The sequence below is a fragment of the Peromyscus maniculatus genome, chromosome 4, assembly GCF_049852395.1.
Source record: "Peromyscus maniculatus bairdii isolate BWxNUB_F1_BW_parent chromosome 4, HU_Pman_BW_mat_3.1, whole genome shotgun sequence".
Lineage (NCBI taxonomy): Eukaryota > Metazoa > Chordata > Mammalia > Rodentia > Cricetidae > Peromyscus > Peromyscus maniculatus.
The window spans coordinates 10048058-10110128 of NC_134855.1; the positions used below are offsets into that span (position 1 = coordinate 10048058).

General features: G+C 51.9%; 4 protein-coding genes and 1 long non-coding RNA gene across 19 annotated transcripts in view; 2 read left to right on the forward strand and 3 right to left on the reverse strand.

Moving 5' to 3' along the window:
* Nup188 (nucleoporin 188) overlaps positions 1-4505 on the reverse strand; it is a 59244-nt gene extending 54739 nt beyond the window's left edge. The window contains exon 1 of one of the 4 annotated variants that reach the window (XM_076568998.1): positions 4384-4505. In XM_076568998.1, coding sequence (XP_076425113.1) covers positions 4384-4415 — 32 coding nt within the window. In that variant the 5' untranslated portion in view covers positions 4416-4505. The remainder of the gene's footprint in view (positions 1-4383) is intronic. The other 3 variants (XM_076568999.1, XM_006983416.4, XM_042274961.2) reach the window with 3 other exon arrangements.
* A 293-nt stretch (positions 4506-4798) lies between these two features.
* On the forward strand, positions 4799-6582 carry Dolk (dolichol kinase). Its single transcript, XM_006983415.4, has one exon. It carries the CDS (start codon positions 4820-4822, stop codon positions 6428-6430), a length of 1611 nt encoding a protein of 536 aa, XP_006983477.1. The 5' UTR covers positions 4799-4819; the 3' UTR covers positions 6431-6582.
* Positions 6583-9587: 3005 nt separating this feature from the next.
* Positions 9588-24665, reverse strand: Phyhd1 (phytanoyl-CoA dioxygenase domain containing 1). 7 transcript variants are annotated; one of them, XM_006983413.4, is made up of 11 exons: positions 24507-24665; positions 21471-21629; positions 17651-17726; positions 17452-17499; positions 15592-15647; positions 15212-15274; positions 14599-14620; positions 11268-11396; positions 11066-11176; positions 10066-10195; positions 9588-9967 (listed from the first exon to the last, which is right to left on the reverse strand). In XM_006983413.4, exons 1-11 carry the CDS (start codon positions 24537-24539, stop codon positions 9922-9924), a joined length of 873 nt encoding a protein of 290 aa, XP_006983475.2. In that variant the 5' UTR covers positions 24540-24665; the 3' UTR covers positions 9588-9921. The 7 variants fall into 7 exon arrangements, with proteins under 7 accessions (XP_006983475.2, XP_042130912.2, XP_015857442.2 ...); XM_042274978.2 differs by having other exon boundaries at positions 9588-9988; XM_016001956.3 differs by having other exon boundaries at positions 11268-11411.
* A 3177-nt stretch (positions 24666-27842) lies between these two features.
* On the reverse strand, positions 27843-59213 carry Lrrc8a (leucine rich repeat containing 8 VRAC subunit A). Of its 6 annotated transcripts, XM_076569003.1 has the most exons (5): positions 59082-59207; positions 56755-56853; positions 56119-56227; positions 34420-36584; positions 27843-29769 (listed from the first exon to the last, which is right to left on the reverse strand). In XM_076569003.1, exons 4-5 carry the CDS (start codon positions 36574-36576, stop codon positions 29494-29496), a joined length of 2433 nt encoding a protein of 810 aa, XP_076425118.1. In that variant the 5' UTR covers positions 36577-36584; positions 56119-56227; positions 56755-56853; positions 59082-59207; the 3' UTR covers positions 27843-29493. The 6 variants fall into 6 exon arrangements, with proteins under 6 accessions (XP_076425118.1, XP_076425117.1, XP_076425119.1 ...); XM_076569002.1 differs by lacking the exon at positions 56755-56853 and having other exon boundaries at positions 59082-59213; XM_076569004.1 differs by lacking the exon at positions 56755-56853 and having other exon boundaries at positions 56119-56222; positions 59082-59209.
* A 91-nt stretch (positions 59214-59304) lies between these two features.
* On the forward strand, positions 59305-59786 carry LOC121828601 (uncharacterized). The gene is made up of 2 exons (XR_006071021.2): positions 59305-59443; positions 59591-59786. It is a non-coding gene; the product is annotated as an uncharacterized LOC121828601 (long non-coding RNA).
* Positions 59787-62071: the final 2285 nt, after the last annotated feature.

A 62071-nucleotide genomic window follows, 5' to 3' on the forward strand; every position in this document is an offset into this window, starting at 1 on the left:
CAGGAACTAAGTGTACAGGGGAGAAACTAAGTCACTGAAAGCAAGTATCTAGCTTCACAGATAAGATTTAAAAAATGTACTGACTGGACTGGCAAGGTGGTACAGCTCTTGCTGCGAAAGCGTTATGACCTGTGCTCACCCCTAGACCCTACAGTAGAAGAGGACTGACTAGCAAGTGTCCTCTGACTACCTGCCATGGTACCATATTCATGCTCCCTCCTGTGAGCGCACGCACACAGTGAGTTTGTTTTGTTTTGAATACATTGATGGGCCAACAAGACGGCTCAGTGGGTAAAGGTGCCTATCACTAAGCCTCATGAATTGAATCCCCAAGACCCTTCCACGTGGTAGAAGGAGGAAACAGATTTCAACAAGTTGTCCCCTGTCCTCCACATGCACTCCTAAGCAGACACCCACATGTACACAGTAAATAAGTGAATGTAAAAATAAATAAACATATAGCCCATTAATCTAAAGCTCTAGGAGACAACATAGAATCTTATTTCTAAGAGTCAGAGGACCAGCCAGGAGAGATGGCTCAGTGGGCACAAATACTTGCCACACAAGCCTGGAGACCTGAATTCCAGAGCTGTCCTCTGACCTGCACTCACACACCATGGTGTGCACACACTATAATAAAAAAGTAAATAAATGAGAGCGGGAGAGATGGCTTAGTTAAGAACAATCACTGCTCTTGCAGAGGACCTGGCTTTAGTTCCCAGCACCCACATCAAGCAGCCCATGACCTGGTGGGATGATCTTTTTGTACACTGGAAAGATGTGTCTCTGTCCTTCCTCACCTGCCTAAGGCACCTTCTGGTTGGTTTAATAAAATGCTAGATGGCCAACAGCTAGACAGGAGAAGATAGGCAGGACTTCAGGAGAGAGATAGGAACTCTGGAGAAGAATTGGTGGTACGGGAGATTGGCCAGCCAGATAAGAGAGGAAGTCAGACATCTGGTACTGAGGAGAGGTAATGAGCCACATGACAGAATGTAGATTAATATAAACGGGTTATGGGCTGGAGAGATGGCTCAGAGGTTAAGAGCACTGGCTGCTCTTCCAGAAATCCTGAGTTCAATTCCCAGCAACCACATGGTGGCTCACAACCATCTATAATGAGATCTGGTGCCCTCTCCTGACACACAGGCAACTGTATACATAATAATAAAATGCATAGATAAATAAATAAATAAATTAGAATGCAGGGACACTCAGATAAGGTCATCTGAAGTCAGAAGCAGAGATCAACGTTTAAGAAGCCAAGAGAAATGTGCTGAATAAAGATAAATCCTTTATTTTTTCTTTTTTAAAAAAGGGGGGGTTAATTTAAGTTTTAAGAGCTAGTTGGGAAGAAACCTAAACTAAGACCAAGCTTTCATAACTAATAAAAAGTGTCATGTCACTATTCAGGAGCTGGCAGTCCAAAGAAAGTCCAGTTATATTTGGCTCAGCAACAACTGGCCGTAATTCCAGTTCTAGATGAATCAATGTCTGCCTCTGTGGGCATTAACACACCTGGTGCACATAAACTTAGGCTGCACTTGGTTGCTCTTAGAACCCAGGTTCAATTCCCAGTACCACAAGGTGACTCACAATCCTCTGTAATTCCAGTTCCAGGGCACTACACAAAAGTGATGCACAGACAGACATACGCAGGCAAAACACTCATAGACCTAAGAAACAATAATAAAATGTTCAAGAAAAAAAGTTTTCAAAGAAAACTTTTGGATAGAAAAGAATAATCAGAGTGTATCTGGAGAATGGTGAGCTAGCCAAATTACTCTAATGAAACAGTCCTTTTGAGAAAGTTACATTCTACATAGAAATCAATGCAGTTACTGTCTACCCGACTCCATAGAGCTTCACAGTTCTCTTGTAAATGAAGACTTTTTTTTTTTAAGTTAAAAGCTTAGGAGCAATAGCTTTTAACTTAAAAAAAAAAAAAAAAAAAAAAGATTTTTTTTCTTAAAATTATGTATAATGTTTTGCCTGCAGGCCAGAAGAGGGCACCAGAGCTCATCATTATAGATGGTTGCTGGGAATTGAACTCAGGTCCTCTGGAAGAGAAGCCAGTGCTCTTAACCTCTTAGCCATCTCTCTAGCCCCAGCCTTTAACATGTTTGAGACAGGCTTTTTACTGCATAGCTCTGTCGGCTCTGGAACTCAGAGACCAGCCTGCCTCTGCTGGGATTAAATGTGTGTATCAGCACACTGGGCCCAGCAACAGCAGCAGCCTTTCAGAGTGGCTGCCCTTTGTTCACACACCCGCACCACTCAGACGTCCACAAACACCGAGACCTCAAAGTGCCAATATTCAAACCAACTTCCTGACAACGCTGAGTGACTTTCACAAGATTCTGAGTGTGAAAAGAGCATCATTCTAGTGTCACTCACCAGTGCTGACTCCTATGCACACACCTGCGACACACAGCAGAAAGGCTCAGGCAGGAGGGCTGCAGTGCCAGACCAGCCTAGGCCACACATACAACACTAGGCTTCACAGTTACTTCAATAAGCCTCCAGAAAACAACACAGGACTGAGATGGCTCAAATAAAGCACCTGACGTGAAGACCGGATTCAGATCCACAGCACTTACAAAAAAACTAGGCAGGTGTGACAGCCCACCAGTAATCCCAATGCTTGGGAGAAGGGAGACCAGGAAAGCTGACTCTAAGATGGCTTGCCAGACTGAATCAGCAAGCTCCAGAAATGGAGATCTAAGAAAGACACCCAGCAGCCTCCACATACACACACCTGCACACACAAAGATTAAAGATTCCATTTGGAAAAGCAGGAGCTTGAAACGCAGAGGTGTCTAAGGTCAACAAAGCAATAGACAAAAGGAACAGGATGGACTTTTCTTGGTCCAGATCTCAGGTCTTCAAAGAGACCACTATTCCCAACTACTAGGGAGCACGCTTTCCAGTGCTAAATATCACTCTCCTAACAGACCAAGGCAGTGCCTAGAATCCTCTGCTGGGCATCCCCAGGTTGCAGCTCAATAGCAGAGTGCTTGCCTAGCATTCCTGAGGCCCTGGGTTTGACCCATTAGACCTCAAAATAAAAATAAGATAAAAACCCTAGGATCAGTCAAAGTCCAGCCTCGAGGATGGGTTTGGTAAGCTCCTCAACATGATGAAAGCCTGCTGGCAAGCCAAAATTTTCCTTCCCTTTTGAAAAATTCATTTTTTAAAGTTTCACACAAGTATGTATCCGTATCTGTGGATACAAGGTCTAGCATGAAACAGCAGAGGGAAGGAAACCAAGCAGGCCCTCACCAGGATCACAAGAAACTCCAAAGGAAATTTTACTACTGGAAGGTGAAGCGGCTGACCTAGAGAAGGACAGGCAATGTGTGAGACACTGACATGTCTGTCTGCCTGTTTAAGGGTCCAGCAGGAAACAAAGCCAAATAAAGTTAGCAGAATCAATTCCAGGTGGCAGGTATGTTAAGGTTTAGGAGTGGGGAGTATTGTATATAATATGGAAGATGTAATGAGCACAGAGGTTTGGTTATGGTTTTTGTCTGACGCCTTCATGGGGATCATCAAGAAAGGCAGAGGAGGGGGCTATCTATGTATGAATTGGACTTCTGAGTCATGTGTAACAGGAGGCGCCTCGCTCCTAGTTGTGAGAAATGAATGAGATAACGCCTTGCAAGGCACTTTCCCAGGGTCTGGCGCTAGTAAGCGCTCTTTAAAGACAAGCAAGTCTTGTCATTCATGTCCGTAATTTCCGCACTAAGGCAAAGCCAAGACGATAGGCGTTCAAGGCCAGCCGGGGTACAAGAGACCTTGCCTAAAAAAAAAAAAAAAAAAAAAAAAGCACTCCTTAAGTGAGAATCGTGTGTTTGTTTTGTAATAATTCATCTTGTGTCCGAAGTCTGCAACAACACCCGGAATGGCCTGGAGGATGATGAAGGCATGTCTGATGTCTGCTGCTTGAATCAATACCGGCATCAGCCAAAAATAAAAGAAGGCGGGAACTAAGGACGCCCGCGGGGCGCGACTCCGCGGTGTGGGCAGTGCACACCCGAGGCGGGGCAGCGCACGGGGACGCTCCGGCGGGGCCCGGTAGGGGGTGTCTTCCAGGCGACCCCGAAACGTCGCGCAGTGCCTCCAAGGAGCACGGTGGCGGAAGCGTGGGGAGACGGGAGGCACAGGGACCGCGGAAAGGGAAGGGAGAGTGGCCGGCCCGCTCCAGAAGTGTCCTCAGCCCCGCGAGCGGGGACGGTTTGGGCTTAACCGCCTCCCCGGCGGGTGTCCGTCCACCCAGCCTGGGCTCGCTTCCGCCACTGCCGCTGAATCCCGCTTCCGACTCCCGCCCTGCTCCCACCCGGCGCCTCACGGCCACCCCCGCCGCCGCGCCCCGCTCCGCACCTCACACACGGCCCACCGGCGGCAGCCGCCATCTTCGCGCGCGCGCCCCAGCCCCGCCCCCGTACGCCGGGCCCACGTGACCCCGCACCGTCCGGGAAGGGGCGGGGCCGCCCGTCACGTGACGGCGGGGGCGGGCCCAGGATGGGACGGTCAAGATGGCGCTGCCCAGGGCTGAGAGGCGTCCGCGGTGGAGGCGGTGGAGCCTGTGAGAGGTGAAGCGTGCAGACGTCTGCTACACCGTAGGTTGGAAGCGGTGGAGGGTGACTGGGCGCCGGCTGGCAGGCCTCAGAGTGGCCCGTGGCGGAGCACCCTTTTGGAAGCTGGAGAAGGTTGCTGGCTGGGTCAAGGGGCTGCACTCTGCTTGGCTGGTTGAGGGCCCCAGAGGCCAAGGCGTCCCTTGTCACCCAGCTGCCCCTAGAGCCCCAGGCCTAGAGACATGACCCGACAGTGCCCTCCCTCAGCCCCGGAGTCTGGGTTTCCGCTGAGCGGGTCGGTGCTGGCGGAGGCGGCCGTGGTCTTCGCGGTGGTGCTGAGCATCCACGCTGTGGTGTGGGACCGATACTCCTGGTGCGCCGTGGCCCTCGCAGTGCAGGCCTTCTACGTCCAGTACAAGTGGGACCGGCTGCTCCAGCAGGGGAATGCCGTTTTCCAGTTCCGAATGTCCGCGAACAGTGGCCTCCTGCCGGCTTCCATGGTCATGCCTTTGCTCGGGTTAGTCATGAAGGAGCGCTGCCAGACTGCGGGGAACCCCTACTTCGAGCGCTTCGGCGTTGTGGTGGCAGCCACTGGCATGGCCGTGGCCCTCTTCTCCTCGGTGTTGGCACTGGGCATCACTCGCCCGGTGCCCACCAATACTTGTGCCATCTCGGGTTTGGCCGGAGGCATTATCATTTATATTATGAAGCACTCCCTCAGTGTGGGCGAGGTGATCGAGGTCCTGGAAGTCCTGCTGATATTCGTTTATCTCAACATGATCCTGCTGTACCTGCTGCCCCGATGCTTCACTCCTGGGGAAGCACTGCTGGTATTGGGTGGCATTAGCTTCGTCCTCAACCAACTCATCAAGCGCTCTCTGACTGAGAGCCAAGGGGACCCAGTGGACTTCTTCCTGTTGGTGGTGGTGGTTGGGATGGTGCTCATGGGTGTCTTCTTCAGCACCCTCTTTGTCTTCATGGACTCAGGCACGTGGGCTTCTTCCATCTTCTTCCACCTCATGACCTGTGTGCTAGGCCTCGGTGTGGTTCTGCCCTGGCTGCACTGGCTCATTCGTAGGAACCCCCTGCTCTGGCTTCTTCAGTTCCTCTTCTACACAGAAACTCGAATCTACCTCCTAGCCTATTGGTCTTTGCTGGCCACCGTGGCCTGCATGGTGGTGCTGTACCAGAATGCCAAGCGGTCATCTTCTGAGTCCAAGAAGCACAAGGCTCCTACCATTACAAGAAAATACTTCCACTTCATTGTGGTAGCCACTTACATCCCAGGTATCATCTTTGACCGGCCACTGCTATATGTGGCTGCCACTGTATGTCTGGCAGTCTTCATCTTCCTGGAGTATGTGCGCTATTTCCGAATCAAGCCCTTGGGTCACACTCTGAGGAGCCTTCTGTCCCTCTTCCTGGATGAACGAGACAGTGGACCCCTTATCCTAACACACATCTACCTGCTTCTGGGCATGTCTCTTCCCATTTGGCTGATTCCCAGACCCTGTATACAGAAGGACAACCTGGGAGGAGCGAGAGCCCTGGTCCCCTATGCTGGGGTCCTGGCTGTGGGTGTGGGTGATACTGTGGCCTCCATATTTGGCAGCACCATGGGAGAGATCCGCTGGCCAGGAACTAAGAAAACATTTGAGGGGACTATGACATCTATATTTGCACAAATCATCTCTGTAGCTCTGATCTTAATCTTTGACAGTGGAGTAGACCTGAACTACAGTTATGCTTGGATTTTGGGATCCATCAGCACTGTGTCCCTCCTGGAAGCATACACTACTCAGATAGACAATCTCCTTTTGCCTCTTTACCTACTGATATTGCTGATGGCCTAGTAGTAGCAGCTGTGATGATGAAAGCAGGGAAATAGGGAGAAAGAATGAACGGTCCCCACAGCAGCTAGCAACTTGGACACCAAGAACCCAGGGGTGAAAAGCAGATTTGGTTTTTTCAATTGATTCAGACTTAAAATAAACAAGCAAAGCTCTCTTGGTTTTATTTTTGCTGATAATTAGAAAACAAAAATACTTAAGGGCATACACCAATTCAGGGAAATTGAATATGCTGCAGAACCCCCATCTTGTAGTCTGGGTAGGGCATGGTTGGAGTGGACCTTGGGGGCAGCAGAACAGAAAGCCTAATGCTTAGGTGTCTGGTGTCAAATAAATCTGATCAGAATCCTTGGCTATACAGTTTAACTGTATGGCCTTAGGTGAGTCAGAGCCTCAATTCTTCTATCTGTAAGATGGGAATAATGACAGCCTGACCCTCACTGGATACTAGAAGGCTTTATTGAGAGGTGTGAGGGATCCAGAGTATTTGGCCTGGGGGCCAGCGAGATGGCTCAGTGGGTAAAAGTGCTTGCCACACAAGGCTGAGGACCTGAGATCAGTCCCCAGAACCCACATAAAGGTGGAAGGGGGGAAATGACTTCCAGGATTGTCCTCTGACCTCCGCAGGTGTGTGCTAGCTCATGTATGCCTCACAGATGTCACATACACAGACACTACTACTAATTTTCTTTTAAGTATTCAGCCTGTGGACCACCTATGACCAGAAATCAGTACAGGAAAGTGTCACTATTACCCAAGAGTAAACTTGTCTTAGAAAAAAAGCCAGGCAAAATAGGAGGAAGATAGGTCATACATGGAAGCAGGAGTGACCTTTCATCTCCTGGCTTCATTCAGGAAAACCCAAGAGGCAAAGAGCTGAATGCATGCAATGTCTCCTACTTGGACTAGGAAAAACCTGTATTCTGGTGCAGAGTCCAGATCCATAGAGGCTGGCAAGTTCCTGGAGAATTCACACAGGCTGTCTAGTTCCACGCCTGAGTCTCCATGTTTCCCAGAGTGTGCACAGAGCCTGACCCTGTGGCAAGAACTTGGTAGCTATTGCCTAAACAAATGAACAGTTGCCATCAGTGAGAGGATAATGGAGGATTCCCAAGGCCAGAAGCTGGGACTGGAGCTCTAGAGAGCTGAAGTCTCTTCCTGGCAGTCACTGCCAAGCCCTTTCCCTCAGAGCACTGGGCTGTTCCTCCAGGGCCAACCACCCCTTCTTCACTCTCTCCCCTCTCTGTGTCAAAGGAGGTGGCCCCATGTTGGAGAAAGGGCGCCAGCTTGCTCACCAACTTCCTGGCTGGCTGGTCTTTCTTCTGGGCTCTCCAGTAGGTAGAGGGCTAGACCTGGCTACAGTGTGGCTGCCAAGGCCAGGCAGGTGACTCAGTGAATGAGGACGTAGAACTGTGCTGGGCCTCTCTTAAACAGGGAGGGAGGCAAGCTTATAACCCTGTCGTTCAGGGGCAGAAGCTGGAGGATCACAAGTTTAAGGTTATCTTGAGCTACAAAATAAGTTCAGGGTCATCTTGGGCTACATGAAATTCTATCTCAAATATATATATATATAATTCTATCTCAAATATATATATATATAAGTCTATCTCAAATATATATATATATAAGTCTATCTCAAATATATATATATATATATATATATATATATATATATATATATCTCAAATATATATATATTTGAGATAGAGTCTCACATAGCTTTTGCTGGCCTGAATTTTGCTAATAGGCTAGAGTTGGAGTCTGTCTCTCCTCTAGGATCAAAGGCCTGCACTATGACACCCTGCTCAAACTACTTCTTTTAAAAGGTCGCCAAGATAGCTCACTGGATAAAAGCACTGGTCCCATGTTCAGATGGAGAGATGGCCAGCTGCTAAGACACAGTTCCCAAAACCCAGATGGCAGCTAACAACCTCCTGGCCCTCCAGGGGCATGGACACCCTCTTCTAGACACCATGCACACATGTGATGCACAGGCATACATGCAGGCAAAACACTTATACACATAAAAAGCAAGTTAGTCTTTAAGCTGGGCATGGCGGTGCACACCTTTAATCCCAGCACTCAGGAGGCAGAGGCAGGCAGATCTCTGTGAGTTCGAGGCCAGCCTGGGCTATAGAGATCCAGGACAACCAAGGGCACACAAAGAAACAGTCTCAAAAAAAAAAAAAAAAAATCTGTGTGTGTGCCATGGGACGGAGCCCAGGGCCTTGTGCAAATATACTATAGCTGAAATCAAAAGGAAGTTTTTTGCTTTTAAAAAAGGAAAAAAGGGGTTGGGGATTTAGCTCAGTGGTAGAGCGCTTGCCTAGCAAGTGCAAGGCCCTGGGTGCGGTCCTCAGCTCTGAAAAAAAAAAGGAAAAAAAAATCTGTGGTTGCAATAGCTAACTCCTTTCTGTTTGCGGTATCTGGCCAGTCTCCAGCTAAGCAGGGTTGGGGTCTAGTAGTTGTTCTAGAAGGTGCTGCTGAGCATACCCACAGGAGTGGCCCTGCAGGCCCTGCAGACCCGTTACACAGGAAGGAATGAAGAGGCCCTGAGAGAGGAAGGACCTGGCCTGGGACCCTAGAGCAAACTGGCCCCAGGCACAGAGCTATCAAGATCTGAGACTGGGTTCCTAGCCCCAGGAGTCTCTACTTTCCAGGTTAGACACTCAGGCCTGGAGGGAACAAGATAGCTAAGCATTTGTGTAACTTGGGCAGGTCACTTGCCCTTTCCTGGTCAAGTCCTGGGTCCATAACACAGATAAGAACCCCCCCCCCCACCTCCCCTGCCTCCTTGTAAGGACTTGAGATAAAGCCCGTGCACAGTGAGTGCCCGCTAAATATTGCTCAGTATTATTGCGTGTAACCACACCAGGCAGGGTGGGGTGCCCTTGATGGCTTTCTGCAGGGCTGCTAGTGAAAGAAGAATGGATGGAGAAGCTATGTTCAAAAGTCATTTTGTGAGGACTGGAGAGATGGCTCAGCAGCTAAGAACATTGGCTGCTCTTGCAAACAGGGGTTCAATTCCCAGCAGACACATGACATCACACAACCATCTGCATCTCCAGTTCTAGGGGATCCAACGCCTCTGGCCTTCCCAGGCACTGTACTCAAATGCTGTACAGACAGACATACACACAAAACGCCCATACACATAAAATGTATTTCAAATCATTTTTATTCAGTGCTTTACACAGTAATTTCCACTCGAGAGAAAACTGAAATTCAACCAGAATCATTTCACTGCTGAGAGGCCACTTCAGAGGCTGGTTTAGGACAGAAAGGTGGCAGTGAGACAACATTTTGGAAGAAGCCCTTTACTCAGCCTGGGCTGCTGCCCTGTCACTTCGCTTCTTGGCTCCCTGTCTGCTGGACCAAGGGTCATAGACACCATCAGAAAGCCAAACAGGAAGATGTGCCCTTGGGTTGCAGCCAGAGGCCCTGGTGTTGACAGTTTCTCCCTGTAGGGGACCAGCCCAGTCCTGCCAGGGCCTTTATATGTAGAGTGGTGGAAAGGGCAGCTCAGTTGTGGGCTGGAGCCTGCAGAGAGCAAGAGGTGGCCTTAAGGGATCACTGTGTCTAGTGTGGAGGGTCTTCTCAGGAGGTTCTCTGAGGCACGCACCAACCCTGCTACCTACCAATTCTCTGGGCTCCAGACAGTGCCAGCAGCGGCCTCCATGAGGTGGAAAGTATAGGCCTGGCGCGAGCGGTCGGAGAGGTTCTGTTCACTCTTATGTACCACTTCTCCGTGGATCAGGACCAGACCCCCTTGAAGGATACCACCCCGTCACCAGCAAGTCACCACCAGCCCCACAGCACAGCCTTCCTCTTCCCGAGGCAGTGGGAGAACACAGCCCTCCTCCATCAAAGGGTGAAGTCTCCACCACCCTCTCTGTTCCTATCTTTAGAAGCTCAGGCTTTCATGCCTGCTCCAGGATGAGGCCACACCATTAGACAGAGGTTCGCCTGGGATCAAATCTCCACTTTGACCTGCCTCGGGAAGCCTTAAGAAGGGCCTCCCCGAAGCCAGGCATGGTGATACACACCTTTAATCCAGTATTTGGGAGGCAAAGGCAGGTGGATCTCAGTGAGTTTGAGGCCAGCCTGGTCTACAAAGCAAGTTTCAGGACAGCCAGAGCTAGACAGAGAAACCCTGTCTCGGAAAAAAAAATAATAATAATAATAATAATAATAATAATAATAAGGACATCCCTTCCCTGGGTGAGGGAATCAGTCAGCTGGGACCTGGTGACACTGACTTGGAACCCAGTATTCCCTTTCCATGGGAAAAGCAGGGGGCTCCTGCGACATCCACTGAGCACCTGTGCACCTCACAGACTCCCTGTAAACATCCTGCAGTCATTGCTGGCCACTTGGGAAAATGGAGGCTGAGATTCAATCATCCACTCCAAGAAATAGCCCCTAAGCAGGGTCTGGGTTGCAGCCTGACCTCCAAAGCCTGATGGGAGCAGACCCCTTGCTCACATCCACACCCAGGACCAGGACTCCACCTCCCATTCTGCAATTCCATGGCCCTCAGGGGGCAGGCACCACGGAGCCTTTTGGATGCCAGGCGTGGGGCAAACACAGACCTCTAGGCATGGCCACCTGCCTCGCTGTGCTCTGCATCCCACCTACCTCTCCGCACTGGCAGAGGCACAAAGAGCTTGTTATCCCAGGCTGGCTCTGACCCAAGGAAGCTAGTGGCAGAGCCCTCGGGGGCTCTGATCATTCTTCTCGACACTCCACCTGTGGGCCAACATGGAGCCAGCCGTTAGCCTCTCCTCTCCCGTGTCCCTCTCCGTGGGGTAGGCTGGGCAGGGACAGACAGGGTCCTCACTGGTATGGGAGCCAGGGATGAACCAGAGGCAACCGTTCTCCAGCAAGGCATCTTCAATCGCAATCCACACGCCCAGCACGCGGCCCAAGGGCTCCGTGTACAGAAAGGTAGCATCTTGGTGAGGGGACACTGTAATAGACCCACCTGGGGGTGAGGTACAAAGACCTTGGCCAGGCCTCGCCTCACCTGGCCAGGTTCTCATTCCATAATCTTCCCAGGGCCAACCTGTCACCAGTGAAGAGACTCACCACTGCCTGACCTACAAGCTCGGGCCAGAGAGTGCATCCCCAAACGTTTCCATCTCTAAAGTGGTTCCAACTACAACCACCTCAAAGGCCTGCTAGAGGTGTCTCTAAAATGACTTATTAAAAGTGCCTAGTACAGGAGAGATGGCTGGAGAGATGGCTCAGAGGTTAAGAGCACTGGCTGTTCTTCTAGAGGACCTGAGTTCAATTCTCAGCACTTACATAGTAGCTCACAACCATCTAAAATGGGATCCAATACCCTCTTCGAGTATGCAGACAGAGCACTCATATATAGAAAATATATAAATATATAAATCTTTTAAGAAATTGCTTAGCACAAGGCCCAACCTTGTAATGCTAAAAAGTACCTGCTGTTTAATCCCAGCCACATCCCTGAAGCCATCATTTTAACCAGGGGCAAGCAGATTCGAACTACCAAATGGCCCACCAGCAGCATAAGCTAGAGGTATGAGCAGAGCAGGACACTAACTGAATGGCCAAGCCACTGCACTTCTTTGTTGTGTTCCGTGACAGGGCCCAGCTGTGCAGCCTGGAACTCATAATCCTGTCTCCAGAGTACGGGGACTACAGGCTTGTGCCACCAGACCCAGGTCGCACCCACATTTGCATACTAGGCCAGTGTTCCCCCACTGACTTATCGCCCTGGCCCTCTTTTCGCTTTGGTTTTGAGACAGGATCTCAGGAAGTTGCTGAGGCTAGCAACTCAGTTCTCCCGAGTAGCTGGAATTCCAGGATTGTGTCTCAGCACTAGTTTCCTGTGTTACTAGTGGGGAGACACAACCCCAGCCCATTTGCACCCACTTTTTAAAGCCTCCCTGTGTTGATGGCAGCCAGGCACACCCAGGGTGGAGATGCCAGTGGGCAGAGGAGCTTAGTATACAGTAACAAGTTACGGGTGCCAATCTCAACTTCATTCTTCCTAGGCAACTGCCTTCTAAGCACCCCACTTTGAGAGGGGCTTTGAAATCCCCAATGTTATCCAGGAGTGTGTCCAGTCAGGGGGGCTTCAGGGTCTTTGAGGGGAAAAAAATGGCCAAGGTAGCTGGATGTGCTGGCCTTGGGCAGAGCAGGGACAGGGAGGTGGGAGGAGTGATGCGGGAGGAGGGGGCTGGTCACCAGGAGTCGGACGGGCTCATGGCTCATGCGAGGAGAGCGCTGCAGGGGAACGGGGCAGTCTCCCTTGGTAGCAGAGGTGAACAGAAGGCCACCACCCACCATGGAGTCCCCAAACTGAACGAGTCAGGGGAGCAGGGTTATCAAAAAATACAGATTTGTAGGTTGAGAGCACTGGCAGTCTTCCAGAGGTCCCCGGTTCAATTCCCAGCACCCACATGCCATTTCATAACTGTCTGTAACTCCAGTTTCAGGGGATCTGACACCTCCTCACAGACATACATACAGGCAACACATGAGTACACATGAAATAAAAAAAAATACAGATTTGTGAGCTAGAGAGACAGCTCTGTGACTCCAATTTCAGAAGATGCAACACCCTATTCTGGCCTTCACAGGCACCACACACATGTGGTTCACAGACAAAACGCCCATATATATAAATTTAAAAAAAGGAACTTTTTTTCTTTGTTTGTTTTTGTTTTTGTTTTTCGAGACAGGGTTTTCTCTGTGTAGCTTTGCACCTTTTCCTGGAACTCACTTGGTAGCCCAGGCTGGCCTCGAACTCACAGAGATCCGCCTGTCTCTGCCTCCCGAGCGCTGGGATTAAAGGCGTACGCCACCACCGCCTGGCTCTCCAGCACCTTTTAATTTTCATTTTTAATGATTCTATTAATGGCTTTCCCTTTGGGAAATTTTGTGCAGGCTTTGGTAAAGGATGAAAATGTATAAAATAGCAGCCTCTTTAAATAAAATAATTCTTTGGAAAAAAAATCCCTGCTACCGGGGATCCCATTGTGCCCTCCTAACTACACCAAGATGGAGAAACTTAGAGGTTTTCTAGGCACACCTGATCCCAAGGAGGAAATGCCTGCAATCCAGATCCAGAGCCTGAGGCCAGTAAAGACAAGCGTTCAGTTAATAAACGTAGAGAAATCAGAATGGTAAGGTTAATGGGAAGAGTAAGACATCAGGACCTTCCCTTTTGGGAGTGTATGAGGGGAACAGGCCCATAGAGTAAGACTAAGACACAAAGCGGCACAATTAGGGAATAGCTCAGTGATTCTCCCCTTAAGGAATGAAAATTGGTCTTAAGTATAGTGTCTGGTCCCCAGAAGTCCTTTTCCCAAGATCAGGCGTTTGGATAAGGGCCTCCATTCCCTCTGGGCCTTGAGGAAAGTTCCTGCTTGCTAAAGCAGTCCTTCTCCTTATCTCTGGCTAGAGGAACTTGTGGCCCTTCCATTATGAACTTGTGATGCCTACTGTCAAGGTCAATGCCAGATTCCTCAACACCCCCCCATCTCAAGCCACACCCCAGCTCACACGCCCCCTTTCTTCCATTCAATCCTATGTGCAACTCCAGAGTATAAAAGGTGTATTCCTTTTTCAATAAACACTGCTGGCAGCTATCCCAATTCACCCTCAAATCATATCTGTCTCCTTCTCTCTCTCCTGCCATCTACTCCATGCCTCTTCTTTGGGACCTGAACCTCTGCCAAAGCTAGTCTTTGGCAAAAAAAAAAAAAAAAAAAAAAAAAAAAAAAAAAAAAAAAAAAAAAAAGTCTCAGGGAAGAGGCCCAAGGGTTCTGATCTCAACCAGCTAAGTTGGCTGTTGGGATCGGGACCACTGTACCAAGGGCTGTAGGGACCCGTCCATCAAGGGCTGTAGGGACCCGTCCATCAAGGGCTGTAAGGACCCCTCCATCAAGGGCTGTAGGGACCCGTCCATCAAGGGCTGTAGGGACCCGTCCATCAAGGGCTGTAGGGACCCCTCTGCAGCCGACTGCTCTAAGCAGGGATGGAAGGTGGCTGGCTGCCCTGGCCCAGGTTCTTGCCCATTCCGGACACTGCAGAAAGCGCTTTCCCTCCCTTCACACACCCAATGGCCACTGCTGTCCCATCTCCAACCTGAGGCCTTTGCTGGCTCCCGCAGCAGCCCAGTCTCTACTCACCTTCGCCGCCAAAGTGAGGTTGCTGCAAGAGAGGACAAGGAGCTGGTGAGGACGGAGGAGAGCAGCGAGGGGCTTGGCCTGAGTCCTGTAGGTCCTGCAACCCTGCATCAGCACCCATCTACTGAGCACCTACTGTATGCAAAGAGAAGCCACCCCACCCACCAGGAGTTTGAGGTCTACACTGAGGCAGTTTGTACCCACCCCACAAGATCGCAAAACAGAACCAGTGATGGATGGGATGGCTAGAACAGGCTTCCACAGGCCTGAGGCTGAACCCGTGGGGGGGGGTGGGGGGTGCGTGTGGGGGGGGGGTGAGGGGACTCTTTTTCCCAGGGGATTTAGACAGCTTCTTAGAGAATGTAGCAATGGCCCATGAGAGCTGAGAGCAGAGCATTCAATAGAACAAGGAACACTTCCTTCCTTCTAACAGGTTTTAACTGAGCATCTATGCGCTGCCAAGTACCTTAGCCTGAGGCTGGCTCCACATGCCCTCCCAGCAACCTAACCACAGTTCCAGCGGTGGTTCTAGGCCTAGAGTAAGATGATGCTGTGGATGAACAGTCTGTTGTCTTACAGAGGGTAAACTGAGGTGTGGGGAGGCTGCAGAGCTCACCTTAAAGATATACATGCTCTGCACCACCACTGGCAGCTGGAGGCCCAGACTTCTGACCAAAGCCTGGAAGATGAAAGCCACACTGCCATTCTGTTCATACACACACCCTGCCGGCCTGCTCACACATACATACACCCTGCCGGCCTGCTCATACATACATACACACTGTCTGCCTGCTCATACATGCATACACACTGCCGGCCTTCTCATACATGTATACACACTGTCTGCCTCCTCACACATACATACACACTGCTGGCCTGCTCACACATGCATACACACTGTCTGCCTGCTCATACACACATACACACTGCCCACCTGCTCATACACACATATCTGTCCTTCACACCCTCCCACCCTCACCTCCATCCCCCACTCACCTGCACCTTGGGAGAATGTGTCACGCTCCTGAAGACAGGGTCATGAGCATGCAAAGCTATGGGTCAGAAGACAGGGTTCATGGGCTAGCCTTTATGGGCTAGCCTGGGCCCCTGTGTAGCCCTCCCACACGGTGGACACCAGATTCAGACCTATTCTAAACATTATGCTTGTTTATAACTAAGTAGAGGGCTGCAGACACCTTGACCCTACTCGGCCCAGGGCCTTATGTTTGATTTTGCTTTAGTAACATCCAAGTCCCAGGATGGCCTGGACTTGCTGTGTACCTGAGGATGACCTTCCCATCCTCCTGCCTCCACTTGAGTGTGCTGCCATCCAAGGCACAGGCCACCACACCTGGCTTACACAGTGCTACGGATCAAACCCTGGGCTTCATGTGGACTAGGCAAGCACTCTACCAACCAAGCCATGCCCCCAGTCTGCCTGTGACCTTATTCATGACCCTCTGGCCACCTGGAAACCTCCTCACATCTCATAGCGTGAAAAGTACTCACAGAGGCCTGTCTCTTGGTAGCAATCTCAGTAATGCCACTTGCTCGGTGTGAGCTCACATGACAGGCCTCTCCTGCAAGCCTCAGTCTCCTCCTCCATAAAATGGGAGTGAGAAGACCAGCTGTGTCCTCCAGAGATGCTGTAGGGTTCAGTGAGCCCCCCCACACACAGAAAGAGTATATAAATAAGTAAATGTTTAATTAAAAAGTCTAAAAATGGGCTGGGCAATGGTGGCGCACGCCTTTAATCCGAGCACTTGGGAGGCAGAGCCAGGTGGATCTCTGTGAGTTCGAGACCAGCTTGGTCTACAGAGTGAGTTCCAGGAAAGGTGCAAAGCTACACAGAGAAACCCTGTCTCGAAAAACCAAAAAAAAAAAAAAAAGTCAAAAAATGCCAGGTGGTGGTGCACGCCTTTAATCCCAGCACTTGGGAGACAGAGCCAAGCAGATCTCTGTGAGTTCGAGGCCAGCCTGGGCTACAGAGTGAGTTTCAGGACAGGCACCAAAGCTACACAGAGAAAACCTGTATTGAAAAACAAAACAATGGGCTGGAGAGATGGCTCAGAGGTTAAGAGCGCTGTCTGCTCTTCCAGAGGTCCTGAGTTCAGTTCCCAGCAACCACATGGTGGCTCACAACCATCTTTAATGAGATCTGGTGCCCTCTTCTGGCCTGCAGACATACATGCTGTATGTATTATTATACATAATAAATAAATAAATCTTTAAAAAAAGAAAAAACAAAACAAACAAAAAAAGTCTAAAACCCAGTTGTCATGTGTCATCCTGAAAAAAAAGTAAGGGTTTGCACATTTGACTTGGAGGTCTTAGAATAAGGACTGGGGTGTCACATCAGGTGTCCCATAAGGAAACTCCAGGAAGCTGCTGGAGCTAGAGCCCCCATCCCCAGGGATCACCCCCAGCCCTAAGGATCACCCCAGCCCAGGCGGTAGCGAGTGGAGGAGGCTGAACTGGCCATCTTGGGGGCCCCACAAATGGAGCCCTTTCCCAGTGCTGGGGTGGAAGTACCAAGGGATCAGCATCAGAGGGTGTAGAGGATTCAGGCTGAGGAGAGTGCCATACAGCCAACTACCATCTTCTGAGGTCGGGTGGGGGTCCAGACAGGGTTTCTCTGTGCAGCCCTGGCTGTCCACGAACTCACTCTGTAGACCAGGCTAGCCTCAGACTCACAGAGATCCGCCTGCCTCTGCCTCCTGAGTGCTGGGATCAAAGGTGTGCGCCACCACTGCCCTGGGGTCTACTACCATCTTATGGTGGGCTTTGATCTTGTCTCAAACGCTTTAGGTCTCAGATGCCCTAATTCCTTTTCTGGACTCCCAATCTTCTGCTCACCATGGCCGATTTTGTTGATAGATTTCTCTGGAGGGACCAAGAAATTTCCTGTGGTACAAAAGACAGACAAAGGCAGAAGACCTGGAGTCCAGCTTCCCTCAGGTAGCTGGTCTGAGCTTCCTCCCAGCCCCAGGAAGTAGCTGCCCTCGTCCAGCCCCACAACATCCAACCCTCAGGTCTCCAGAGCCCCACTCCAAACCTTTCTTGTTGAAAACGCCTTTCTCAAAGAAGAATCGAACTTTGTCACCGCTGCTCAAGAAGTAGTCTGTGTTGCCCTGTGGAGGGGAACATACGAGGGCCTAGAGAAAGGCTGGGGACAGAGCTGGACATGACAAAGACAGGAGTGGGTTCAGGAGTGGCCCACCCCCACAGGGCTACAGATGCTCCCCTCCAGGCACCTGGAACATGACCATTGAGGTATAGACAATGGATTAAAACTCCAAGTGCCTGAAGCTACAAATTGAGATTTCCTGTACATCTCTTATTACAAATGTCCCTTAATCCACCATGGAGCTTTGACCAGATAAATTCACATATGTTGAAAATCTTATACACCAAAAAGCTTTATATATATATATGTACAGGTATGGGGATCAGAAGACAACTTTAGATACCATTCTTTCAAAGCCATCTGCCTTGTCTTCATCTGCCTGGAGTAACCCAAGTAGGCTGGCTAGGCTAGCTGGCCAGCAAGCTTTAAAGATCCACCTGTCTCCACCTCGCCAGCACTGGGACTAGTGTGCACCCCAACTTTTTTATGTAGGCCTTGGGGTCTGAACACAGCCCTCACCTTGTTTGGCAAGCAGCTTATGGACTGAGCCATCTTGCCTAGCCCTAAAAAAATTTTTTAAAAATGCCTCTATTACATCTGAGTGTGGAGGGGCCCCAAAACCACTTGACCACACTGCTGCCATGACAAGTTTAGGGGCCCAGACACAGCTTCTGTGACATGCAGGATTTGGTTTCCATGGTGGCCTTTTGGGGGTCCCTGAGATCTGGGCATAACATAAGCAGGGTTTCTCTGTGTGCGGTCCTGCCTGTCCTGGAACTCACTCTGTAGGCCAGGCTGACCTCAAACTCAGGGATCTACCTGCATCTGCCTCCAGAGTGCCACCACCACTCAGCATCAGTTCTTACAGTGTATGTAACAAAATGGTCCTCCAAAATGGGCTCCTGTGTTGGAGTCTTGGTCCCAGCTGTGGCATCGCTGGAGAGGAAGGGCACTGACTTGGCCACTGTATTAGTTCACTGACAAGCTCATGGCTGGGTGGGCTCTAAGGAGTTTGGGCATTGTTGGAGGAAATGTGTCACTGGGGTGAGGCTTTGATGCAAGGGCACTCTGTGGCACTATTAGGACGTGTGGCCTTGTTGGAGAAACTGTGGTCTTGGAGGAGGCTGGATGACACACACCTTTTTTTTTTTTTTAAAGATTTATTTGTTTATTATATATACAGAAGAGGGTGCCAGATCTCATTACAGATGGTTGTGAGCCACCATGTGGGTGCTGGGAATTGAACTCAGGACCTCTGGAAGAGCAGTCAGTGCTCTTAACCGCTGAGCCATCTCTCCAGCCTGACACACACCTTTAATCCAGGCCTTAAGGCTGGAGGGCTCACTTTTTTTTTTCAAATATTTATTTTATTTATTTTTATGTATACAGTGTTCTGCCTGCACATCAGAAGAGGGCACTAAGTCTCATTATTGATGGCTGTGAGCCACCATGTGGTTGCCGGGAATTGAACTCAGGAACCTCTGGAAGAGCAGCCAGTGCTCTTAACCTCTGAGCCATCTCTCCAGTTCCCTGGAGGGCACACCTTTAATCTGGGCCACACCTTCTGGAAGAAGTGTGTCACTGTAGGAGCGGGCTAAGAGTTGCCATGGTCAGCTGGGCAGTAGTGGTGGTGCACGCCTTTAATCCCAGCACTCAGGAGGCAGAGGCCAGACTAGTCTATAGAGTGAGACCCAGGACAGCCAGGGCTACACAGAGAAACCCTGTCTGGGGGGAGGGGGGGAGTTGCCATGGTCATGGTGTCTCCTCACAGCAATAGAAACCCTAATGAGGCCGGGTACATCTTGACACAGATCCTTCCTCTGTACTCTCTGTTTCCCAGTTGCCGTGAGGTGAGCAGCTCTGCACCATCATGACCTCCCTGCCACAAGGTCAAGTGACCATGAACTGAACCATCTGAACAGCGAGACCAATAGATCCAAACTCCTTCTGATTGCCAGGTTTTGTCACAGCCACAAGAAGTCACTGTCACTTTACCTAGCCTTAAACTTGCTAAGAAAACTCAAATCAGCAGGTGGTTGAGCCTATTTTATATGTCTAATATCTTATATGACCTATGGAGTCCTGAGTGACAGAATGGTTGCACAGGCAGATCTCTGTGAGGACAGCCAGAACAGACAAGACTATAGAGAAAGACCCTATCTCAAAACAAACAAGCAAAGCAGGGCGCCTGTGGCGCACACCTTTAATCCCAGCGCTCAGGAGGCAGAGGCAGGCGGATCTCTGTGAGTTCGAGACCAGCCTGGTCTACCAAGCAAGTTCTAGGACAACCAGGGCTACACAGAGAAACCCTGTGTTGAAAATCAACCAACTAACTAAACTCAAACAAACGAACAAAACCCAACAACAACAAAACAAACATTCTATCTGAAAAATGCTGGCAACATGCCCCTTGGTACACCTCTTTGTTTCTCCTCCTACGGGAGGTGCCATTCCCCTGCCTCCCCCCAGCACTGTAGCTGTGTCACCAGGGAAAAGAGCAAAGTTAAAATGCACAGCTTTGCTGAAACTGTATGGCTTCTTAGGAGGAGAAAGATGGATCAGTGATGAAGAAAACTGGCTGCTCTTCCCAAGAACCCTGGATCAATTCCCAGCACCTACATGGTGGCTCACAACGTTCTGTAATTCTAGTCTCAGGGGATTTGACACCTCTAGACTCCTCCCACACCGCACACATGGCACGCAACCATGCGTGCAAGCCAAACCCACACACATGAAGTAAAAAGGTATCCAGAGACCACAGCACCCTTTCTTTTTTTTCCTTTCTTGTTGTTTTGCTTTGTTGTTTTTTGAGACAGGGTTTCTCTGTGTAACCCTGACTGTCCTGGAACTCCGTTTTGTAGACCAGGCTGGCCTTGAACTCACGGAGACCCACCTGTCTCTGCCTCCTGGGTGCTGGAACGAAAGGCATGAAGGCATGTGCCACCATGCCCAGCTCTCTCTCTCTCTCTCTCTCTCTCTCTCTCTCTCTATCTATCTATCTATCTCTCTCCCTCTCTCCCTCTCTCCCTCTCTCCCTCTCCCTCCCTCCCTCCCTCTCTCTCTCTCTCTCCCCCCCTAACATTTTTTAAATTTTTTCCTAAGATTTAAAAATAAGACTTTACACTTCCCTCTCCTAGGGAAGGCAGCTTCTGGCTGCTCTAATTCTGTTTATGACCACCAGATGGCAGAAGCTCACTGGTATCAGTATGAGTGAGCCCTGTTGCCTGGACCACTCAGATATCCAGACTAAGAGGGGTTAAAGGAACTGGCTGGAAGAACCACCTATCCGGTCACTGTGTTCAGTCTGAGGAAGCAACTGGCCTTCCTAGTCTGGCTGGGGGATGACTCACCCCAGAGTGGCCCGTCAGAATCTCAGGGCTCACTTTGGTCACAGAAGGTTCTTTGTGACCAGAGAACTTGAGAAACCCCAGCAGGTCAAAGCCCAGCACCTCTTGATATCAGAGAGCTGGATTCAAGTCCTGGCTCTGTCAGTTACAAACTGTGCAGCTGGAGCACAGTATTACCCAGGGAAAAGCCAAGTGAGAGCAATACCCACCGTATAAATTCAGTGAACAGTGATACAGCACAGCTCCTTAGCCTGGTGCCTGGCATGCAGCTGGCTGAGGTCTGATCCCTTATCAGAAGAAACCTGTGGCCTGGGGTCCTCCCATCCAGGCTGCCCGCCTCAGGAGGGTACTGAGCTCTCATCAAAAACCTGATGCCCATCCTCATCGACCCAGGGACCTACCTGAGTTCGAAGCTGCTCATCTTCCTGGGTGGAAAACTCCGTCCGGCAGTGCAGAGGGACATCCATCTCAGCCACAATCTCCCCAATCCTCTGTTGCATGGCCTCACACTCATCTGCTGTCAAGAATCCTTCCAACAGCAGAAAGCCATCCTCCTGAAACTGCAGCAGAAACAAGCTGCAGGATTCTCTGTCCTCACCCACTCATTTGATCCCTGTTTGAGCACAAACCTGAACCAAGATCGAGTGTCCTGCTGCTGCTCTGTCCCCTAGCCTGGACATGGGTGTCTGGTACTCAGTGAGGAACAGTCAGTATGGCTGCTTGGATCTTTGAGAGGAAAGGGAAGAGGAGCTTGTCTTTGCTCTTGGCCTCCAGTGGGTTTGGGACATGTGGAAATATATAAGTCCTTTTTTGCTTATTTATTTATGTGTAAATGTGTCAGTGTGAGTACAGAACCGTGTGTGTGTGTGTGTGTGTGTGTGTGTGTGTGTGTGTGTGTGTGTGTGTGTGCTTGCACGTGTACACATTTATGCATGTGCAGGGACACCGGAAGAAGACATTAGGTGTTCTCTACCACTTTCTCTATTCCTGAGGCAGGCGCTCTCCTTGAACCTGGGCTTCCGTTTTCTTCACTGGACTTGGGGCCTGTAAGCCCAGTAATCCTGTCCCCACCCAGAAGGTAGGCTTATAGGCGTGTGCAGCTTAAGTAGGTGCTGAGATTCAAACTGTGGTCCTTACACAAGTGCTCTTAACCACTGACTCACCTCTCTAGCCCGGCCCCTTTTATGTTTGTTTGTTTGAAGACAGGTGTAGTGGTATTTCCTCCACCCATGACCATGACTTTGGGCTATACAGCCCAAAGGAGGTAGTGCTTCTTGCCTTCCTATGTGGCCCCACATTGGGCGACACTTAAGATCCATCCACGTGAGTCTATTTAATGGGTAACAGGGATTTATTAAGATATAAATTGAGAAAATAATTCACGAATACAGAACCAAGTAAACAGCTGAAGTCATCCTCTGTTCTGTCTGGAATGCACCTGGCCATCCAATCACGCCAGAAAGAAGGAAGGATGTGACCTCCTCCCTTTCCTTTTAAGGGGTCACACATATGAAGGCAAGAAGCACCACCTCCTTCTGGACCCTATAGCCCAAGGTCATGGGTGGAGCAAATACCACTACAGACAGGGTCTCTTTGTGCAGCCCAGGGAGGCCTCAAACTCAAGATCCTCCTGCGTCATCCTCCTGAATGCTGGCATTACAGATGTGCACCACCACGTCTGGCTATTCCAATCTTGACTAAGCATGAGTGTGTTTGAGACAGTTTTAGGAGACAGACGCATGGTAACGAACTAGCCACCCTCACACCATTCACAGTCCAGTGACGGAGACCCACACGTCCCTAACCCTCAGGCAAACACACCATCCCACACCATGCTGAGTACAGGGAGAGAAGGGTGGGCTTTGAGAATGAAAGGCAGAGCAGCTAATGAGGTGAAGGGTCAAAGGGCAGCTCTGAGGAAGTCTAAAAGAAAGCACAGAGTGTTGGGAACCAAAGAGACACAAAGGAGCACTGCAGACAGAGACTAGGGTACCGGAAGAACATGAGAAACTGGGAAGGAATGGGGCACAGGGTGAGGGGAGGGCTGGAGGAGCAGGAAGGGAAGGCTGCAGGGCTGTGTCAGAGGAGGAGCTGGGCTTTCTCCTGAGTGCAGTGGGAAGCCCGCGGGGTGAACACAGAAGGCTTATTCTGACGTAGCCCCAAGGCTTTTATCTTGGGACTGAGAGATAAGGTGAGGAAGAGCATCTTCAGGGCTCAGACAGACCGCTTACCCAGCGAAGACACGGCCCTGGCTTCCAGGATTGAAAACGAAGACAAAACTAGGAGTCCGAACCGGGCGGTGGTGGCGCACGCCTTTAATCCCAGCACTCGGGAGGCAGAGCCAGGAGGATCTCTGTGAGTTTGAGGCCAGCCTGGGCTACCAAGTGAGTCCCAGGAAAGGCGCAAAGCTACACAGAGAAACCCTGTCTCGAAAAACCAAAAAATAAAATAAAATAAAATAAAAAAATAAGCCGGGCGTTGGTGGCGCACGCCTTTAATCCCAGCACTCGGGAGGCAGAGGCAGGCGGATCTCTGTGAGTTCGAGGCCAGCCTGGGCTACCAAGTGAGCTCCAGGAAAGGCGCAAAGCTACACAGAGAAACCCTGTCTCGAAAAACCAAAAAAAAAAAAAAAAAAAAAATAAATAAATAAATAAATAAAAAATAAAAACTAGGAGTCCGAAAGCAAAGGTGACTGGGCAGGGAGGCGCAGCAGGTGGATCTGAGTTCAAGGCCAGCCTGGTCTACAGAGCGAGTTCCAGGAAAGCCAGGACTACACAGAGAGGCCTTGTTTGGGGGCCAGGGGGGTGCTGGACCCAACAAGGGGCTCTGTCCTGGATACACTGTGAGACAGGAAAAAGGACTGACTTCCAGTGAGTACTCAACCACAGCTTGAGAACTGGAACAACAGTGGCAGGCGTGAGAGACTAGGGTGTGTGTGTGTGTGTGCGCGCGCGCACGCGCGCGCGTGCTGCAATCTATCAGGGCCCCCAGCAAGCACTCAACTACTAAGCAACACATCTGTAGCTCCAGGAGGGACTTTGAAACATCTAGAACACTAGCAGTCTTGGCACATGGCACATGAATTCATGGCGGCTATTCCGAAGTGTGTGTACTCCAGCTCCTAACCCCATATGGGAGGTTTCCATCATGTGACTGGCCTGTCCCGTCTAGTTTCTCCGCCTTCCTCAACAGGCCCCTGGGGCTGGCTGGATTGGCTGATCTGAATTCTGGCTCCTCTGCCTCCTATCCCCAATCCCCACCATACCCGCCCTGGGGGTGGGGGGTGGGGGTCTGTGGTCTGTCCACCTCAGGCTATGTACACAGGCTCATGCCCAGAGAAACTTCTCTCCTTTGTGAAATGTCAGGGGCAGGTTAAATCCAAGGGTCACTAGAGGCCTGTACCTCCTTCTCTGACTCTCCCAGCCACAGGCCCCTACCTTCTTGAGTTGTGAGGGACTCAGGCAGGCCATGGGGAACTGCAGGACACTGCTGGCTCAGGTTGCTGACTCCAGGGCTGGAGAGGAGAAAGTTCCGGAGGGGAGAGAGAAGGGCCTAACCCTTACCCACTCAGATAATAGCCCAACCCACAGACCCAGCCTCCTAAACACGTCCAGTCCAGTCTGTGCCTTCCACTCTGGTCCCAGTCCCTCCCCTTCCCCCCACCCCCATTTCTGACCCCGGAAGTCGGCCTGTTCTCTGCCCCAGCCAGCCTCCAGTTAATCCAGGACCAGCCTTCCCTACTTCCCTTCACAGGCTCCCTTGATCCCTCAGGTTTCTGTCTTGAATCCACTCCTGGGCAGTTCTAGGAACTGTTATTTAGTGTAGGGCGGGCAGAAGACCGCCAGAACACTTAAGTCACTCCTAGCCCGAGGAAGGTAAAGGCTGGGAAGTCCCCAGTCACAGGATCTAAATTTACCCTGAGGCGGGGCCTGTGGGCCTGAGTTGCTTTGCATTGTGAAGGCCCAAGAGGTCCTATAAAATAACTGTGTGCTCTAGCTTTGGTTTGAAGCCCTCTAGATGCTGGGAGACTGGAGTGGTGCTGAGGGAGGGGGGAGGGGGGGTACTGGGGCCTCAGAATGAGGGATGACAGATGCTGCTCTCCAGCCTCAGACCTAAGATGACTGGTGCCTTCAGAGGGGCAGGCAGGGTAGTTAGAACCACCTGCTGGCTCTGCAGCTGACGGGGACACTGGGCTCTGGAAAGCTGTCCACTGGCCTTCCCAGAAATGGTGCTCTGAACAGCCAAGGGACAGAGTGTCTCAGGAGTGAGCGAGGGGCACTCTCAGCTGTCAAAAGAGCCTTGGCTCCAGATCAAGTGCTTTCTGGGTCATAACACTGGGAGCTACAGCTTTGTCTAGGCTGTCCAGGCCTCAAGAAAGCCATTGAGGGCTGTGCCCACTGGCCCCTGGGGCTAATGGAAATTCTCTTGGGTCAGGCTGGGGAAGGCCCTGGAGACAGAACAGGGAGAGTCACAAGGCAGGGCACGCAGACTAGTCCTTTCTGATGCAACAGCGGAGCTGAACCAGACACCCAACCAAGTTCCAGGAACAGAGCAGAGGCCCCCCACTGCTGAGTCAGCAGTTGGCCTGGGGACCTCACCAGAGGCCGGGAGCAGGGGCTCAGCCGGCAGGAGGTGGGGTCCAGCCCTTACATTCTGCGGTTGGTGATAACAGGACCTCAGTGAACAGCAGGTAGCAGTCACTGCTGATAAGGAGCCTGGCCCGGGGCTAGCACCTAGGCAGTCCCTCCCAATGGCTCGCCCAATGCTGGCCGAGTAGGGGTGAGGCAGCGAACCAGGTGGAAGTATTTTGGTTTTAAAACTACTACCCTGGGGGCTGGAGAGACGGCTTAGCCGTTAAGAGCACTGACTGCTCTTCCAGATGAACCCAGGTTCAATTCCCAGCACCCACAAAAAAACAAACAAAAAACTGTTTCTCAGTTTCTCAAGTTTTCTAAGTTGCTTTTGTAAGTAGGGGTTAGGCCACCACTGTGGTTTTAGGTAGTGTGTGTGTGTGGGGGGGGACGCGTTCCATTCTATTCATTCTGCTGGCCTTGAGGGGAGGGTGGGCCATGTTTCCACACCATTTTCCCTCAGATGCTAACCAGTTCCAGATTGACTTCTCCAGAGCCCAGGCCTGAAAAAGTCTCTCCCAACCCCACTCCTACCCTAGGGTAGAAACAGGGGGGGAGGGGCAGCGGGGGAGGGGAGAGACCCGGCTCAGAACAGACTAGACCAGACAGGACAGGACAGGAGGACAGGAAGGTCCCCACATGAAGGTATGAAAGAGGGTCTCCCACAGGGCAGAGGGAGAGGAAACTCTGGCTCAGTTCTGGGGGGTCCGTCCCTGTGCAGGGAGGGAGACAAGCTCCAGACAATTCCAGAACTGCCCAGACAACTCCGGCCTCCTCACTGAGATCTCGCCTCGGCCCCTCTTTCTCACCTAACGCCTGGGGCTAAGTGAAGCCCTCATGAGGGCCACATGGTCCAGAAGGAAGTGGGAGACTGCTGACCAGGCACATGCTATGGCTTGAGCTGTAACCCCAAATCCATCTGTTAGAAACTTAATTCCACTTGTTTAGAGTTTCTGATAAACCGTCAAGTGGCCCTCGCTGCTGGTTCCACAGGTCTGGCTGGCCCACACCATAGAGCCCACACTGGCTCTGTCCTCCGGCATCCGGGATTACAGCAGTGGCTGTACTGCACCCGAGTCCACCACGGGGAGGTAGGCAGAGTAGGAGTGTTTGGCCCCCCCGCATGAGCGGGTCAATGCCTCTCCTGGGAACAGGCTAGCCCTGCAGCTCCGACTGCTGTGATGTTAGGAAGTCAATGCCTCTCCTGGGAACAGGCTAGCCCTGCAGCTCCGGCTGCTGTGATGTTAGGAAGTGGCCTGTCCCTCTCACTGGGTACAGCCATCAATCAGATCCTGGACTTCTTACCTCCACAACCGTGACCCTAAGGGAGCCTTCCTCTACAGATCACCCAGGAGTGAGGAGTACAGCCCAGTGGACGAAAAGAACCCTTGCTCAGCATGGCTTTGGGCTCCATTCCCAGGAATGTCCTCCCCCAGTCCATGTACCACGGTTAGGTACCACAGCCACGGAGAACACAAAGGGGACAGTAAAACCACGGCTCCCTTAACAAGCCTGCCCACGACATTATTTTACAAATGAGAGGGGGAAAAGAAGAAACCAAGGAAGGGAAAAAGCCAACAAAAGAATTAGGGGAACTGGAGTCTCAGTTGAGCTGAGCTCTGAAGGCAGTTCTGGAAACCAGGGAGGCCTCCCCTTGGTCACTGCCAGCCTTACCTTTGCAGAACCATGGAGACTTGGGTGTTGCAACCCCAAGCATCTTCTGAAAGCAGGATAGAAACGCCCACGGCACAGATGGGAATGTGGAGGCCGCAGAGGGAGAGGTGGCCTTAGCTTCATGCACAAGACAACTGGGCTCCAATAAGGACTTCTGGCTACTAGCTCCCATCCAGATGACTCCCGGCCCCAACCAATCAAAGCTCATGAGGGCCCAAACAGGTGCCTGGGACAACAGAAAATGCACAGGCCACAAGACTCCTGGTCAGGAACTGTGCCTGAAGCATACAGGTGCACCGTCCAGCAAGTGCCCTCAAACGTACCCTAGTTTCACAGGGTAGAGAGGGGAGCAGGGCTACTGTAGGACCCAAGAAAGGGTCCTTCAACAAACTAGTCAACCAGGACCAAAACACCTCAGAGAAGTGAAGGGACAAACCCGCCTTCTATGGCATGGAGACCTCCAGAGGCAACTGTGTTATAGATTTATTGGATATTTGACCCATGTGTAACGGATTGCTTCATGGTCGACAGAGGCTAGTGTGCAGTATTTCCAAGGGTTACATCCAATGACACGACGCAGAAAACACAAATGGACGGACAGACATAGTCGTTAAGACAAGAGACGCTAAAACGTGCCTTAGTGTCCATGTGATTGATCTAAGGCGAGGCCCCTTCTAAAGTGGGGACCCTAGTGACTGATCTAAAGCAGAGTGGCTCACTGCCACTAGGCGCTAACTGTACTGTGTGCAAACCAGATGCCCAGTATAGAGACTGGCTGGAACCAAAAACTGGGAACCTGCCCTCGCAGTGGTGACCTCTCCGTGCCCAACCTGCCTCTAATGTCTGTTCTTCACGAGGGACCAGATGGTGACAGAGCCAGGGTAAGCAGCAGCAGAGGCGAGTGTGGCATGAGCAAACCCACGACACACGTGGGGACAGAGTCTGAGGGAGCAGCTGCCCGGGCTCCTTAACACTGTGCGTGAGGGGCATCGTGGGGGGGGGGGGGCAGGGATGGAGCACCGTTCATCTGGGGATTAGCCAGCCCAAGTCTCCTCCCTTCTTGGCAGCTCCAGAGCTTTCCTTTTGGCTGACAGCCACGAAAAGGGCGCCTGCCAAGACCCATGGAGGAGAAAAAAATAACAGGACACCAAAAAAACCCTAAAAGCAAACAAAAATAAAAGCCCTGCCCCAGGAGAAGAGAAGAACAAACAGCACTCTGGACCAAGGTCAGGACAGACTGGGAAGACCTCCTGGCCCACACCACAGGGACAGGAAGTTTCCTTCAATGTCTTGCTGCTTTGCTCAAGGGGAAATACCACCCACCCTGAGACTTCCAACTCACTGGCCTTTAGTGTCGGTTTTTTTTCTTTTCTTTCTTTCTTCTTTCTTTTTTTTTTTTAAATACCTAAACCATCATTTTCAAAACTAAAAAAAAAAAAAAAAAAAGACTTAAAAGAAAGAAAGAAAGAAAGAAAACAAAAACTAAAATTGCTTCAAAAACTGATGGGGCAAGCCCCAGGCCTGACCCTTTCACCTGGAGGCCTGGTCTCCCACAAGCGCTGCTGCCAGATCCTAGCCCAGCGCCAATAAGGCGACCATCCTGCGCTGGCTCACCTGACCCGACTCTGCCTGCGTCTGGGTGGGCACTGACTCTGTCAGCATCACCCGAAAAGAAAGAGGCCAACACTGCCAGGTTGCTTAAACTCTTCCCACAGAGCCAAACCGTCTTGGGAATGTCTAAGTTATCTGCAGGGAGGAGATGGGAGGTGGAGAAAAATAAATACCCAGCTCTAAGTTACTGTCCCTGGGTCTCTGGTGCCAGCTCAGCCCGAGGCAGAGATGGCCCCCAGGGTAAAGACCCTGATTGTCCAAATACTGTACTCTGAGACTGGTCTCAGAGTTTCCGGTCCCCAGCAAGTGCCTGCCCTGGGTGTATGAGTCCCAGAGGGAGAAAAGGGGCCAGCCCCTCAATTCCTGTCTTCTGCCCTGGCCCAGCTCACGCCTGGCCTGGGCTCTGCCTGGCTGGACCCGGCTGGCTGTCCAGCAGTCCTGGGAGAGCTGGACTGCCCACTTGGCCTGCGGGCCTGCTGAGGGTCCTTGCTGCTCCTCCAGGCTGTGCTCAGGCCTGCTCCTTGTCAGCTCTCCAGAGCCGTTCCTTCACCTCGGGTGGCAGCGTGCTGAACAGGTCCTCCTCCACCACCAGGCCACTGCGTTTGAGCAGCGGGCACTCGCCCAGCTCCACGGGCAGGCATTCCAGCCGGTTGCCCCGAAGCTCGATCTGCGTCAGGTTGGTCAGCTCACCCACTCTCGAGGGCAGTGACTGCAGTACATTGTTGCCCAGGTGCAGAGCCCGCAGCTTCCGGCACTGGAAGAGCTCTGGGGGCAGCGCCTCGATCTGCAGGAGGGAGCAAAGAGCCAGAGTGAGGTGTGCGGCTGGACAGGGCCTTTGGGCTTTCTCCGGAGCCTCACAATCCTTAGTATGGGCCCAAATCTGGCCAACAGCTACCGGTACGTAGGTACTGCCTCTCTCCTCTCTTCCAGGAAGCCATCCTGACTTCCTGGGTCCTACAACATTCATAATACTAATCCTTCTGCTTGTCATCTCCTGGACTGTGGGCTCTCAGAGTGCAGGGTGGGTCTACCCAGTACCTGCCTTAAGAGGCACATCAAGCTGGCAGCTCCTGCCTGTCCCACTCACCTCCACATCCCGGGGCCAGAATCATGTGGGTGCTGGGAATTGAACCTGCATCCCTTGAAGAGCATCGAGTGCTCCTAACCTCAGAGCCACCTCTCCATCCCCCCAGATGTACTTATTTTTATGTGTGTGAGTCCTTGACCACATGGATGTATGTACTGGCACCCATGTGCATGCCTAGTGACTGTGGGGGCCAGAAGAGGGTGTCATGTGGATGCTGGGACTGACCCAGGTCCTCTGCAGGCACAAGTGCTGACAAGCACTGAGCATCTCTCCAGCCTCTCTTGGCTGGCTTGCTTGCTTGTTTGGAGACAGTCTCACTACCTAGCCCTGGCTGCTCTAGAACTTGCTATGTAGATCAGGACTGGCCTCAAACCCACGAGTGCCAGGACTAAAGGCGTGTGCCACCATGCCTGGCTTAAATTTCTCTCTCTCTCTCTAAAAGATTTATTTATTATGTATACAGTGTTCTGTCTGCATGTATGACTGCAGGCCAGAAGAGGGCACCAGATCTCATTACAGATGGTTGGAAGCCACCATGTGGTTGCTGGGAATTGAACTCAGGACCTCTGGAAGAACAGCTAGTGCTCCTAACCACCAAGCCATCTCTCCGGTCCTTCTTTCTCTTATTTTATGTTTTTCAGACAGGGTCTTACCATGCAGCTTTGGTTTTTGTTTTTTTTTTTTTTGTTTTGTTTTTTTCTTTTTCTTTTCTTTCTTTCTTTTTTTTTTTTTTTTGAGACAGGGTTTTTCTGTGTAGCTTTGCGCCTTTCCTGGAACTTGCTTTGGAGACCAGGCTGGCCTCGAACTCACAGAGATCCACCTGCCTCTGCCTCCCAAGTGCTGGGATTAAAGGCGTGCGCCGCCGCCGCCGCCGCCGCCGCCGCCGCCGCCGCCACCACCACCACCACCACCACCTGGCCCAGCTTCCCCATTTCTGAACCACAAAGGTTGGACTAGAAATCCTTCTCATCTCCAGCATTCCTAACTCAGGACCTTTTTTCAGTCTTGGACCTTAACCTCACAGGTTCTGCTCTCCCATGAGCACCTTAGTTTTCTTGGTAGGGAAATGAGTGTGGCTATAGCCTCAGTCACCAGAACAGGAGGATCCCAGTGATTTGCCAAGATGTCTGACCTGGGTATCCAAAGCTACCTCTGCTATGGCCAGAGATGGGGTAAGGTGGCTACAGGTTCAAGTTCAGGGACATGAAAGTCAAGCACAGACAGGAAGTGGGCTCTTCAGGACCTGGGGAGCAGCGCCACCCCAGAACAGCCACAAGGCCTTCCTGCCTCCTCCACCCCTCCACCACCACACATCCTGTGACCTGCAACGATCCAAAGTCAAGGGCGGTAGCAATGGTCCTGGCCAGTGGGTGACAGAGTCAGGTCCACTCAGAGTTAGTCTGTGCTTCCAGAGACCCCTTCTTCAAAGTCCCCTCCCCAGAATCCCGCCACCACCACTCTGCCACCAAGCACTCCCTAAGCCTCAGAGAAAAGTGCAGGTCCTTTTGGTAGCTTGGCCATGGCCACGCCTAACCTTTTAGACCTGTCCCTGGTCCACCGAAGGCTTAAAGTTGTTTCCAGTCACCCTGAATGCCGTCTATCCTGTCCCTTCAGGAGACCTCAGTGGCTCCCTGACTGGCGCAGAAATGACCTCAGGTCCACTTGGTCTTCAGGAAAGATGACCCTTCCAGGAGCCTCTGGGCTGCTCCCTCCTCCATGGCCCCTCAACCTTCCTGACCACCATCTGGAAAAGTGCTCCCTCTGAGCTCACATAACCTAGCCTCTGCCCTTCTGCCTAGCCTTGCCTCTGGCCAGTCACAAGCTAGATCCACATCTGTCCTTTCACTGATTCCCCATGCATAAGGAGCCATATGCTCCAAGCTGACCTCGCTTTTCACCTCAAAGTTCAAGACCCCTCTTCATCTTGGAGCACAGCAAAGATGACTCCGAAGTCTCAGGACAATTCATTGAGGGCCCAACACAGGATGTACACTTCATCATTCCTCTGAAGACCCGCACCACCTCTCAGGTGCTGAGAACAACCTCACACTCCCTCCCCATGGGGACCCATGACTCCACCTTCAAAGGCTCTCCCAGATCGTCCTCACTTCTGTCCCTAGCAGCCTTGTGGAATTCAAGCCTCCCACCTCACTGCCCACCCTACTGTAGTCTCAATCCAGCAGCCCCGCCTGCCTGTAATTGGTCCAAGCACATTTTTTCCTATAAAAGGCCTTTCTCTGGGTACTCCCGGGGGTGGGGACAGGATGTGATTAAGCAATGTGCTTAACAGGGTGTCAGAGGGTCTCCTTCCTCCTAAAGAACAACATGCCTCCGCCAGCGCCTTTCCTAAGGGGTGACCTCAGCCTACAGGCACGACACTAACAGGCAAGCCTGGTGTGAGAACCCGGGGGTGGGGGACGAGATGAGGCAAGGCTGAAAGCTGTCCCACACCTTTCTGAACCCTGCAGGAGGGTCTGGCCCAGCACCTAAAGCATAGCAGGCACCTCAGGGTGAGGGATGGAGAGTCCATTCCAACTTCCTGAAGTAACCAGGCTCCAACATTACGCCGCAGGGAACCACTTGGTACCCCACCCCCACATTATAGAAGGGACTGGCCTGTGCAGTGCTTCCCAAACATGTTTTGTTTTGGTTTTTGCTTTTTTTTTCCTTCATGGACATCCACTTCATCTTTTCAATGGGTCCCACTATAGTGAAAACAACCCGAGTTGGGCCTCCATCCTTGAATACTCTCAAATATACATAAGCCATAGCTGGGCTGGGGAAATAAAGATTGTCCCAGTCCCTCTGACATGGAGGATACAGGATGGCCTGCACTAAAAGTGTGCAGCAACAAAGGAAGGAAGCACCTGGGCCATCACCAATTTGTGCCACATCGAGGCGAGTCTTGAGCTAGATCCACTGTCCTCCATGTCTGAGGCTGGTAGAAAGAGTGGCCGGCAGCAGCAGGAGGCTGCAGCAGGAGGAGGAGGAGGCTGCGGCAGGAGGAGGAGGAGGCTGCAGCAGGAGGAGGAGGCTGCAGCAGGAGGAGGAGGCTGCAGCAGGAGGAGGAGGCTGCAGCAACAGGAGGAGGCTGCAGCAGGAGGAGGAGGCTGCAGCAGGAGGAGGAGGCTGCAGCAGCAGGAGGAGGAGGCTGCAGCAGCAGGAGGAGGAGGCTGCAGCAGCAGGAGGAGGAGGCTGCAGCAGGAGGAGGAGGCTGCAGCAGCAGGAGGAGGAGGAGGCTGCGGCAGGAGGAGGAGGCTGCGGCAGGAGGAGGAGCCTGCAGCAGGAGGAGGAGGCTGCAGCAGGATGAGGAGGCTGCAGGAGGAAGAGGAGGCAGCAGGAGGAGGCTGTGGCAGGAGGAGGAGGCAGCAGGAGGAGGAGGCTGCAGCAGGAGGAGGCTGCGGCAGGAAGCTGTGTGTCGGGGGTGTGGTGTTGGGGTCGAACCTGCTCAGGGCCACCACAACCGTCACTCAAGAGCCAGCAGAACTTAAAGGCACAGAGGCGGTGGCGGAACCGGTGCTCTGGCTCCGTCTCCTGCCCCCTAACCTCAGGCTCCCCACCTCTGACAGGAAGACATCCTGAAGGCCCTGAGTACAGCGGAACCGCCCCCCCAACATCAGTGGCTGCAGCCTGGTTTCCCCCGGAGGCTAGACCACAAGCCACAGAAGTGCCCTGCCCTCCACCCCAATCTAACTGCCCCGTTACTGCTTGGTGGGGGCTTTCGAGTCACACAAAGAGCTGGTGCAGAGAGGCCACCTGCGGTCTCAAGGGCATTGCTTCCCACAGTGCCAGGCCCCGGTCTGCATAATTCTTCTCCAGAAAAGCAGGTGGGGACGAACCATGCCATTTAAGCCCGACTTTTCCCGCCACAAAAGAGAGAGGGACATGAGCAATGGTGGAGCTACAGAGACCATCTGCCTTCACCTCAGCCGGCAAAGCCGCCCTCAGAGCTTCTCTTGCTGAGGAGACCCAAGCTGGCCCCTCGGCTCGAAATCTCATTGGAGACAAGCTGAGGGAGACAGATACCACAAACTCCAGGTTAAGACCTACCTCCCACCAGCCCACTCCAAGAGAACCTTGGTCTTGGGACTCCTGTGTTATGTACACCCCTGAAACACAGGCCCTGCCTGACCACACCACTCTCGTAGCAGAGCTTATGTGACAAGGACAGACTCCCAGCCCGAGATTCTGATTTAGCAGATCTGCAGTGAGGCCTGGGAATCTGGCTCCTGAACAAGTACCCGAGTTTCCAGAAACAAGCGAGGACCTCAACCTCAGAAGCAACCACTGTCCGGAGGCACCAGTTCTCCTGAACGCCAGCCCGCCAGCCCGGGGCAGACCACTCACCCTATTGGCCGTGACAGCCAGGTTCTGGAGGTTCTGCAGGAGGCCGATGTCAGCGGGAAGGAAGGTCAGGTTGTTGTGGCTGAGGTCCAGGTAGCGCAGCTTGCGGCAGTAGAAGAGCTGGGTGGGGATCTTCTCGATCTTGTTGCGGTTCAGGTAGAGGCGCTCGAGGTTGGTGAGGTTGCCGATCTGGATGGGGATGTAGGCAATGTGGTTGTACCACAGCTTAAGGCAGGTGAGGCGGTGCAGATGCTGGAAGCTGATGATCTCCTCGATGGTCTTGAGGTTGTTGTCCTTGAGGTCGATCTCCTGCAGGTTGTGGAGGCTGAAGATGGAGTGAGGGATGCGCTCCAGGTCACAGCGGATCAGCTCCAGCTCCGTCAGGTTCACCATCTTCTTGAGGCTGTTGAGGACGATGAGCTTGGTGCCCTCGTTGTTGATGGAGAGCTTCTGCAGGTGCACGCCCACGTCTGTGACCACCTGCGGGAGCTTGCTCAGGTTGCTCTTGAGGCGCAGCACCTTGAGGCGCTTGAGCTCCCGGAGCCCGTCGATGACAATGTAACGGTTGTTCTCCGCACTCAGGTTCCCCGTCAGGTGCAGCTCCTCCAGCGTCTTCAGGCTGTAGATCCACAGGGGGATCTCCTTGATGTCGGTGAACTTGATGTGCAGTGCCCGCAGGTTCTCACGCAGGAAGGCCAGAGCAGGGGCCTCGATCTTGGCTGCTGTGTGGTAGAGCCACAGCTCCTTAAGGCCCGTGAGCTGGGCGATGCTGGGCGGGATGGTCACGTCGGGGATCAGTTCCAGCTTCAGGACCTCCAGCTCGACCAGGTCAAACACAGTGTCAGGGATGCCACTGAGCATGAAGAGGTGCAGCTCCAGCTTGTCCTGGGCGTTCTTGGTGAGCCGCTGACGCAGCTTGTCCAGCGTCCACTCATTGTTGAGGTTCAGCTGCCGCAGCTTGTTCTCGCTCACTTCAGACAGGAAGACGGCAAAGCGCTTTGAGTAAAGCGGGTCATATTGGTCGATGAGGTGCAGCATGAAAGCGAAGTCGTTCTTGACATCGGGGATGTCGCTGTAGCTGCTCTCCTCTCGGATCGACTCAAACGAGTACTTCTTGAGGGAGCGCCGCAGCATCCACCACAGCGTGTACATGCAGATGAGCCCATAGAAGATGACCAAGCTGATGTAGAAGGACGCCAAGATCTTGAAGAGCGTGGCCAGAGGGTGGGCACACCGGTAGGTGCGGTAACCCGTCAGGCTCTCGATGTCCACAGTGCAGTCCACATCGAACTTGATGTTGTGCACATAGTAGACAGTGTAGCAGATGATGAGGATGAACTTGATCACCTTGATGATGGTCTGCCGCATGTAGAGGCGGTACACGATGTCCCCCTCCTCCACGTGGGTCCGAAACTTCTTCACCTTCTCAAACAGTGCCTTTGCCTGCTCCCCTTCCTTCTTGTCCAGCACGCCCGTCTCTGATCGGTCCACGATGCCCTGCTCAATCCGCGACTTGGTCCGCTGCAGCATGGGCACAGTGGCCTCCACGTCCTCGCTGACTGTAGATGACTTCTTGTCCATGGAGCCGTTCATCTTGCTGAAGGCTGGCTTGGGGTCGCTCTCCTCCACCACTGTCTCGGACAGGGCCCTTGTGGTCCACGGCGAATCGAAGCACTTGAGCAGGATGGACACGAAGTGCTCCAACTTGGAACTGGTGCGCGGGAACTTGAACCAGAAGTTGCTGCAGGCCAGGAAGATGAGGGTGTGCAGGAGCACGAGGTAGGGGAAGTACTTGGCGAACCAGTGCAGGCGGTTCTCGTAGCACACGGCGTCTACGTAGTTGTACTGGTGGCGGTCTAGGTCATACTTTATACCTGTGGGGCCTGTGTCGGCAGTCGGCAGGACTGTGGAGTTGGGGTAAGTGGGCTCTGGGCTGGAGGCTGCCCAGCCCCGGAAGGAGTCGTTGCAGGAGTCTTTGGTGACCCACTTACATGGTAGGCAGATCATCTTGTCCTGGGTGACTTGCAGGGTCCCCCCAAAGACAGCAATCATCAGCATGACAATGGAGATGTAGTCAGTGAACACATCCCACCATGGCTTCAGGATCCGGTATGCTGGCTGGGTGTCCGCAAAGTAGCGGAGCTCTGTCACCGGGATCATGGTTCACCCTGAAAGGGACCCATAAGAGGAAGTTACCACAGGCAGATCACAAGGGTGCACCCCAAGAATGAGGGAAGAATATACAAATTCCACCACTGGAGCTGGTCGGTGGTGGCGCACGCCTTTAATTCCAGCACTTGGGAGGTAGAGGCAGACGGATCTCTGTGAGTTTGAGGCTAGCCTGGTCTACAGAGTGAGTTCCAGGACAGCCAGGGCTACACAGAGAAACCCTGTCTTGAAACAAAAGAAACCAAAACACATCTGCAAGTTTGTACACAGTGGGTGTAGGGACTGTGGGGACAGACAGTAGGTCCAGTGAGGGACTCCTAGGGGTGGGGTACAGGAGGGAGGTTCTGTGTGACTTCCTGTGAATACCCTGCGGTGTGGAGCAGGGAGCTGTAAACAGCAAGTACAGGCGAGTCTCCCCAGAGCTCCATCTGGCTGGACTCGGGAAGCCTGGGAATCTACAGTGGTTTCTGTGCCCCAAGTGGTTAGCCCACTGAGAAATGCTGGACCAGACGCTGCTTTGGGGAGAGCCAGCCTGTGCCACAAACTTGGGAGGAAGGGGTCCTTGGTCTCCCTGAACACTGCCCGGAGGCTGAGCTGCCTCTGGTCTACAGAACTGTGATGGGTGGGGGGCAGGAAGCAGCTGTCCCTGGAAGTGCGCTAGAGGGCATCTGGAAAACTATGAAAAGCAAGGGATAGGAAAAGGCTCTGCTCACTCGGCTGCCAGGCTGCCAGTGCACACACTGACTGATAACTCATCTGAGACAGGGTCTTCCATAGCTGTAGGCTGGCCTCAGACTCATCAGCATAGAGCCAGTAATGACCTTGAATTTCTGATCCAGTCTACTCCCTAAGCCACCACACCCAGTTTATGAGTTGCTAAGGATCAAACCCACAACTTCCTGCACGCTATACAAGGGCTATATCACCACCCCATTTTAAAAAGTAAAACTGTTTTTTACTTAACCGGTATTTCCGTGATCAGAATCTAGAGTTCACACCAACTTTAAATACTGTGTTAGGTAGGTCTCACTGTCTTGGAAGAAGAGGAGGGGGACCCCCTGGGGAGGGGACCCGGCTACTGCATTTTCACACTGACGCTGATCATGACAGCATTAACAGCTCCTTCAGTCTGTTGAATCCTCTTCACAAGTGCTAAGTGCTGCCAGCCAGTCTCTCGACGGCACCTGAGGATGGCCCAGGCACCTGAGGATGGCCGTGAGGGAGGAGGCATCCGGGCCTTTAGTAGGGCTGGCAATAGCTACAGTACAGGGCAGGCTCCTCCCACACTGGCTCTGCTGGAATCTCTCCGCCTGTCCTTTAGCCCATTCCACAGAGAGGGGAAAATAGAGTTTCAGGGAGGTAAAACATCTGCCCAATGGAGTTTTTTGTTTTTCAAGACAGGGTTTCTCTGTGTAGCTTTGCGCCTTTCCTGGGACTCACTTGGTAGCCCAGGCTGGCCTCGAACTCACAGAGATCCGCCTGCCTCTGCCTCCCGAGTGCTGGAATTAAAGGCGTGCGCCACCACCGCCCGGCTTCCAATGGAGTTTTTTTTACCAAGTAAAACACTGTCCTATTCCTCCTGGCTGAGCTCAGGCTTCATTGCTCTATGGAGTTTGCCCTCCTCTTGCCTAGGGTCCCATGTACAGGAGGGGCCTGATACACATGGTACTGAAGAAACCCTCAAAGGTGTCCAGCTTCCCCCGCCCCCACCCCTGGGCTCCCATTGTTTAGGTCACCTCAGGGCCAGCAGACAATACCGGCAGCCACCCAGAGACAGCTCTCCTGGTGAGGCCTGGACTCTCGGGCCAGGATGAGCGCCTATTCCACAGGAAGGCCCCAGCCCTCTAATGACCAGCTGGCTTTGTACACCACCCACACCTCTGGGAGAGAGGGGCACAGGGGTGGGCTGGAGAGGGCGGGCTGAATCACACAGCTGACCTCCAGCTGGGAACCACACAGGGTATCTTTCCTGCCTCCAAGGCCTCATCCAGGGCAGCTGAAGATTGGAGAAGGGGAGGGGTGAGACTGGGCCTGAGGGAGTGAGGCATCCTGTCCCACTCATTCAGGAGACAGGAAGGGATAGAGAGCCAGCCATTTGGGGTAGGAGCAGCTTCCGGCTGTGGCTTCCATTCCACAGTACTTCCTTTGATTGCTGGTGAGAAGTTGAGCCTGTTAGTTCATGGGGAATATCCAGCCTCCTTACGAAAGACAAGTTCAGCTGTGTGCCCAGCAAGGTAGTCGTAATCAGGCTCCAAGATGCAGGTAAGGAGCCCAGCTCTGAGAGGTCAGACCAGCTAGCTGCCTGAAGAAGGAGACACTTCAATCCATTCATGCTCATCCACCTGCCTCCTCCCCCATCTCAAAGTTCATCCTGGATTCTATTCAGCCCTTGGCGAGGCCCTGTGGGGGTAATGAACACATCCAAAGTGTCCCCCACCTCAGGCCAGAGTGTGGGTTAACCCCAGAGCTGAGAGGGAAGAGGACGCGAGCCCAGAGGAGTCCTAAGCCTGGTGAAGGTGACCTGAGTGGAGGGTTACCTCCTACAAACAGACAGTCCTATTACTTCTGCAGTTTGAGCTGGCATGATCAGCTAACCCTGCACCTCTGGGCCAGGCGCTTCTTCAGCACGGCAGTCCATAGCACTCTCAGAGACAGTGGGAGTGGGCAGGGATGGGTGTGGACCTGGGTGTGGTGGGCAGGCAGTTTCAGGTGGATGTGGCTTGGGTAGGGCCAGCAAGGGGTGACCCCTCCCACTTCCTGCCTCAGGGAGGGACTGGAGCTATAGGGAGTGGTGAGGTGCAGTACCCTCCGGCACCCAGGGAGCCCGATGAGTGAGTAAGCACCCACACTGGGAGCAGCTCTTCATGCAGAGGCTGGGGAGGGGGCCCAGTCCAGAACCCACTGTGGTGCCCATGGCTTTCCCAGCTGGCTTTGGGATGGGAAAAGATGCAACTACCATAAATGCGGCCACTGTCTCATGCCTGTGTCGGCCAGTGGTGGGGAGCAGGGGAGCCGTGGCTCAGCTGTCCTCACCATCTGCTGGCACAGCCTCTTCGTCTTGCAAAACAGAAACTCGGATCGTTAGTCACCGACTCCTCCAGTCCCCAACACTGGCAGCTACTGTCTATCCGTCTCCAGGAACCCGACGGCTCTAAGTCTCTCTGGAGGTCATGTAGCTCTGCCCTGCTGCCTGCCATCATGCTACCCCTTCCTTAACTGGGACTCCTCAGGGTTCATCATGTTGTAACCTATGTTAGACGGACTTCTGGTTTTTCCAGACGGGGTTTCTCTGTGGAGTCCTGACTGTTGTGGAACTCACTCGGTAGACCAGGCTGGTACTGAACTCAGAACTCAGAGATCCACCTGCCTCTGTCTCCCAGGTGCTGGGATTAAGGCATGTGCCACCACTGCCAGGCTTATGGGAGCTATTCTTATTCAAACCACTGCAGAGAGAGACAGAGACAGAGAGAGACAGAGAGAGGAGACAGGAGTTACAGGCAGTTAGTTCTAAGTCACCTGACATGGGAACCAAACTCAGATTCTCTGCAAAAGGAGCAAGAGCCTTAACTGCCAGGTCATCTCTCCAGCCTCTATTCTTCTCTTAAAAAACAGATTTTTTTTTTTGAGGCATGGTTTCACTATACAGTCCATCCAGACTCACCTCTACTCAGCAATCCTCATGTGTCAGTATTTATTTATTTATCTATTTATTTATTATTTATTTATTTATTTATTTTTGAGGCATGGTTTCACTACATAGTCCAGACTCGCCTCTCCTCAGCAATCCTCACATGTCAGTCTGCTAAGGGCTTAGATTGTAGGCATGCAGCCACACTTCATGTCTTCCTTAAGGCTCAGGATTACACCATGTGCCCAATTCAGACACAGGCTTAGAGCAAACTGCACACCTACGCACAGTGCAGCCCAGACAACCCACGTCCCCGGGGGCCACTCCAATGAGCAGCCCCACCTGAGTTCGCTTGGGTGCCCCTGGGTGTGAAGTGAGAGCAGCAGAGGGATAGGATGGGTACATGGGGTAGAACCTTTCTCAGGAAGGGACCTGAAGACTGTCTAGATTCTCTGTTTTCCTGTCTGGAAGGGAGCAGAGACTGCAGGAAATATGCCCATGTGTATAAAATATGGGTCAAGGACTTGAAAGGCAAATGGCAGAGCCCAGTCTCCTGCCCCCTCCTTTGTATGCTACCCCAGCTCATTCAAGCAGGGCCTGGGTCCTGGAGATACTGTCATCCCCACAGGCACCCCTTGTCCTGACTCCTGCGGCGGCGGCGGCGGGAGAGACCCATCTCAGTTTCCCAATACAGTCAGGCCATCGTGGAGTTAGGTGGGACCAAGGCCCTGAGCTCCAGAGAGGAGCAACAGACTGGGGCCAGGATGGCTCTGCTGCTCCCTGGCTGAGTGACCTTGGACAGGTGGCTTGACCTTTCTGAGCCCTGACTCCTTTCTGACAGTGTCAGGTTCTGGGCCAGAGCCTGGAGGAGGGAGGGAGGGGCAGGTGAACAAAACAGGTATGCCTGGACCCCACCCCAGGGCAGGCCTTCCAACACTTGCTAGTGAAAGGAAAGTTATGTGGGAGAGGTCAAAGAGGACAGGAACAGAAGGAAAGCCTCTGGGGCGCCCAGTGGAGAGACAGATGGGGTTCAGCACACAGTAGGTGGGCAAACAGCCAAATGGGAACTGGGAAGGAAGGGGCTCTTCATGTGCTGCAAGGAAAAGCCAGTCTATACACTAAGGATATGCCCCACAGTGCTGAGCCCGACCTCTGCACCCACGGGAGGTTTTCCACGGAGAAAAGGAGCAGAGGCCTAAAGTAGAAGCTTAGGCTTCTAATCAACATGCATTTTCCTTTTGATTACAAAACTGTATGGAGCCCATGGTCATGGCTCGATATCGAGTGCTTGACCAACACACACACACACACACACACACACACACACACACACACACACACACACACGCGCGCGCGCGTGCGCGCGCGCCAACACACACATACACACACACACACACCAACACACACATACACACACACACACCAACACACACACACACACACGCACGCACACGCACACACCAACACACACGAGCATAAAATGCAAAATAAATAAAGCCTGCGAAAAGCCGCACACAGGTGTGGAGATCAGGTGTAGCTCTGAGGTGAGGTTCAGGAGGCAACAGAGAACGGGTCAAGTCAGGTCTCTCCCCAAGAACAAAGATGAAAGGGTGTCAAATAGGGCTGAGGAACGTCAGTCAGAAGAGGGCTGGGCCTTGCCTCGCTACAGCTGCTTCTATTATTTTATTTTATTTTTTGGTTTTTTGAGACAGGGTTTCTCTGTGTAGCTTTGTGCCTTTCCTAGAACTCACTCTGTAGACCAGGCTGGCCTCGAACTCACAGAGATCCGCCTGGCTCTGCCTCCCGAGTGCTGGGATCAAAGGAGTGAGCTGCCACCATCGCCTGGTTCTTACTTTATTTTTTAGAAAAAGGGTCTCACATAGTACAGGTTAGCCTCAAAATCGCTATGTAGCTGAAGATAACCTTCAACTCCTGATCCTCCTGCCTCCACCTTCCCGGTGCTGGATAACAGGCAGGTACCACTACACAGTACCCCAGTTTATCCAGTACTGGGGTCAAAGCCGGGTCTCCTGCATGCCAGGCAAGCAGTCTACCAACTGAGCCACATCCCAGCCCTATTTGTTCTAGCACAGATGAACCAATGTCCTCTGGAGACTGTCACATGGATGGGAGGCAGACAGTATGGTGGGTGGGAGATCCCTGAGGGGAGAGAAAAGGCTGGCAATTTCTGTATATCACGGACCATTTGGGGCGCATCCCAGGCCTGTGTGCAGAGTTTGGGGTGTGGGAAGGTGAACGAAGGATTTCTCAAGCAGAATGAGCTAAGAAAAGAAAGGTAGGCAAGTGCTTGAGATGGACTCCAAGACAGACACACCGTCCTAGGAGTAGTCATCAGTGAGCAGAAGCAGGAAACTGTGTGCCTGCTATAGGTGATGGGTTAGATATTTGTTAAAGGACCAGAAGATGAAATACTATACAGCAGACAAAAGTGCATTTGTGAAAACCACATAAGGACACAGGGACAGAAGCATGTATGCTAACTACGTAAAGGTGGTAACCAGAGGACTGCTGCTGTTACTCGTCTCACCTCCGGCCCAGTTCTTTTCATTATAAACATGTCATAATCACATAAATGCGGGAAAAGAGTTCATTCTCATTAGATTCATTTATTTATTTGGAGAGGGCTGTAAGTGGAGGTCAGGTCAGCTGTGGAGTTGGCTCTCTCTCTCCTACCATGAGGATGTAGGTATTGGAGTCAGGTCAGCCTTGGCAACAGCACCTTTGCCTGCCTCGCCGCCTCGCTGGCCCTGCAGTCCTCTTTCCTATTGGCTCATCTGGCCTCCAACTCACAGAGATCCACCTGCATCTGCCTCCCGAGTGCTGGGATTAAAGGAGTGCGCCACCTCATCTTCTTTTCTCGATTTTCAGAGATGACATTTTTATCCAGTGTGCTGGGGACTTTGAGAGAAGATGGCAACTACTTGTTCAAAGGGGGTTCTTGTACATGCAGTGCACCATGACCCCAGCTCTGCACTCACCATGTCTCTGTGAGTGTGGCATCACTGAGCTTTGCTGGCAGGCACGTTAAGACTGTCTCTCTCTGGTACAGGGAATCAAACTCAGAGTCTCACATGTGCTATATGAGTACCCTGCCACTGAGCTGCCTTCCCAAGCATTTCCAAGCTTTGCTTCAGGTTTTTTGTTTGTTTGTTTGTTTGTTTTTGGTTTTTCGAGACAGGGTTTCTCTGTGTAACTTTGCTCCTTTCCTGGCACTCACTTGGTAGCCCAGGCTGGCCTCGAACTCACAGAGATCCGCCTGACTCTGCCTCCCGAGTGCTGGGATTACAGGCAGCCGCCACCGCCACCCGGCTGTTTGTTTTGTTTTGAAGATTTATTTATCCATGTATTTTATGTATATGAGCCGTCTGTCTTCATGTAGACCAGAAGAGAGAATCAGATCTCATTACAGATGGTTGTGAGCCACCATGTGGTTCACAGGACTGAACTCAGGACCTCTGGAAGAACAGCCAGTGCTCTTAACCTCTGAGCCATCTCCCCAGGCCCCTTGCTTCAGGTCTTTAACTCACTGGGATTCACTGTTGTAGCTCAATGGAATAGGCTCTGACCATGTGAAACTTGAGGCTGGCACCGTTTCTAGGCCTCATTCTTCCCCCTGAGCTGCAGAAGTAACTGTGTCATGTCTGACATTTCCAGGTCTGCAAACTTTCTTTGCTCTGCCCATCTGTCCTGTCAGATCCCTGGGACCCCCACGATGGAAGGAGACTGAGCTCTGATGCGGAATTGACACTTTCCTACGTGCCTAAGCTATTTCATTATATAAAAGGCACCAAGCCGGGCGGTGGGCGCGCACGCCTTTAATCCCAGCACTTGGGAAGCAGAGGCAGGTGGATCTCTGTGAGTTCGAGGCCAGCTTGGTCTACAAAGTTCCAGGAAAGGAGCAAAGCTACACAGAGAAACCCTGTCTCGAAAAACAAAAAACAAACAAAAAAAAGGCGCCAGCCCAGGGGCTGGTCCTCTCCCCATCCTCACACTTGTGAAGGTCCAGCAGGCGGCAGCAGCTACTGTGCGGGTGACTACAGTAGTGGACACAGCCCCTCCTTCCAGCCGGTATACACTCTTTCTGCCCAAGGGCTCTGTCCCTGAGCATGGGGAGCAGGCAGCCCCATCCATGCCCTAGAGACACAGAAATGTATTCTAAGCAAGCTGCAGAAGGGTCAAATAAACCACCCAGAGAGCCACTGCTCTCCCCTAGGTGGCAGGCAGACCAGTGAGTTCAAATTCATCTCCAGCACGAAATCACCTTGTGGCCCCAAGCACATAATTTAGCCTAAACATCTGTTATTGTAGCTCTGAAACAGGACCGTCCCTCTTCACAAACCTGTATGCAACGACCAGATGATGTCCCGGAGACACCAGCCTAAAGAGAACTTGCTGACAAGGACACGAGAGGTGTGATCCCCAAAAGCAGCCGGTCAGGACAAGGTCACTGCTGCCAGGTGACGCCAACAACAGTACCAAGAGGTCAGACTCAAAAAGAGCCACGTCTCCCGGGGAGTGGGGGAGCTACTGGGGACAAAGTTCCCGAGACAGGGGCGGGGAGCACTGCACACAAAGGAATGTCTGCAAGATGAACCCTCCTGAGGTAGAGGCGGGGAGCACTGTACAGAAAGAAAGGAATGCAGCCAACATCACCCCACCCCTGCCCATCCAACACCCTGCCCTGAGCCACCAGCCTACACCAAATGCAGTGAGGACAGGATTTTAAGTTACACGGATTACTACAAAAGCAAAGAAAAGCTCGCCAGTGGCGGCGGCGGCGGCGGCAGCGCACACCTTTAATCCCAGCACTCGGGAGGCAGGAGCAGGTGGATCTCTGTGAGTTCGAGGCCAGCCTGGTCTACAGAGTAAGTTCCAGGACAGCCAGGGCTACACAGAGAAACCCTGTCTTGGGAAAGAAAGAGAGAGAGAGTGAGGGGCAAGTGAGCAGAGTTTATTAAAGAAAAAAATAGCTCTGCAGCTAGAAGATGACTCAAGACGAGTTGCGCAATCTTTCTTGTAACTAATTTCATTTATTTAGTGTGTGCATGTGCACCGTGCATATGCAAGAGCACAGACCAACTGCAAGTGGAGGTCGGAGGACACTTGAGGGAGTCAGCTCTCTCCTTCCACCATGCAGCCGCTGAGGAATGGACTCAGGTGGTCAGGCTTAGAGGCGCCCCTACCCATCAGCCCATCCTGTCATCTGTCATCTACTAAAGCAGTGGTTCTGAGGGCTGTCTGAAACAGCAGAACGATGGGAAGGTCTTTAGGGATGCCAGGCAGGGTTGTGGGTCCATGCACTAAAGCAGTGGTCCTCAGGTTGTGGGTCACAGCCCCTTTGGGGGTCAAACAACCCTTTTTCAGAGTTGCATACCAGATATTTACATTATAACTCATAACAGCAGCAAAGTTAGTTATGAAGTAGCAATAAAAATAATTCTATGGTTGGTGTCCCCACAACATGAGGAGCTGTATTAAAGGGCTGCAGCATTAGGAAGGTGGAGAAGCACTGCTCACGAGCATAGGGCTGCCTGCATGAGCTGTAGCAACCTACTACATACCTGTTTACTCCAAGACAGTCCATCAGTTTAAAGAAACAAACAAAAATCCCTCATTACTGCATGTACGGAAAAGCACATAAACTCCATGAGGTTAAGTCAGAGGGTGGGTAAGCTTGTCTCTTCCACATCTTACTATTTAAATATGTTGTGTCTGTAAGCAGGAAACACACTTGGGAAAAAGTTGCCTTCAACCTTGTGTGACTACTGGGACTATAAATGAAATGACAAGGACAGGATGCTACCACACGAGGAAAGGTCAGCCCTGTGCCCTGCCACCATGTGACACCACAGCCACCACAGCCCTCACTCTAACGGGCAACATACAGGGCAGGAAGAACCTGGAGAGGGGAGCATCATTTAGTCATGTCCGCTCTGCTGTCTCAACTGTAAGGTAGGACCATGGCTGTCCAGAGTGTCACTGTAGGAACTGAGGAGGATCATGGCTGTCTAGAGTGACACTGTAGGAACTGAGGAGGACCATGGCTGTCCAGAGCGTCACTGTAGGAACTGAGGACAAGATAACGTCCTGCACTTGTTTGAAACCTGGCACAGGTGAGACAGCATGGACCCACAACCCAACCTGCCATCCCTGAGACCGCCCCATAGTTCTGCTGTTTCAGTCTAGGTGAGGGTGGAGTTTGTTACTGGTTCTAGGGCCCAGGAAAGGCCCAAAGAGACAGCCCTCAGGTGTCAGGCCCCATCTCCACCCAGAGCCCCCCTTTCCCACCCTGCCTCCTGTCTTCACTCCTCCCCCCACACCTCTTCTTTTTCCTCAAGAGGGGTCTATGTTGCCTGGGCTGGCCCCAAAGCCCTGGTATGGATGATCCTCCTGCCTCAGCTACCTGAGCAGCTGGAACTACAGCAGTGCACTGTATTGCACCTAATTTCCTGCTGATGCTTCTTTTGTTTCATTGATTTTTTGTATTGTTCTCTTGTTTTCTATTTCGTTGATTTCAGCCCTCAATTTGATTATTTCCTGGCGTCTATTTCTCCTGGGTGAGTTTGTTTCTTTTTGTTCTAGAGCTTTCAGTTGTGCTGTTAATTCATTGGTATGGGATTGCTCCATCTTCTTTATGTGTGCATTTAGAGCTATGAATTTTCCTCTTAGCACTGCTTTCATAGTGTCCCATAAGTTTGGGTATGTTGTACTTTCGTTTTCATTGAATTCTAGGAACTCTTTAATTTCTGTCTTTATTTCTTCCTTGACCCATTGATGTTTCAGGTGGGTATTATTCAGTTTCCATGAGTTTGTGGGTTTTCTATAATTTTTGTTGTTATTGAGTTCTAACTTTAAGGCTTGGTGGTCTGATAAAATACAGGAGGTTATTCCAATTTTTTTGTATCTGTTGAGATTTGTTTTGTGTCCAAGCATGTGGTCAATTTTTGAGAAGGTTCCATGGGGTGCTGAGAAGAAGGTATATTCTTTTGTGTTAGGATGGAATATTCTGTAGATATCTATTAGGTCCATTTGAGTCATAACATCTGTTAGGTCCTTTATTTCTTTGTTAAGTTTCAGTCTGGTAGATCTATCTTTTGGTGAGAGTGGTGTGTTAAAATCTCCCACTACTAATGTGTGGGGTTTGATGTGCGTTTTAAACTTTAGTAGTGTTTCTTTTATGAATGTGGGTGCTTTTGTATTTGGAGCATAAATGTTTAGAATCGAGACTTCATCTTGGTGGATTTTTCCTGTGATGAATATGTAATGTCCATCCTGGTCTCTTTTGATTGATTTTAGTTTGAAGTCTATTTTATTAGATATTAGGATAGCTACACCAGCTTGTTTCTTAGGTCCATTTGCTTGGAAAACCTTTTCCCAGCCCTTTACTCGGAGGTAGTGTCTGTCTTTGGAGTTAAGGTGTGTTTCTTGTATGCAGCATATGGATGGGTCCTGTTTTCTAATCCATTCTGTTAGCCTGTGTCTTTTTATAGGTGAGTTGAGACCATTGATATTGATGGATATTAATGACCAGTGATTGTTAATTCCTGTTATTTTTTTGGTTGTGTTGTGTTGTCCTTCTGTGGTGTATGTTGGTGTAGGATTATCTATTGCTTGATTTTTCATGGATGTGTTTAGCTTCTTTGGGTTGAATTTTCCCTTCTAGTGCTTTCTGTAGGGCTGGGTTTGTGGACAGGTATTGATTAAATCTGGTTTTATCCTGGAATATTTTGTTTACTCCGCCTATGGTGATTAAGAGTTTTGCTGGGTATAATAGTCTGGGTTGGCATCCATGGTCTCTTAGTGTCTGCATGAGGTTTGTCCATGATCTTCTATCTTTCATAGTCTCTATTGAATAGTCTGGTGTTATTCTGATGGGTTTGCCTTTATATGTTACTTGGTCCTTTTCCTTTGCAGCTCTTAATATTTTTTCTTTATTCTGTGTGTTTAGTGTTTTGATTATTATGTGGCGAGGGGACTTTTTTTTTGGATCCAGCCTATTCGGTGTTCTGTAAGCTTCTTGTATCTTCATAGGTATTTCTTTCTTTAGGTTAGGAAAGTTTTCTTCTATGATTTTGTTGAATATATTTTCTGTGCCTTTGAGTTGGTATTCTTCTCCTTCTTCTATCCCTATTATTCTTAGGTTTGGTCTTTTCATGGTGTCCCAAATTTCCTGGACGTTTTGTGTTAGGACTTTTTTGTCTTTATTGTTTTCTTTGACTGACGAATCTATTTTCTCTATCGTGTCTTCAGTGTCAGAGATTCTCTGTTCCATCTCTTGCAATCGGTTGGTTATGCTTGTTTCTGTAGTTCCTGTTCGTTTTGTCAGGATTTCTATTTCCAGCATTCCCTCAGCATGTGTTTTCTTTATTGTCTCAAATTCATTTTTCAGATCTTGGAATGTTTCTTTCATCTGTTTAATTGCTTTTTCTTGGCTTTCTTTGATTTCTTCCCATTTTTTGTTCCTTTTTTCTTCCATTTCTTTAAGGGAGTTTTTTATTTCCTCTTTAATGGAGTTTTTCATTTCCTCTTTAAGGGAAGTTTTTATTTCCTCTTTAAGGGAGTTTTTTATTTCCTCTTTAAGGAAAGTTTTTATTTCCTCTTTAAGGTAGTTTTTCAATTCCTCTTTAAGGAAAGTTTTTATTTCCTCATTGAGGGAATGTTTTATTTCATCTTTAAGGGCCTCTATCATCTTCTTAATGTCATTTTTAGGGTTGATTTCTTCTGTTTCTTCTGTCATGGTATGTTTAGGTCTTGCAGGTGTAGAATCACTAGGTTCTGATGTTGCCATATAGGTCTTTATGTTGTAGCCTGTATTTTTGCACTGGCGCCTACTCATCTCTTCCTCTGTGAGGTGCAGGTGGTGTCTGTGTCTGAGAGTGCCTCTCTTGTTCTAATTTTTAGTCTTGGTTTAGTAGGGGTTCTTGGTTAAATTGGTGGTTTTGGGCTATTTCTTCAGGGGCAGCTGATTTCGATCGGTGAATTATATACTTATGATTCTGGTGATCTGGTTTGGTGTCTGGGTAGCGCCTTCTTCTGTGTTCTCAGGTCACTTTTTGTTCATTTGTCAACTCCTCAGCTGATATTGTTTCTTCAGACTTTAAACTGTAGGCATCTGAATCCTCTCCCAGATGGGTTTCAGCTGAGCAGGGTAGTCTCACCAACACCTCCAAGTTGTTGGGTTTCACAGGATCAGCAGCTGGGCCCTGGGTTGTCCTCAGACGGAGTGTTCAGATTCGTTCTGGTTCTGACCCACGGAGATAGCTTCTTCCCCAGATGTTGGGGTTAGGGGCGTCCCTGTTCCAAGCTGTGTCTGCTTGTCTCCGTCCCTGGGCCTGTTTACCTCTGCGGTCCGCCGCCGGGCCTGTATGTCCCTGTCAGCTGCCGCTGGGTCTGTCTGCCTCTGGGGGCCGCCACCGGGCCTGAATGTCCCTGTCGGCCGCTGCACGTCTACCTCAGCAGGCTGCCGCTGGGCCCGTCTTCCTCCACAGGCCGCCGCCACAGGCCTACCTGCGTCTGCTTGTCTTTGCCGCCGGGCCTGTCTACTTCTGTGGACCGCCGCTGGGACTGAATGTCTCTGCCGGCTGCCGCCGGGCCTGAATATCTCTGTCGGCTGCCGCCGCTGGGCCCGTCTACCTCAGCGGGCTGCTGCTGGGCCCGTCTACCTCCGCGGGCCGCCGCCGCAGGCCTACCTGCGTCTGCTTGTCTCTGCCGCCGGGCCTGTCTACCTCTGTGGGCCGCCGCTGGGCCTGAATGTCTCTGCCGGGTGCTGCCGGGGCTGAATGTCCCTGTCGGCCGCTGCCGCCGGGCCCGTTTACCTCAGCGGGCCGCCACTGGGCCCGTCTACTTCGAGAGTCTGTCTATGTTTAGCCACGTGGCTTGGCACCTTTTCTCAGTTGGGCATTTTCATCTTGCTTCCTCTGTGTGTGACTGGCGACTCCTGACTCCCCTGCTGATGCTTCTTATACACACACACACACTCACGGGGTCAGAGAAACTACATGCTGCCCCTTCCATCTGCAGAGAGACCACCCAAGCACGCCCAGACCTTACAGAACTTCAGGCAGCTCCGACACCTGGGCCACAGGCCCTCGGGAGCTGGCAAGCACGCAGGGCACAAAGAGCCTTTTGTTGAACACAAACAGAGCCTAAGAGAAAACTTCCCTGCAGGCAGAAGGAGGCTGGCACCCTCCCCGAAGCACAGATGGGCCGCCGTCCCTCTAAAATGCTCTCAGGGAGGGGGAAGGGCTGGTCCTCAGAGGCCCGTCAGACAGTCGCAGGCCCCACAGTCTCAGGCCTATGAATCTACCTCAGGGTTTATGCTTCTTCATGTAGGGCTAGGAGGTAAGAGGAGGTCTCCCACTCCTGTGGTACACAGCACCCATCCTGGCCAGACTCCCACCCCCAGCTGGAATGAGTTAAAGACTGTGGGCTGGGGACTTACCCTGCACACAAGGGCACTCCCCCACTTCTTGGAAACAGCCTAGGGGAGACAGCAGGCTGGAGCAGCAGGCTTAGAAGTATTTGAACTGCTCTCACTTTAGGGCAGGGCTTCCAAACAGGTCCGTCCTCTGCAGACCTGCAGGGGTGTGGCCTGTGTTCTGGTAAAAGGTGACAGGCAAGGGCCAGCTCCTGGACTACCCCCACTGGCCACTGGAATCCAGTGCGCAGTGCAGCAGGTGAGGCTCAGACCCACTGCCTGCCCTGCTCTGTGCCCAGCACTTCTTGCACCTTAGCTTTCAACAGCCAGGCAAACCTTGGCGGCTCCAACCTCACCAGTGAGTGACCTGAGAAAAGAATCTCACCTCACCTGTAAAACGGGCTGTAATGTCTATTTCCTCGGAGGGTTATAGTGGGGACTGAATAAAGCGGTCCCTAAAAAGCATTTGGATCATGCCCACGCAGTAAAAATCCTTACTACAGCTATTAGCAGGGGTTGTTGGAGACGTTGCCCGGGCTGCCTCTGAATTTGTGAACTCATGAACTCCTCCTGGACTACAGGCACATGGCACTATTGCTGTTGCTCTCAGAACAGAAGGGCTGAAAAGTCCCTTTACAACGTGAAATTGAGGTCCAGAGAGGTAAATGGGAAGATGACCGAGATCTGAGTTGCCACTATGCCAAGCAGTCCCTAAGACAACAGGTCTCCTGGGCCCCAGTGCATCCACAGGCCTTTCAAACCACTTCTTAGGAAAAGCCTCCTTTTGCCAAGGCATGAGCAGAATGAGGCCTTTGCAAACACCCTGGCAAGTCATACTCAGGAGCCTCTAGTATTTCAGGAGTTAAGGAAACACTGGAGTCTGGGGTCTGTGTGCCTGGGGACAAAGCATCCTTGAAGACTGGTAATGAGCTGCCATGAACATCTTCGGTCTTCTGAGACTGTTTAAGAAACGGAGGTGTTGGGTGGTGGCGCACGCCTTTAATCCCAGCACTCGGGAGGCAGAGCCAGGTGGATCTCTGTGAGTTCGAGGCCAGCCTGGTCTACAGAGCGAGATCCAGGACAGGCACCAAAAACTAAACAGAGAAACCCTGTCTCAAAAAAAGAAAGGAAGGAAGGAAGGGAGGGAAGGAGGGAGGGAGGGAGGGAGGGAGGGAGGGAGGGAGGAAGAAAGAGAAAGAAAGAGAGAGAGAGAGAGAGAGAGAGAGAGAGAGAGAGAGAGAGAAAGAAAAGAAAGAAAAAAGAAAAGAAAGAAGCGGAGGTGTAAGAACCCTGGACAAGCTTGTAAACACATGTGCTGGGGTCCAGGGGAATAAGGTGCTGGCCTGGCCCAGGCGGGCAAGGGGACCCAGCCGGAAGCAAGCTGTCTACCCACTCCCTGAATAAGAACCCAGGGAGCCGGCTGCCCACAAGGCCAGGATTCTGCCACACCACCTGAGCTGCTGGGCGGCACATCTGTCGTGCTGTCAGAGGGCACGGGTTTGGCAGCTGCGCCTCTGAGGTGGGCGAGCACGTGAAACCATGGAATTTCACAGCCACTTTTACACCGGAGGAGCGTCACACCAAGCATGTGGCTGTAATGCAGCAATTTAATTTTGAGATTTCAAGTCCTCAAGAGACAGAAGATAACTGACCGCCAACCAGGAGGTGCAGCTGAAACATACCGAGACAGCCCGGGGCTCTGTCTGTCTGTCTGTCTGTCTGTCTGTCTCTCTCTCTCTCTCACACACACACACACACACACACACACACACACACACACACACACACACACACACACACACATCCAACCTGGTTCTGGAGGGCGCTCCACTCCACTCCCTGGGCTTCATTCACCAAAGATGGATTCTGTCCTGAAGCTAAGTGGCTTTCCGGTCAGTGACCCCAACACAGTCTGCAGACACCAAGCCTGAGCACACATGCTGGGGTCACGCTCTGAAAGCACCCTCAAGGTAAAGAGACAGAGAGGACCCAGAAGGGTGGAGCAGATGAGCACGGGCCACTACGCCATGACTTCCGTTTCAGTCCCGGCGTTGTGTTGTCCCCTACAACTGGAGGCCAGTGACCGCGTCCCAAGCCTGGCCCTGTCGGTCCCACTCACGAGGCTGGGGTGGAGGTGAATGCAGTGACCTGGTAGGGCTTCTTAGCACCGAGGATGTTCCTGGAGGGGAAGGTGCTGGCGAGGAGGGGAAGGCGAAGTGGAGCCAGCTCCTGTCTCTCTAGAAGCGGGGAAACGGCAAAGGAGAGCAGAGGACGACCTAGAGGGCAAGGCCGGGGAGCACCTAGGAAAACCAGCAGGTGAAGTGGGCACAGGAGCTTGGCAGAGGACTCAGAATCTGCCGAACAACACTCCACAGACTCCAGCTGCCGGACTTGACATGCGCACTCTAAAAATCCCTGCTGGTGCTGGGGTGGAGGTGCACACCTGTAATCTAGCACTTGGGAGGTAAAGGCAGGAAGAGCAGGAGTTCAAGGCCAGCCTGGGCTACATGAGATCCCATTTTAAAAAATGTTCTGACGTCAGCTGTGCCCAACAGTGATCTGTAGACTCTGACCACTGGGGAGCCCTTCCCTTACTGTCCAGCCCTTGGGATCTGTCTGAAAGGAACTCTGCGACCAGGACAAAACTGACTTTAGGTACTGTAAGGATAAAGAGAGTCAGGGCTAACTTAGGACTCAAGTGTCTGTACGGACAGAGAGGCACATACAGCAATCCGATCCCACCCAAATGCCAACGTCTCCCTGACCTGCACCTGGGCCCCAGCTCAGGCAGACAGCAGAGGCCGAACTGGCAGGTCAAACCTCAGGCCAGCATGTGGTGGCTCTTCTGTCCAGTTTCCAAGCAGAGAAGGAATTCCCATCTCACACAGGCACTTCCCACTGCTCCCTGTTCACCACTGTCCAGCGAGGCGGGCTCCAGCTCAGGCCTCCTCTCTCCCGGGACAGAGTTCCTCAACAACCAACAGGAAGCTCCCACAGGGCAAAGCAGTCACTGCTGGCCTCGTTCCCAAAAACAAGAGTACGAACAGCACCACACACCAGGCGTTTTCCACCTTCCTCTCTGATGTCAAGGCCCCACACCAGCAGGAAAGCCCAGCAGGGCCAGAGCAGGCCCCAGGGTGCTGCAGCAGGAATGTGCCTTCTGTCTGCCGGGCTCAGCAGCCTGTCTGCATCTGTGGAGGAGAGGGCTCTAGAGCTGGCTGCCCTTCCAAAACACAAGAGAGCCAAAGCAGACAGCCCCCGAGGGCCTGACTTTCGTGAAGCAGGCAGGCACCAGAGAGGAGATGTGGCGGGGGTCTCCGAAGACAGGGTCAGGACTTTACCTTCTCTTTGACATTAAAATCTAAACAGTATGATACAGCACGTCTACAATTCCAACCCCCTGGAGGCTGAGGGAAGAGGATCAAGAGTTGGGGCTGAAGAGATGGCTCAGGAGTTAGGATCACTTGTTGCTCTCACAGAAGACCCAGGTTCGATTCCCAACACACACACACACACACACACACACACACACACACACACACACACGCTGCAGCTCACAACTGTCTCTAACTCCAGTTCAAGGGAATCTGAAGCCATCTTCTGATCTTCAAGGTACCAGGCACATCCATGGTGCACAGACATACATGCAGGTAAACCATTCATCATTCATACAAATAATACAACTTGAAAATAAAAAAAGCCGTTGAGGCTGGCCCGGGCTACATGGATGTTGAAAGCAGCAGCAACCCACCCCCACCCCACCCCCAGGATGACTATTTCCTTAAAGTCCAGGCTGGGGGTGGGGTGGGGGCTCTTACAATCCTCCAGGAAAAGCTGAGGCATAAACAGAGGTTGGGGGACTGAGGCAAGAACAAAGGACCAGACCCAGAGAGAGTTACAGGATCTGAGTTCAAATCCACGCCACCGTCCTTCATGGGTGGGTTTAGCATGTTGCCTCCTGGCTTTGAGCCTCAGTTTCTATGAGTTAACGCCGACAGAGACCAAGCTCAAGCTTTGGCAAACGATCCCAAGATCCTGTCACCGAGTGTTTGTTCTAAGTGCCTTCTCCACACCAGTCCTCAGAAAGTGACCATCACCACCACCTGTTCTGGAGGCTTGCTGCGGACCTAACTCCCTGCTAACAATGTCAATGAGCCCCTCCCCCTGTTCCATCTGCTTTTGTTTTGTTGTTGTTTTTCAGACAGGGTCTCTCTGTGTGGCCCGCGCTGGCCTCAAACTCAGAGACCCACTTCCTAGTTTCTTTTCTTGAGACAGAGTCTCAGTATGTAGCTCAGGCTGGCAAACCTCCTGCCTCAGCCTCCCAGTGCTGATGGCAGGGCTGCAGTCCCACCTGCCGCCAAGGTTCTCAACACTGAGACCCCCACAATCTCTCAGCAAGCAATGCTGAGTCTGACTAGATCTAACCCTGAGTCAGGGCCTAGCTAGTGAGCCTCCGGTCCTGGGGAACCTCTCCAGCGCAATGGAGGGCTGGAGAAGGAGCTCAGTGGGTAGTGTCGGCCTAGTGTGCACACAGCCCTGGGGGCCAGGTCCAGCACCCACAGAAAGCTCACTCAGTGGTACAAGTCTGTAATCCAGGCACTCAGGAGACCGTCCTCAGCTACCTACCAAGTCTGAGTACAACCTCGCCTCAGAAAGCAAATAGAAAAAGAAAGTATACAGTCTAAAGGAAGCCCCGCCTCCAACAGCTATGCCTATGACCACGTAAGCGAGGACTGCTCACGTTCATCATGCTCAAGCCCATGCTTTCAAGACTGACCAGTCCTGCAGCAGCTGCAGGGTTATCTAAGCTCCATGACCAAAGGGTTCGTGTCCAAAGGAACACACTTGGGAAATGTGGCTCAGGCAGCATTTCTAGCTACCCACACTGGTAAGATGTGGGGGGAGACAAATGTGAGGCTCAGTGCAACAGCACTGGGTTCCAAGAACACAGCCTTCTGGGCCTGCTCACTGAGCCTGGAGTCCAGCGACTCAGGAGCTGATGCAGAGCTGCGAGTTCAAGGTCTGACCCGGCAAGTTAGGAAGATCCTGCCTGACCATAAAGGTGAAACAAGGTCCAAGGAGAAAGCTGGGGGTGGGAGGTAGTAGTGCATGCCTTGCACACAGAGAACCCTGGGTCCCATCCCCAGCACCACATTACCCCAGACTGGTGCTGTGTGCCTGTAATCCTAGGACTGGGAGATAGAAGCAGGGAGATCAGGAGTTCAAGGCCAGCCTCAGATACATATTGAGTTTAAGAAGTAATTTAAAGATAGAGCACTTGTGTGACACGTGTGAGGCCCTGGGTTCAGTCCCCACTACTAAACAAAAACAAAAACACCAAGGCAGAGCAAGCAGGAACACTCAGAAGCTCTGGATCCTATAAAAGCCAAAGGACTATGAAAATGGAGGTATGGGCCATGCTATCTGCCTGGGAGAGGCAGTACACAAAGTCTGGAGAGGGCCTTACCCTGAGGTGGCTCTGCTATCTTCGTGCTGGCTGTTGGTGCTGAGGCTGGTCCCTGTCTGGATGCACAGGGTCCGGGCATTCCTTTTGCTCCATGGACGCGGCTGCTGCCCTAGGAGGAAGTCAAGAGCTACAGTCAATAGGTGCATCTGTGGGTCTCAGAGATACTTACATTGGGCCAGCATTTTTAGAGAGCCTGGGGATACTGTCAGGGCCTATATGGGGCTTTAGGGGAACAGGAGCACCTGCCCCACAGACCCTGGTTCTCCAAAGAGCCCCCAGGCAGCTTTTTCAATCTGGAGGCAAGGCTCTTGCTGGGGACTCAGGCCCAGCCCAGCCCAGAGGGGTTAGTTAGTACAGGCTGCCAGAAGAGCAGGTTTCTGGTGATCCCTGAGCATGAGGAGGAGGAGAATGAGCCAGGCAGGAGCAGAGTATGTATTCATTGGCAGGAGAGAAGAGGTGGGCAAGATGCTACAAGCTACTTTTTGGTCACAGCTAGTCCTGGAGGTGGAAGTGGAGAGTGAGGACTGGGAAGGGTGAGCCAGGCCAGACAGGATTTCTCCTCAGACATGAGCACACACTCTCCACTGTGAGCAAGCACTCAACTCCCCACAGGGCGCCCTGCTCGGCACTGCTTACCAGAGACAAGTGTGAGAGAGGAGTGAGTGTGGGCGCCACTCCAGACTTGGGAGACAGCAAAAGCAGCCCAGGACGGCAGTGTGGCCCAGCTGTGAGGGACTTAAAACATTAGGAGTTATCCAGGAAGGAAGTGGCAGACGGCAGGACCTGGACGGGTCTAGGAGGGGTCGGGGAGCACCCGTCAGCTCGTGAGGATGCAGTCTCTGGCAAAGGATGGACATCAAACACGGTCTCCCAAACCACAGGAGGACAAGACAGGCAGGCACCGGCAGCCAGAGCCAGGGAGGAGCAGAGGCCATCCAGGCCACCTGTGCCCCGCCCTCTGTCTCGGGCAGGACTGGGACATCGCTGACGCTGGACAGTAACTCGCCACTTCCCAGCCATGACTAAAGCAGGACTCTGGACTCAGGCTGTTCTAGCCCCTTCTTAAAGGACATGTACCCCGGGCAGCCTGCTCACTAACCCAAGGCCCCCTCCTCCTTCCTCCGCTGTCTATAGTTAAAGTCTACATTTATTCCTCCTGAGTTATCAGGAGGTCTTGGCTGCTCAGCCTGTGCCTCGGTATCTCCATGTAAAAACCTGGAATCATCTACAGTCTCAGGTGAGTGAGTGGGGAACAGGCTGGTTCCAGCTCTTCTAGGCAGCAAGCTGGGGTTCTACCCCATTAGGATGAGCCTCAGGAGCCCACACCCTCCACAAAGGCCACTCAAATTTGCAAGGAAACTTCATCCTAGCAAGTATGCCTTAGGTACAGAGAACAAATGCGTGAGGCTGACTTCTGGTGGTGGTGGTGTGTGTGTGGGGGGGGTGTCAAATGCTTCTCTGGTCTCTGCTCTTGTACACCATCCCCCAAGGTGGAGCATCAAACCCCATCTCACACGCTCCAGCAAGGTGTCCTCCAGCACTACCCATATGTCCTTGCCCTACTCCAGACAGCCACAGGAGAGCATGACCTTCATCAAGGGAACAGTAGTGTGATGGCCTAGCCCACTGGCACCACCCCACCCGGGGCCTCTGAATACACTCCCACTTTCCTACCCCCAACAGTCAACCTACTCTTCTTTCTGCAGTGTCTGTCTGTCTGTCTGTCTGCTGATGCGTCTGCTCCAGAGGGCAGAACACAGATGGCCAGGTTAAAGGAACCACTGACACACTTGCAAGGACCTTGGAGCCTCTGGCTACTCATTTCTGCCTCCAAAATTCAGCACACAAGTGTCTGTCCCTGTCCTCACACACCCTCTTCCCCTTCCACACCTCATCCTTAAAGGTATCCTAGCTGAGGCAGGGAAAGCGGAGGCAGTGTAAGTGTGACTGTCCTGGAACTACCACTGTCAGCCCAGTTCCCATCGGAAAAAAGCTAACACTCATCACTCACTCAATTCGGATGTCCTTCCCAAAAAAGGCAGTAATTGCATCAGAGGAGAGCCAGCCCATCTTGGTTCACTTCAGTCCAGAGGAAGGGAAGGAATCCTCACCAAAGCAGGTTCAAGAACCCAGGGCTCAAGCACAGCTTAGTGGCCCACGTCTTTACCCAGCAATCGGGAGGCTAGAGGCAGGCTAATCTCTGTGAGTTCGAAGCTAGCCCGGTCTACATAGAGAGTTCTAGAACAGCCAAGGCTACATAGTGAGACCCTGTCTCAAAAAACAAACAAACAAACAAACAGCTCTCTGAGTTCTTCCTTCAGCCTGGGAGCATCTTTGCTGACCTTCAGCTCACCCACACTTTCACAGATCTGATACTCCTGCCCGCCGATGGATACAGAAGACAAGGGCAGAACCAAGTGGAGTTTCACATCAAGAATCGGTCGTCCGGGGAACCGAAGCCCAAAGACCGAGGTCCCAAAAGTCTGTGCTCCTGCCATGGGAACGGTCCCGCAGATCAGGAAGAGGGAGGGGTCCAAGGAAAGAAGCTGGCGCCGGGAAGCCCGCGGCTGAGAACTAGGGGAGCCGGTGGGAGAGCTGTCCGGAGAACGCCCAGGTGGAACCACTGGGAAAGGGGCGCGTGCGTGCGTGGAGGAGCGCGGATCTGCGGGCAGCAGCGCAGCAAGTGTGGCCGGGGGAGCGCGGCGGAAACTCGCGTGAGAGGCGCGCGCTGGGCACAGGATGCCCGGGAGGGGGCTCGCGAGCCGCGGCACGGCCAGGAGGGTGGGGTTGGGAGCGGCGCCCGCCGGAGGCCGGGCGGAGCGGGGCGCAGCCGGGCGCAGGGCCTGGGTGGCCGGCGCCCGCGGGCAGCGAGAGCCGCCCAGGGCTTGCGGAGGCGGGGCACACATCAGGATGGGTTCCGCGAGGTGACAGCGCGTGTCTCATCCCCCACCCGACCCACTCACCTTAGCTCGCCGCTGGCAGCCGCCCGGCAGGCAGCCCCGGTCCTCCGCCACACAGTCCCGCCGCCACCGGACGCCGCGCTCCTCGGGCGCCCTCCTTTTGTTTGTCCCTCACTGCACCACTCTCCCTCCTCCGCCCAGGAAGTGACGTCACGGCCGGGCGCACCCGCGGCGGCCAGGGCGTTACCATGTCTGTAAAGGGGAACGCTTCCCACCGCTTCACCCTACTCTCCCCAACGCGCCTGCGCCAAGTCACTTCGGGGCGGAAGTAACGGAGCGAAGTTCAGCCCCCTTAAAGGGACAGGGATCCCCGCAGCCTGAGGGTGCGCTGCTGCTGGAAGAGAGGCGAAGTGACCCAAAAGGACGTAAGTAGCTGCTCACGACCGATCGACACTGGGCCAGAGTCCTCATCCCTTTAGTGCTGCCCAAAAGATGCAGGTGCCCGCAAATGGAACTTTCGTGCTGCTGCTAACCGACGCGCACTCTTCCCTTTTGCACACACATCCCGCTAGCGGAGGTCGTCCCGTGGAAGCCCGAGTTAACAGTGCATTCTGAGCTGAGCTGCGGGTGGATCCACGTCTCCAGGTCATCAGCCGCCAGCTCTTCATCTGTGTGGACGGACCCTCCTGGGTCCTCATAATTCCCAGGCTAACTGTAGTGATCCATACGTTGGTAAATTGTTCAGCCATTAAAACGAAATGTTCCATGTGCCCGAGTACATCCTTCTAGAAAGGCAGACAGGACAGCAATGAACGGCGGGGCGTTTTTGTGGATGTGGACGTGGGTATGGGTGTGTGTGTGTGCACCAGCTGACTGATAAAGATACACAAGCTGTACAGATTATTCTTCCCTCACTTTATAATCTCCGCCCCCTTTTACAGTGACAATTGACCATAAACGCGAGAGTCTGTCTCTATACTGTAAATTGTTCACTGATATATCTATCCTTCAGCCAGTCACATCCATATTTTAATCAACTTTAAAACTCTACATAGTGAAGCTTCCAGCTTCTTCTTCCTTTCCAGACATTGATTGACTCTTTTTGCTTTGATAAGGAGGCAGAAAGAGCCAAAGAAGACCTGGGACAGGGGTAAACTAGGGAAGCTTCCTGGAGGAGGTGACAACCCAGCCAAACCCTGAAAGAATGGGTGCAGACTGCATTACACTCTGAACCAAGCTGTTAGGTAAGGAACACACAGTAGAAAGTTGCCAGCCGTGGATTAGAACCTTGCTAAGCAGAAGTGTTGCCTAGAGGGAATTTGCCAACATTCATTGCAACATAGAAATCATTATCCATCCTAGATGGATTCATGCGGTACATAATGTGTGACTTGTTTTGCTAAACAGTATATCCTGGATACTCTATTTTCAATGCTAGGGATTCAGCCCAGGGCCTTGGGCATGCCAAGCACAACCTGCTGTGGAATAATCCTTTTGTGCACTGTGAAGATGTTTTAATCTTGCTGGTTTAATAAAGAGCCAACTGGCCAATAGCTAGGCAGAAAGAGGTTAAAAAGGAGAGCCAGACAGAGAGAATACTGGGAAGGAGAAAGCAGACGAACATGCTGTGCTGAAAAAAGGTACTGCCACGTGGCAGAATGTAGATAAGAGATACAGGTTAATTTAAGATGAAAGAGCTAGTTAGTAACAAGCCTAAGCTATCAGCTGAGTATTTATAATAATATAATATAATAATAAGTCTCTGTGTGGTTATTTTGGAGTAGGCTGGCAGGACAGGAAAGTCCACCTACACAACCCACTGAGCCACACTGCAGCCCCTCACTGCTTTTAATGACTGTTTATATTCCATTGCCCAGATGTGCCATGGTTTACTGATGCAGTCCTAACTCCTGGACCACTTCCCATGTCTCCTGTCACAAGAGATGCCATCTTTGTACACATGTGCATTTCTATACCATAAGTTCCTACAAGTGAAACTAGTGAATGGTTGTACATGTTTAAATATACAGTAGGTTAATCTTAGCACTTGGGAGGCAGAGGCAGGTGGATATCTTTGGGTTCAAGGCCTGGTCTACATAGAGAGTTCTAGGCCAGCCAGGACTACATAGAGAAACCTTGTCTCAAATAAATAAACAAATTAATTTGCAGTAGTTATAGTGGTAAATTATCTTCCAGGTAGCTTTACTGTTTTTTGTTCATTTGTTTTTGTGGGTTTTTGAGACAGGGTTTCTCCATGTAACAGCTCTGGCTGTCCTGTAGATCAGGCTGGCCTCTGACAGAGACTGACCTGCCTCTGCCTCCTAAGTGCTAGGATTAAAGTCATGTGCCACCACCACCCGGCTTAGCTTTACTGCTGTATTTTTTGTATATGGACATTTTGCATGAATTTATGTCTATGTACCCAATTGCCTGTGGAGGCCAGCAGAGGGAGTTGGATCCCCTGGAACTGGAGCTACTGATGGCTATGAGCCAGCATGTGGGTGCTGGGAATTGAACCAAGGTCCTCTAGAAAGGCAGCCAGTGCTCTTAACTGGTTAGCCAGTCATCTCTCCAGCTTTTAGTATTACTGTTATGTTTTGTTTCCTTTTCGAGACAGCCAAGCTTTGGGTGGGAGAAGCCCATTTCTGATTTGCTAACAGATGCCAGGATGGCAGGAATTCTGGCCTCTCCAGGTCTGACCTTTCTACGCTGTGAGATATTTGTACCCTGTGTGAAGATATATTGCTGTGATTGCTTTCCTAAAGAGCTGAATGGCCAGTACATAGGCAGGAGGTATAGGCAGGACTTCTGGGCAGAGAGAGGAAGCAGAAAAAAATCTAAGCATGCCAGAGACCTGGAAGAAGCAGCATGGGCGGTACAGGGCAGAAAGTAGATTATTAGACACGGGTTAATTCATTTAGGTGAGCTAAAACCAAGCCTAAGCTAAGGCCAAACTTCCATAATTAATAAGTTTTGTGTCCTTATTTGGGAGCTGGCTGGTAGGACAGAGTAAGACTCATTACACCTCTATCCATACAATGAAGAGCTAGTCC

Excerpts from the sequence above, each read along its gene's own strand:
- Dolk (XM_006983415.4), top strand. The coding sequence starts at position 4,820 with ATGACCCGACAGTGCCCTCCCTCAGCCCCGGAGTCTGGGTTTCCGCTG.
- Phyhd1 (XM_042274977.2), bottom strand. The coding sequence starts at position 24,539 with ATGGCCTGCCTGAGTCCCTCACAACTCAAGAAG. Across the intron at positions 11,177-11,267 it reads CATCCCTGGCTCCCATACCA|GTGGAGTGTCGAGAAGAATG; the intron begins GTGAGGACCCTG and ends GTTGGCCCACAG. Across the intron at positions 9,989-10,065 it reads GTCTGGAGCCCAGAGAATTG|GCCACCTCTTGCTCTCTGCA; the intron begins GTAGGTAGCAGG and ends TGATCCCTTAAG.
- Lrrc8a (XM_076569002.1), bottom strand. The coding sequence starts at position 36,576 with ATGATCCCGGTGACAGAGCTCCGCTACTTTGCGGACACCCAGCCAGCA. Across the intron at positions 29,770-34,419 it reads TGGCTGTCACGGCCAATAGG|ATCGAGGCGCTGCCCCCAGA; the intron begins GTGAGTGGTCTG and ends TCCCTCCTGCAG.